This window comes from Amia ocellicauda, chromosome 10, assembly GCF_036373705.1.
Source record: "Amia ocellicauda isolate fAmiCal2 chromosome 10, fAmiCal2.hap1, whole genome shotgun sequence".
NCBI classification, from domain to species: domain Eukaryota; kingdom Metazoa; phylum Chordata; class Actinopteri; order Amiiformes; family Amiidae; genus Amia; species Amia ocellicauda.
Window position 1 is genome coordinate 44094331 of NC_089859.1, and position 67266 is coordinate 44161596.

The 67266-nt window shown below is 44.0% G+C and overlaps 16 non-coding genes and 44 pseudogenes across 16 annotated transcripts; all 60 read right to left on the reverse strand.

Moving 5' to 3' along the window:
• Positions 1 to 17837: 17837 nt before the first annotated feature.
• Positions 17838 to 17952, reverse strand: LOC136762326 (U5 spliceosomal RNA). Its single transcript, XR_010820529.1, has one exon. It is a non-coding gene; the product is annotated as a U5 spliceosomal RNA (small nuclear RNA).
• Positions 17953 to 24456: 6504 nt separating this feature from the next.
• Positions 24457 to 24575, reverse strand: LOC136761266 (uncharacterized; annotated as a pseudogene).
• A 223-nt stretch (positions 24576 to 24798) lies between these two features.
• On the reverse strand, positions 24799 to 24917 carry LOC136762686 (5S ribosomal RNA). The gene has a single exon (XR_010820878.1). It is a non-coding gene; the product is annotated as a 5S ribosomal RNA (ribosomal RNA).
• A 209-nt stretch (positions 24918 to 25126) lies between these two features.
• LOC136761126 (uncharacterized) lies at positions 25127 to 25245 on the reverse strand (annotated as a pseudogene).
• Positions 25246 to 25464: 219 nt separating this feature from the next.
• LOC136760776 (uncharacterized) lies at positions 25465 to 25583 on the reverse strand (annotated as a pseudogene).
• A 217-nt stretch (positions 25584 to 25800) lies between these two features.
• LOC136761876 (uncharacterized) lies at positions 25801 to 25919 on the reverse strand (annotated as a pseudogene).
• A 209-nt stretch (positions 25920 to 26128) lies between these two features.
• Positions 26129 to 26247, reverse strand: LOC136761436 (uncharacterized; annotated as a pseudogene).
• A 210-nt stretch (positions 26248 to 26457) lies between these two features.
• On the reverse strand, positions 26458 to 26576 carry LOC136761854 (uncharacterized; annotated as a pseudogene).
• A 217-nt stretch (positions 26577 to 26793) lies between these two features.
• On the reverse strand, positions 26794 to 26912 carry LOC136761048 (uncharacterized; annotated as a pseudogene).
• Positions 26913 to 27122: 210 nt separating this feature from the next.
• LOC136761254 (uncharacterized) lies at positions 27123 to 27240 on the reverse strand (annotated as a pseudogene).
• A 212-nt stretch (positions 27241 to 27452) lies between these two features.
• LOC136760835 (uncharacterized) lies at positions 27453 to 27571 on the reverse strand (annotated as a pseudogene).
• Positions 27572 to 27792: 221 nt separating this feature from the next.
• On the reverse strand, positions 27793 to 27911 carry LOC136761309 (uncharacterized; annotated as a pseudogene).
• A 224-nt stretch (positions 27912 to 28135) lies between these two features.
• LOC136761255 (uncharacterized) lies at positions 28136 to 28254 on the reverse strand (annotated as a pseudogene).
• Positions 28255 to 28469: 215 nt separating this feature from the next.
• LOC136761649 (uncharacterized) lies at positions 28470 to 28588 on the reverse strand (annotated as a pseudogene).
• A 208-nt stretch (positions 28589 to 28796) lies between these two features.
• Positions 28797 to 28915, reverse strand: LOC136761821 (uncharacterized; annotated as a pseudogene).
• Positions 28916 to 29124: 209 nt separating this feature from the next.
• LOC136762652 (5S ribosomal RNA) lies at positions 29125 to 29243 on the reverse strand. The gene has a single exon (XR_010820846.1). It is a non-coding gene; the product is annotated as a 5S ribosomal RNA (ribosomal RNA).
• A 209-nt stretch (positions 29244 to 29452) lies between these two features.
• On the reverse strand, positions 29453 to 29571 carry LOC136762248 (5S ribosomal RNA). The gene has a single exon (XR_010820455.1). It is a non-coding gene; the product is annotated as a 5S ribosomal RNA (ribosomal RNA).
• Positions 29572 to 29796: 225 nt separating this feature from the next.
• LOC136761380 (5S ribosomal RNA) lies at positions 29797 to 29915 on the reverse strand. The gene has a single exon (XR_010820350.1). It is a non-coding gene; the product is annotated as a 5S ribosomal RNA (ribosomal RNA).
• Positions 29916 to 30124: 209 nt separating this feature from the next.
• LOC136762563 (5S ribosomal RNA) lies at positions 30125 to 30243 on the reverse strand. Its single transcript, XR_010820759.1, has one exon. It is a non-coding gene; the product is annotated as a 5S ribosomal RNA (ribosomal RNA).
• Positions 30244 to 30467: 224 nt separating this feature from the next.
• On the reverse strand, positions 30468 to 30586 carry LOC136760815 (uncharacterized; annotated as a pseudogene).
• A 555-nt stretch (positions 30587 to 31141) lies between these two features.
• On the reverse strand, positions 31142 to 31260 carry LOC136761416 (uncharacterized; annotated as a pseudogene).
• A 201-nt stretch (positions 31261 to 31461) lies between these two features.
• On the reverse strand, positions 31462 to 31580 carry LOC136761710 (uncharacterized; annotated as a pseudogene).
• A 216-nt stretch (positions 31581 to 31796) lies between these two features.
• Positions 31797 to 31915, reverse strand: LOC136761012 (uncharacterized; annotated as a pseudogene).
• A 209-nt stretch (positions 31916 to 32124) lies between these two features.
• On the reverse strand, positions 32125 to 32243 carry LOC136761060 (uncharacterized; annotated as a pseudogene).
• A 220-nt stretch (positions 32244 to 32463) lies between these two features.
• On the reverse strand, positions 32464 to 32582 carry LOC136761757 (uncharacterized; annotated as a pseudogene).
• A 211-nt stretch (positions 32583 to 32793) lies between these two features.
• LOC136761249 (uncharacterized) lies at positions 32794 to 32912 on the reverse strand (annotated as a pseudogene).
• A 209-nt stretch (positions 32913 to 33121) lies between these two features.
• LOC136760894 (uncharacterized) lies at positions 33122 to 33240 on the reverse strand (annotated as a pseudogene).
• Positions 33241 to 33460: 220 nt separating this feature from the next.
• LOC136762635 (5S ribosomal RNA) lies at positions 33461 to 33579 on the reverse strand. Its single transcript, XR_010820829.1, has one exon. It is a non-coding gene; the product is annotated as a 5S ribosomal RNA (ribosomal RNA).
• Positions 33580 to 33787: 208 nt separating this feature from the next.
• LOC136760883 (uncharacterized) lies at positions 33788 to 33906 on the reverse strand (annotated as a pseudogene).
• A 219-nt stretch (positions 33907 to 34125) lies between these two features.
• LOC136762054 (uncharacterized) lies at positions 34126 to 34244 on the reverse strand (annotated as a pseudogene).
• A 216-nt stretch (positions 34245 to 34460) lies between these two features.
• Positions 34461 to 34579, reverse strand: LOC136761330 (uncharacterized; annotated as a pseudogene).
• A 216-nt stretch (positions 34580 to 34795) lies between these two features.
• Positions 34796 to 34914, reverse strand: LOC136761728 (uncharacterized; annotated as a pseudogene).
• Positions 34915 to 35124: 210 nt separating this feature from the next.
• LOC136761574 (uncharacterized) lies at positions 35125 to 35243 on the reverse strand (annotated as a pseudogene).
• A 216-nt stretch (positions 35244 to 35459) lies between these two features.
• LOC136760716 (5S ribosomal RNA) lies at positions 35460 to 35578 on the reverse strand. Its single transcript, XR_010820281.1, has one exon. It is a non-coding gene; the product is annotated as a 5S ribosomal RNA (ribosomal RNA).
• Positions 35579 to 35786: 208 nt separating this feature from the next.
• On the reverse strand, positions 35787 to 35905 carry LOC136761697 (uncharacterized; annotated as a pseudogene).
• A 210-nt stretch (positions 35906 to 36115) lies between these two features.
• LOC136761440 (uncharacterized) lies at positions 36116 to 36234 on the reverse strand (annotated as a pseudogene).
• Positions 36235 to 36450: 216 nt separating this feature from the next.
• On the reverse strand, positions 36451 to 36569 carry LOC136761264 (uncharacterized; annotated as a pseudogene).
• A 216-nt stretch (positions 36570 to 36785) lies between these two features.
• Positions 36786 to 36904, reverse strand: LOC136761506 (uncharacterized; annotated as a pseudogene).
• A 209-nt stretch (positions 36905 to 37113) lies between these two features.
• On the reverse strand, positions 37114 to 37232 carry LOC136760620 (5S ribosomal RNA). Its single transcript, XR_010820240.1, has one exon. It is a non-coding gene; the product is annotated as a 5S ribosomal RNA (ribosomal RNA).
• A 219-nt stretch (positions 37233 to 37451) lies between these two features.
• On the reverse strand, positions 37452 to 37570 carry LOC136762236 (uncharacterized; annotated as a pseudogene).
• Positions 37571 to 37786: 216 nt separating this feature from the next.
• LOC136760931 (uncharacterized) lies at positions 37787 to 37904 on the reverse strand (annotated as a pseudogene).
• A 211-nt stretch (positions 37905 to 38115) lies between these two features.
• Positions 38116 to 38234, reverse strand: LOC136762647 (5S ribosomal RNA). The gene has a single exon (XR_010820841.1). It is a non-coding gene; the product is annotated as a 5S ribosomal RNA (ribosomal RNA).
• A 220-nt stretch (positions 38235 to 38454) lies between these two features.
• LOC136760870 (uncharacterized) lies at positions 38455 to 38573 on the reverse strand (annotated as a pseudogene).
• Positions 38574 to 38792: 219 nt separating this feature from the next.
• Positions 38793 to 38911, reverse strand: LOC136761482 (uncharacterized; annotated as a pseudogene).
• A 558-nt stretch (positions 38912 to 39469) lies between these two features.
• On the reverse strand, positions 39470 to 39587 carry LOC136762385 (5S ribosomal RNA). Its single transcript, XR_010820585.1, has one exon. It is a non-coding gene; the product is annotated as a 5S ribosomal RNA (ribosomal RNA).
• Positions 39588 to 40131: 544 nt separating this feature from the next.
• On the reverse strand, positions 40132 to 40249 carry LOC136761224 (uncharacterized; annotated as a pseudogene).
• A 211-nt stretch (positions 40250 to 40460) lies between these two features.
• On the reverse strand, positions 40461 to 40579 carry LOC136762648 (5S ribosomal RNA). The gene has a single exon (XR_010820842.1). It is a non-coding gene; the product is annotated as a 5S ribosomal RNA (ribosomal RNA).
• Positions 40580 to 40799: 220 nt separating this feature from the next.
• LOC136760871 (uncharacterized) lies at positions 40800 to 40918 on the reverse strand (annotated as a pseudogene).
• Positions 40919 to 41138: 220 nt separating this feature from the next.
• Positions 41139 to 41257, reverse strand: LOC136762569 (5S ribosomal RNA). The gene has a single exon (XR_010820765.1). It is a non-coding gene; the product is annotated as a 5S ribosomal RNA (ribosomal RNA).
• Positions 41258 to 41477: 220 nt separating this feature from the next.
• LOC136762666 (5S ribosomal RNA) lies at positions 41478 to 41596 on the reverse strand. Its single transcript, XR_010820860.1, has one exon. It is a non-coding gene; the product is annotated as a 5S ribosomal RNA (ribosomal RNA).
• A 212-nt stretch (positions 41597 to 41808) lies between these two features.
• Positions 41809 to 41927, reverse strand: LOC136761881 (uncharacterized; annotated as a pseudogene).
• Positions 41928 to 42136: 209 nt separating this feature from the next.
• Positions 42137 to 42255, reverse strand: LOC136761653 (uncharacterized; annotated as a pseudogene).
• Positions 42256 to 42811: 556 nt separating this feature from the next.
• On the reverse strand, positions 42812 to 42930 carry LOC136761476 (uncharacterized; annotated as a pseudogene).
• Positions 42931 to 43140: 210 nt separating this feature from the next.
• LOC136761094 (uncharacterized) lies at positions 43141 to 43259 on the reverse strand (annotated as a pseudogene).
• Positions 43260 to 43474: 215 nt separating this feature from the next.
• On the reverse strand, positions 43475 to 43593 carry LOC136761909 (uncharacterized; annotated as a pseudogene).
• A 226-nt stretch (positions 43594 to 43819) lies between these two features.
• Positions 43820 to 43938, reverse strand: LOC136762675 (5S ribosomal RNA). The gene has a single exon (XR_010820868.1). It is a non-coding gene; the product is annotated as a 5S ribosomal RNA (ribosomal RNA).
• Positions 43939 to 44147: 209 nt separating this feature from the next.
• LOC136762249 (5S ribosomal RNA) lies at positions 44148 to 44266 on the reverse strand. The gene has a single exon (XR_010820456.1). It is a non-coding gene; the product is annotated as a 5S ribosomal RNA (ribosomal RNA).
• Positions 44267 to 44490: 224 nt separating this feature from the next.
• On the reverse strand, positions 44491 to 44609 carry LOC136761828 (uncharacterized; annotated as a pseudogene).
• Positions 44610 to 44824: 215 nt separating this feature from the next.
• LOC136761406 (uncharacterized) lies at positions 44825 to 44943 on the reverse strand (annotated as a pseudogene).
• A 216-nt stretch (positions 44944 to 45159) lies between these two features.
• On the reverse strand, positions 45160 to 45278 carry LOC136761520 (uncharacterized; annotated as a pseudogene).
• Positions 45279 to 67266: the final 21988 nt, after the last annotated feature.

Consider the following 67266-nt stretch of genomic DNA (forward strand, 5'->3'; position numbering starts at 1 on the left):
AAAGCAAGTACAATAGCACTTCTGATCGTAAAGATTCAAGCACCCAAGTACTGGCAAGGCGCTCTGAGAGCCCTATTTCTCCACTGGAGTTAGAGGGGACAGAGATTCAAAGAAGGAAAGAACCTCCCAAGGATGGAATCCAAGACACCCAGGCTTACAATAAAAAAAAGAAATCTGCTCCTAGCCTAGGTGGGTTAACTCAGTCTCTGAGCAATGTTGCAGTTTCTGAGCTACTGCTACGCTTAGCTCTGCTCCCTTTGCCCCCTCTTCCCAAACTGGAAGTTAGTAGCCAGGGTAAAGGGCCGGACTCGCCACCTAAGGAATGACTAGCTCTGGAACCACCCCCTGTCCCCGCCTCTGTGTTTTTGATTGGATGTGAGGAACAGCAGGGGGGTTTCTCTGACACATCAGCCCACTGGGACCTCCCAGTGGGGGAAGTTGCCTGCAGGCAAGCTGAACCTTTGGTGATGTTACTGGGTGATCTGACACAGAGAGGCAGAGCCAAGCAAGTTTACATAGAAGTGACCATTGAGAATGTGTGGGAGTGAGGAGCCTTGTTGGACACTGGGGCTGAAATTTGTTTAATGTCTGCCACCACAATGGGCAACCTGAAACAAATTATGGAAACCTCAGACCAACGACTGAAAGTGGAAGCTTGTAGTGTGAACATTACAAGTTACACAGAGACTAAGGCACAGCTCACTCAAAAGGCATTGTTAGAGTTCACCTTTGGGAAGATTAAGTTGGTTCATCCAGTTTATATTTCCAAATTTGAAACAGAGAAGTTGATCATTGGTCAGAATCTATTGAACAGGTTGTGGGCTCAGGTTGAATCACCAAAGCCGGTGGAATTGAATGACAGATATGATACAGCCACCAAGGTACAACTTCCCAATGAGACCATTTTTTGTGCATGTCCCTAAAGGGGGCACCGGCTTACCATGTAAGCCAACCATTCGAACCCAGGTCCCTACCAACTATTATAGACATAGTGAAGGTCAGGTGCCTGAATAACACCTGAATTCCCAGTCACCTCCCTCTGTTAATCAACTTCCACCTATTGGTTACCGTCAGTAACCATACTCAATACTGAGTAATACCAATTGTTTTTTTGTTTTAATGTACTAGTGTTATAATATGTAACCTGTATATGTGCTAGTATAGGATTGTCAATTTGATTGGAATACATTCTGCTTAAATAATGAACTATTAGTTTGTTTTCTTTGATTTCTCGGGGTCATGAATGGTGAAGTCCACTGTTGAATTCTGTTACATAACTTTGAGATAAATGCTTAACGTCTTATTTTGTCTTGAAGGGGATAACGTCCTAGTCGACCTCAGTCCCATTCAAGAAAGGGGGTATGTAGCGTTATGTTGGGTGTATTTGGATAAGAGTATTTGGGCTCTGAGCTGAAGCACGGATCTAAAGAAGACCTCTCCCCCCCAAAGTTATCAGATTTCCTTAGCTCATCAGCTTGGAACTGGTTTGCATCAAAGTGACAGTTTTGGGGAGGATGGCACCGAGAAGAGGCCAAATAGTTTGTTATTCTGCTATGAGATGTCTGGAGAAAGGGGCCTGTAGGTGATAAAAACTCTTTGAAGTGGATGAGAGCCGAAATCCCGACATAGAGCTACGAACCCAGGCCAACCGGCATTTCCAAAAGATGGCATGGATTGACATCAGTCATAAATCAAGCCCCCCTCCAATAGGACACTGGGGGCTGAAACCGAAATCCAATCTCAAGAACTCAGGAACCAATCACCTATTGATCTGACAGACTATAAAGGACAAACACGGCCTTTCTTTCTCTCTCTCTCTCACCTGAACCAGTAACTCGCTGCCACAGCTCAACCTGTAGCTCTGTTGCCCGAACCGGAACCAGAAACCAACCAAGTCTTTGCCGGCAACAGAAGAGTTAAACTGGGAGAAGGAGATTGAGCCGTACAAAGAATTCTTTTAAAGGACTTTATTAAATAAAGAACTTTACAGACTGCGCTGCCCGCCTGTGCCCACCTGATCAGTGGAGTTTTACAGCTGGACAAATGACTAAGTCGACTGAATACGAAAGTGTCAGTCATTTAAATAGCTATTTGAGTTTTAAGAAACTTGACCCTTGGAACAAACAGGGCCCTGCTTTCCTCAAAGACTTTGTCTTCAAGTAACTACGGTGGAAACCTGCTTACAAAGAAGATTTTGTGCACAACCTTGGAGCCTTCAAACCAGTGGAAAATCTGTTTGGAAACGACTCTACATTCGCGAAACCCCAACTTCCAGGTGCATCGACTGAGTGGAAGTTCTTGGACAAAGCCGAACCGGACTGCCTTTGTTCCAAACCACACGGACCTCGTGCCGTGTGCTGTTATCTGAGCCCGAAGGCAGAGAGGCATCTCTGCGACGAAGTTCAGATAAGTTTAACAGTTTGGAGTTCATGATTCATGACATTTGAGAAATCAATTAGAAATGTTAATCTGTGATTCATAACTCTAGAATGTGTAATATCATTTAGTTTTCTTAAATATAAATGTGTGTTGCATTAAACTGTTTTGTTGATAATTTTAGAAATAAAATCTGTCAACGCCGAGAAATATCTTCTCATTCCTGTTTAACTGTTTAGTCTGAAATTGACACAAGTTAATAGACATTAGATTATTGGTGGCCCTGCCTATCCTTAATCATTGAATAATAATCAGTTAAGGGAAATTGTGGTAACAAGTAATGATAGGATCTTTCTCTGTACCTAAACGTTAATGAGACTGATATATATATAACGAGAAGTTACCTGACATAAATACTAACCTGCGTAGTTATTTAATGTCTGACTAATAATACTAACAAGAGACTCACCTTCATCTTACTAACTGGTATTGTAGTCAATGTGTTTATAACCTCTTTTGTTTAACGATTTGTGTTATCATATGCGATCCCATGGTCTTTGATTTGGTCACGGAAGTGATTTGTCTTTGATTTGTTGATCTAGAGTTGAATTTTAATTAGTTTTTCCCTTTTGTATAATTAGTGTAGTGCTACATTTAGTCTTTGTTTTGAATAAATTTGACAATTTATATCTTTGGAATTGGTGTCTGCGTCCAATTATTACAGAAATTGAGTTCTACAAGATTCCAGGATTCGTGATAAGGTGATACTATAAATTCACTTCTTTAATTGAAATTTATAAGTGTACCTTACGCTACAGGTGGAACGGGAGCTTCGTGCCCTGGATGTGCATCCCACAAATCTCCATCAACTGCAAGATGCTATCCTATCAATATGGGCCAACATTTCTAAAGAATGCTTTCAGCACCTTGTTGAATCAATGCCACGTAGAATTAAGGCAGTTCTGAAGGCGAAAGGGGGTCAAACACAGTATTAGTATGGTGTTCCTAATAATCCTTTAGGTGAGTGTATATGGAAAAGGAACAATATGTGTACATCTCTGCATATGGTGCCCTAACAGATGTGCAAGTTACATGACAGACAGACACTCACACACACTTTCAAAGACAGACAGACAGACAGACACTCACACACACTTTCACACACTCACTTTCACAGACAGACAGACACAGACACAGACACACTCACTTTCACACAGAGACAGGCACATTTTCACACAGAGACAGACACACAAACACACACAAACAGACACAGACACACATACTTTGACAGACAGACAGACAGACACATGCATATTATGGGTCTTTGTTGGGTAGTGAAATGGGTAGCATCAGTCGCAGTGTGGGTAATGTCAGGGAGCCAATCATAGTCCCCGTTATTTGCATATCGTGGCGCAAAGCATTCTGGGAAAAGCAACTAAACACGTTTAGTCATGTATTTGTCCATAGTTTACACATGAGATGAAAGAGACAGTATGACGTATTGAGCACCTGGGATTCCTCATGTGTATGTGAGGGGCAGAGGAACCGGATCCCAAGTGTGCGTCCCAGGTGCTATAGGTTTCAAAGCATGCAGGGGAATAGGCACCCCACCCTGACACCTATAGAAGACTGGATAGGGAGATATAAATAGCAATGGGGAGACTCTTGTACTTGGTGTGGCTCTATCCATATAGTGGGGCCAGCAGCCACTTAGCAGGTGTAGCAATAGAAGCTCAGCCTGGGGAGACTGGATTTAGCATTTCCTCTCCATTTTGATAACTATCCATAATCATTTCTGCAAAATACTTCTATGATACCTATGTATGTTTTTTACTTGTACTATATTATACTATCAAGTATCAGTGTACACATACAATGTGACCTGTTACATTAATACAGAGGCCACGGAAGGCCAGATCACTAATAGCCACTGTCCCCTGATATTACACTTTTTTACAATCACTTTGGCACTCATTTCAGAACCTTGATGTCATTTTTCAAAACTCTAGACACTAAACTCACACCCGATGATCAAAATGCACATTTTTCAAAACTCTAACACTTTTTTACAATTGCTTGGATACAATACACATCAACCTCAGATCATTTGTTCATTGAACTAAAATGACACAACTTAACATCAAATTATTACCATTTCAAAATGCAATTCACACATTACATCTGAGATCACTGTCTATTCATTTCATTACAAAGATCTAACTATCAATTGATACAGCTGCTCAAAATGATAAGTGACTGTTGCATTACTCTTAATGCATAGTTTTATGGAAACTGACAAACAGTATTCCATGTTTCGATCATGAAAGTTTCAGGATAATGAGATCCATTGACACCAATAACCGAGGAGCATGGTTTCTTAGGGTTACCATAGACTTGACTGTGTCTTCTTGTTTGTGAAGGAACAGGACTGTGTTTTCCTGTCTGGGTTCCCGCAGGCTTAAGTGTGTTTGTAAACTGCAGCGTAGGTTTGACCTACTATTAGAAAAAAAAAAAAAAAGGAGCGCTAATTAATTGTTCAATATCTGATACGCCGGTGATAATATAAAATAACGTGTTTATAGTTTATAGAAGTTTATAGTGTTTATGGTAAATGAAGAAAAGTCATTAAGTTATATACAAGTTCTATAAATGCAAACATTGAAAAGCATGTTTGTTGTTATTCCTATATAGGATTTAGTATTATTTGTGTTTTCTTGTTTTTTGCTATGTTTTCTCCCCTGTCGTTTATTGTTATTTTGCGGGCTTGCACGCCTTGGTTGTTGTGTACAAAACGATACATAGAAAATGGGAAAACGTGTTACTGTGTGGGAACAGCTCTAGTAAGACGGGCGACCCGCCACTTAAAGGTACACATGTAAGGTACATGTATGATAACTATGGAGTGAAGCGGTGCGTTTGACTGGACAATAGGTGACAGAAAATTAAGGTTTCCAGAAGATGGGACTTTTGATTCAGATAGACTTGAGCACCTAAAAACGGTTTTGCAAAATAGGAATACAAAGCATTAAGAAATGAGAAACCAAAGCTAGCTATCTTAAAACATTTGTTAGAGAAAAGAAAGAAAAGACAACAGGCATAATTCAATCTGAATGCCCCGAAGACAAATTAAAAATATATATATATGTTTTTCAGTATAAATGACAGTCCTCAAGATACTGAAGGAAAATTACTAGATAAGTAATAAATAAGGGTAGTTTGAGACACTGCAGGTCAATATAACATGCCAACCAAAACCATGGTATCTGAATTTACTATGGATATAAATTAATATGTGTCTCTTTGTATGTTTGTACGTTTTCAGTTTGCGCAAGGTAAATGTCCATATTTTGACTTTTTCATGTACTGTATAGTCCAGAATATGACTAAGAGAGTCATAAGTCACAAATAGTTACAGAATGATAGCTAAAAAACGCCAGTTAAATATGTTGTAATAACAGACCTACAAGAAAGTCAGCATTTAACTGTACACAGAATGCTATTGCAAACAGAAATAATAATACAAAATTAAGTTATTTAAATAGGTCTTACGAATACAGAAGTTAAAAGTAACATGTTAGAAATGGAATTAGAGTCAAATTTAGAAATAGGAATCCGAGGCAACCACAAACATTCGGTGAAGGTTTCTTACATATTGATAAATAGATAACCAGATACTCCAGGAAATTAACGATGTGCTCATTTGGAAGCTATGAGTTCCACAATGAAGAGTTTTTAAATCCCTAGAAATAGATCCCTAAATACAATGTGTAGGTAAGAAATTAACTATTGATCAGTTCAATCTGGATTCGGGAACAGTTCTTCTGAACCTGTACTGGTGTAGATTGGACTTCAATAGGAGGAAGTGACACAATAAAGACATGAGCCGCGCAGGAGGACAGTCTTAGTGCCCACGCAGGTTCTTAGTTGGGGAAATCATTGACTGGACACATTTTTTGAAAATGTGCTTTCCTGAAGTACCTGGACATCATTATTGAGATCAATGAAAAGGCTTATTTTCCAAAGATTAAATACATTCATTAACTACAATAATGTAGTGAAATGTATATAAATAGTAATAATACAAATCGATCAAATATAACTTGCATTTTCTTGTAAGAAATTAGGAATAGGAGAAAGAACAGCTGTTGGGATGCAGTGCGATGTTATCCAAAATTGAAAGCGGTTGAGAAAGGAGAGTTTGTTCTGTGTGAGACAAATGTACTGCCACGAGAGACTCTGATGGTGATTGACTGGAATATGAGGGAAAATAATGAAGTTACTACAGGTATAACTAAAGGTGTAACATAACTAATTTAATGAAACATAGTCATGGCAAGTTATAAAACTGTTTGGAAATAGTCCTTTCACAAACAGAAATACCCTATCAATTAGGAAGAGGGGGGCAGGGGGCAAGGGCCGTATGTGCTCCTCTGCTCCCCCTGTTCGCCTGAGCAGACAAGCAGCCTGAGATGAGAGAGAGAGAGAGAGAGAGAGAGAGAGAGAGAGAGAGAGAGAGAGAGAGAAGTCAGAGACAAGGCAGAGACTGTAAGTACGTGTAAGGGTTCATAACTTATTACAAACAGAGCAAGAGTGTAATGAATGGTAATTTACACTGCTTGTATTAATAATGATAATAATATTGATGTTGATACAGACGAATACATCACATACTAGATGACAACCGCATAAAACTAATAATAATGAAAATAGGAATAATAGGAGTATGGAAATAATTTCAAATTATGGTTTATTGGTAAAAAATGAATTGAGAAACAAAGATTAATAACTGCCATCATTTACCCAACTACTATTAACTATGGTGTTGAAGGAGCTGCTGTAATAGTTATTGTAATGTTCTCAGGTACTTAAGTTAGATAAAAGGACAAAGATAAGCACATTGTTTTGAAACTTTGACAACTCCACACAAAAAGAGTATCTACACTAGGAAGTAAAGCTGATTCAATAAACACAGGAGATATGATGCTGCTGACGACAGCTGAGTGCTGTACTGAAATAATTTGATAAATGAGATAAATTGGAATCAAGATTATTATTATTTTGAATTGTCCCTTTACTAGAAACCTTATAGATTGTGCGAATGTCAACTAATGTGATAGAGATGCCTTTTATAAGGACGATCTCTGATGTTGTGTGAACCACACATTGTGTCTTCAGACTGATTTATTCCACATGGCAGATATGCATAATATGAATCGTGTCCTGAAGGAACCGACGTCTGACCCATATGAAGAAGATGCTGGTGTTCTTGTTGAGACACAGTAGGCCGAGGGCGCGGCTTTAAAGACAGCCTCACAGCAACTTGAACAGACCAATGCTGAGGTCCACTACGCTGAAGTGATGCTTGACTCAGTGGAGAAATAAGTTAAAATACTATAATTAAAGGTTTTCCAGATTATAGGAATCTACAATATATTGTGAAACTGCTCAGATGACGTCCGCAGTAGCACATATTCTTCTATTGATAGTTTAATTTATAATGTACTATTAGTGGAGATGTCACATTATTCAAATGAATAGAATGACAGCCATGAAGTCAGAATCAGTCCATTGCCCTTCACTTAAGATTTGTACAATGTATAATGTTTATAAATCAAAACGCAACAAATATATGTACAATACAGTTTACAAACTGAATTTGTAAAAAAGAATGTTTTGCTGACTTTTGTATTCTCTTTGAAGCAACAAAATGTATGTGTTATGTATGTCGTAACTAGGGTTTGACTTTTATGACCTGGGGCTGGATGAAATTTAATTTGAGATGCACTGTAAAAGCTCCAGGAAATTGCAACTGGCCACTGCACCTTCCATAAGAGAGCTCAAACATTTGCTAATGCATTGGTTGCCTCACAGGCACTCTTTCCCTGGTTTGCCCATGTGGCGCATGGTGTTGGCCACACGGGCAAAGGGGGGATGTGTGCATCAGTCTTTTAAATTGGTTTGCCCCAGGTTTTATAGTAACAGCTTAGCAATATTGTAGAACTTGCCACATTTGTCAAGCTCATAATCCTGCAATATGCAAATAGATTGTGTTCAAAAGCTTAAATGTTGTGGATATGAATATATACTTGTAATAATATATAGGTGTTCTAAATGGGTTGAAGCCTATCCCGTAGGAAGGCTGAAGTAGTAAAAGTAGCAAAAATACAGTTAAGGGATGTTATATGTAGATTTCGCATTCCAGGGAAATTTCCAGTGATAGGAACACTCACTTCACTGGGACAATAGTGCAGGAACTATGCAAAGCCCTGCGAGGTAAACAACATTTTCACTGCCCCATCAGGCTCAGTCAGCTGGAGCAGTGGAGAAACAAAATGGGATATTAAAGAATAAGCTGTCTAATATATGCAAACAAACAGGACTCAAACGTCCAGATCCCCTTCCTATAGTCCTAATGACAATGAAATCGTCAGCAAATTGAGAAAAACAGGTCTTTCTCCGTGTGAGATTATTATGGGATGACTTATGAGACTCTCCATCACTCCTCCATTGTCTGTAAGGGAAATGGACATCCACTTGATGGATGATGCTCTGTTGTCTTTTTGTATGGGACTAACACGTGCTTTCGAAGCTGTCCATTCACAGATGAAAGCCGCCCAGACTGAACCATCCCAGCAGGTTTACCACCCCTTCCAGCAAGGTGACTGTGTATATCAAAGCACACAAGAGAAAGTCCTCCCAACAGCCCAGGTGGACAGGGCCCTACCAGGTGCTCCTGACCACCCACACAGCTGTGAAGTGCCTAGGAACGACGACATGGATCCACTCCTCACACTGCAAACTTGCCAATCGAGGCGAACAGCACAACCCTGGTGGAGAACAGAGGGATAAAGGAATTGTTCTTCCACATCAGATTTGACATTACTGTATGTATGCAGGCCCTTGTAATTGCTTTTCCAATACTGCCAACTGGTTATTGATGATTGATTTCACATTGTGGTACGAGTATCGAGTGAAATGAGTGCTATCCACCTCAACAACACAGCGATAACATGGAGCCGGCAGGTGATCCAGGTCACAATAGAGGTCAAGCAGTGGGAGGAGGAAGACGTGGTGGTCAAAGGTGTAGCGTAAGGTACACTTATAAAATTCAATTAAAGAAGTGAATTTATAGTATCACCTTATCACGAATCCTGGAATCTTGTAGAACTCAATTTCTGTAATAATTGGACGCAGACACCAATTCCAAAGATATAAATTGTCAAATTTATTCAAAAACAAAGACTAAATGTAGCACTACACTAATTATACAAAAGGGAAAAACTAATTAAAATTCAACTCTAGATCAACAAATCAAAGACAAATCACTTCCGTGACCAAATCAAAGACCATGGGATCGCATATGATAACACACAAATCATTAAACAAAAAAGGTTATAAACACATTGACTACAATACCGGTTAGTAAGACGAAGGTGAGTCTCTCATTAGTATTGTTAGTCAGACATTCAATAACTATGCAGGTTAGTATTTATGTCAGGTAACTTCTCGTTATATATATATCAGTCTCATTAACGTTTAGGTGGAGAGAAAGATCCTATCATTACTTGTTACCACAATTTCCCTTAACTGATTATTATTCAATGATTAAGGATAGGCAGGGCCACCTATAATCTGGTGTCTATTAACTTGTGTCAATTTCAGACTAAACAGTTAAACAGGAATGAGAAGATATTTCTCGGCGTTGACAGATTTTATTTCTAAAATTATCAACAAAACAGTTGAATGCAACACACATTTATATTTAAGAAAACTAAATGATATTACACATTCTAGAGTTATGAATCACAGATTAACATTTCTAATTGATTTCTCAAATGTCATGAATCACAAACTCCAAACTGTTAAACTTATGTGAACTTCGTCGCAGAGAGGCCTCTCTGGCTTCGGGCTCAGATAACAGCACACGGCACGAGGTCCGTGTGGTTTGGAACAAAGGCAGTCCGGTTCGGCTTTGTCCAAGAACTTCCACTCAGTCGATGCACCTGGAAGTTGGGGTTTCGCGAATGTAGAGTCTTTTCCAAACAGATTTTCCACTGGTTTGAAGGCTCCAAGGTTGTGCACAAAATCTTCTTTGTAAGCAGGGTTCCACCGTAGTTACTTGAAGACAAAGTCTTTGAGGAAAGCAGGGCCCTGTTCGTTCCAAGGGTCAAGTTTCTTAAGACTCAAATAGCTATTTAAATGACTTTCATATTCAGTCGACTTAGTCAATTGTCCAGCTGGATGGCTGGGCACAGGCGGGCAGCGCAGTCTGTAAAGTTCTTTATTTAATAAAGTCCTTTAAAATAATTCTTCGTACGGCTCAATCTCCTTCTCCCAGTTTAACCCTTCTGTTGCTGGTAAAGACTTAGTTGGTTTCTGGTTCCGGTTCTGGCAACAGAGATACAAGTTGAGCTGTGGCAGCGAGTTACTGGTTTAGGTGAGAGAGAGAGAGAGATGCCGTGCGTTACCCTTTATACGCCTGTCAGATCAATAGGTGATTGGTTCTTTAGTTTGTGAGATTGGATTTCGGCTTCAGCCCCCAGTGTCCTATTGGAGGGGGGCTTGATGTATGACTGATGTCAATCCATGCCATCTTTTGGAAATGCCGGTTGGCACGGGTTCGTAGCTCTGTGTCGGGATTTCGGCTCTCGTCCATTTCAAAGAGTTTTTATTTCCTACAGGCCCCCTTCCCCAGACATCTCACAGCAGGGATTCCAAGCTATTTGGCCCATTCTTGGTGCCATCCTCCCAAGACTGTCACTTTGATGTAAACCAGTTCACATGCTGATGAGTTAAGGAAATCTGATAAATTTGGGGGGGAGAGGTCTTCTTTAGATCAGTGCTTCAGCTCAGAGCTAAAATGCTCTTATCAGAATACACCCAACATAACGCTACACTGGTTAATTCTGTTCTGGGAAAACCACAATCCTGCAGGTTTAATAAGTCTCTCTACACATCAGTCCCTGAGTACCTTCAACCAATGGTCATTTTGACCAATTAAGCCCAAGAATTGAGTCAATTAAGTTGTCAAGGACTACCCAGTGAAGACGTGAACTCACGACTAGGTCACACTGTGAGCTCACCAGAGCAGACATTACACTGAGCTCACTGTGAGCTCACTTAGCGCTTTTCCAGCGACATGGTGCCGGTGCTGGAGCCGGAGCTGCTGCTCGGCCTGGGATCCAGCTGATCTTTTTTGAACCGGCCCGCTTTTCCACCGGTTTTGACGTCACTGGATGTGGGCGTTCCCAAGCATGGAGTAGAAGTGGAGAAACACAGCAATAGTAATCAGCACCGAGGCGACTGCGTCTTTAAACCCCATTTAACATCACAATCAAACTCATTCCGCGTCTATGGCAAATCGTAACCCTAATGTTACAAATGTTCCCTAAACACCTATTTTGCAGGATCAATAAAAAATTATTAGGATTTTTTAAACTTTTACTGACACACATAGTTAATAGCAATGTGTTATAACTTTACCGAAAATAATAATCTGTATATCTTTAATTGTTTAGACGTTATTAAGATATAATGCATCTTTCACATAGGGAACATTTGTAACATGTTAGGAAAAACAAACAAATGATTTGAAAATATTCATAATTACAGCATACAATTTGTCAGGCTTCATAACAATGGTATTTATAACATACTCTGTAAAAATCAAGCAAATAGCATTTGTGGTTCACGAGAAAATATGTATATATAATCAAAGCTATCAGACTATAGCAGCCGGTGTATGAAGACACATACGATTATACAGCATTATTTGGCAGCTTCGCAAGACCTAATTTGAAACGTTGTTGGTAAGTTAGATAATTAGTGGGGACCCTCTATTTGCAGTTCTTCCCCTCCATAATTGCTAAAATAAAGTTTTACTGACATTTTATTGACCCTACCACTGCATAGGGCACATCTGTAACATGAACGCTACTGAATGGCACATACATTGAAAACTACGGAGAACTGAGACAAATCCACTTTACACTTCATAAATAATCTTAAAACGTTTCCAACCAAGGCAACACCCACTTGAAATACGTTCATTCTCATTTTTGGTAAACAAAAAGAGAGATTGTTACATATGTTCCCTATGATGCATCTACAGAGAGAGAGAGACAGACAGACACTAACTCTCTCTCTCTCTCAGCTGGGAGTGTGTGGGAGGGGTCTGCAGTGAGCGGGAGTGCTGCTGAGAGCTCTGTCCTTTGGCTGCGTTTTTTTGTTGCTTTACTTTTTTCAGTTTGTTTATTTTGTCTTCTGTTTTCAGTGCTTTTCTTATTGTGGGGGAACAGGGGAGGGGAGGGGGGAGTACCGGTAGTTCTTCCCGGGTCGGGGGGTCGGACCCCCTGAATGCGTCTTTTGAAAAACTGACCCGACGCCATGGAGTCAAGATCGCTCCGGTGCAGTTCTGCCCCCTAGAGCAGTGTGTGTTAGCGGTTGGGGAGGTAGCAGGGTGTGAAAATATCAAGTCTGCTGCCATTGTTATCTTCTTAAAAACCACTGATCTGCTCAATCAGCTAGTGGCTAATGGCACAGTGTTAGACGACACTTTCACCCCGGTGTTGCCGCTCGCTGCTCCTGCCCGGAAGGTAACGCTGTCTAACGTCCCTCCGTTCATCCGCACCGGCTCGGGCAGCTGATGTCCGGCATTAAGAGGGTCCCGCTGGGCTGCAAAGCCCCGCAACTGAAACACGTCGTGTCCTTCCGAAGGCAGCTGTATATGATCCTCAATAACATCAATGAGGATCTTAATGTCTCCGAAGTTGGATCTCTCTTGCTGCCACCACCACGAAGATTGCTCTTTAGTAATGTTGGAAAGTCAAAGACAGCAACCGTCAGGGTTCTTGCATATGACGTATTCGTGCTGCACCTCTCTGCAAGGATCCAGGACAGTTTGTCAATGTAAACTCCAGTGCCTGGGAATATTTCCACCTAAAAGACAATGGTAAATAAAAAACAAGTTTATCCCCAAACTATTCTTATATTATGTTAAGTGGAATACATTATCAGTAAGGCTGTGATTTTGTTACAGAAATGTGTTATTAAAGACCACAGTATGTCTCAATTCTAAGTTTATTAATTTACAGACATAATAAAGTCAGTGAATCTGTGACACCCATAATTCAATTACATTCTTATTATCAACTATAACTATGAATATAACTGATAATGTAGCATCATTAGATTGTTTACAACCAATATTTGTTTTCAATATATATATTTTTACCTTGTCTTTGTAATATTGTAGACCAAGAGTGTTATACCTGTTTTGGTGATTCTTTGTCAGATTCAGAACAATTTGCTGTGGGGCTGTCAGAACCACTTGATGGTGACACACTTTTGTCTTCATTGCTGATAAATGTGGCTTTTGTTACAATTTTTTTCAGATTGTCCAAAAGGTCTGGAATCTCTGGAGAAAAAAACCTTAGTATTAAATGATAATCATTTCTAGTAATATATTTAATGCAAAGTGAAAACAAAACCATCAATGCCTGCAATTATACTTGAGAGACTTGCTCTATGTTATTGGCAAACTGACCTTTTTGTGGGTCATTAACATTAGCTACGAAAAAAATAAAAAAGATAAAATACAAGAATTTCCAGGTCTAATGTAATGCATATAGTCATTAATGTAGGATTATGAAGTTATGTTGAAAAACTTTATTTAATAATCAGTATTATTAAACTATTAGACAGTGCACATTAAGAGTCTGTATTGTGGTTCTAGATTACTTCAGTATGATCAACTATAATACATTACTCTGGAATCTAAATTACTGAAGAATAACATTTATCAAGGTAAGGAATTATTTGCTATAAATAAAAAAACTTACCATCAACCATACGGTTTCGAAGACATTGGTTTTCATTTTTAAGTCTTGTGTTTTCCTTTTCGAGCTGCTTAACGTTTTGCTGTAGCTCAACTTCACTGGACTCTTTAAATGTCTGTAGAATATGACGGGATCTAATTCTTGAAGCTCCATCGGTTTTCTTTCTTATTTTGTGCTGTATTCAGAGAGGAAAAGAGTTTAAAATTAAAATATATATATATATATGAATATGATTAAAAAAAAACAATCCTGCAATACATTTATTTAATATTTGCAGTAATTATCTCACCGGTAACTGTGGTTCATCAAGGTCACTATCATCTGAAATTTGAAGTTTTTTGTTTGGTTTAGGTACTCTCTTCATTTTAGGACAGGGCATTTTTGTTAGGTCATTAAGTTTTCTTCTTAGTTCGCCTTCTTTTCCTAAAATAAAAATAAAATAAATAAAACCCTGCATTATGTCCACAGATATTTGGGGATTATATTTATTTGTCATAAAAATACTGTGCTTTGACCATACAAATTAAGATGAACAGCCAACACTGAATCAAAACTGAAGTTAAATTATATCTGGTTTAATTTATTTTGTGATTTGGGGGATTTTATTGTAAAGCACAACACACAATAAATCGTTCTTACAAATGCCAGTCAAGTATGACGAGTTTTTAGCGCCCTCACCACCACCTACCATGTTATAAGAGTATGTTAGACGTACAACACATTAATAACTTAAACATTCATTTCAAATATACTGTGATTGTATATATCATATAGCATGTAAAGACTTTAATGTTTTTTTTTTTTTAAATAAACATTGTTACCAGTCATAATGATCTGCGCTTCATGGACAGGCCATCCACCTTTTGGAGGTTTGTTCATGTCTCTCCACTCTGCTCTGAAGTTTCGAGTCGTCTCTTCGTCATCATCAGCAATGCTGAATAAATCAAAATTGCGAAAGCAAGCAGTGGGAATCACGCTGTAAGAGTCTTTGTCGACCCCGCTTTCCCACTTCACCAACGCGTGCATCACCGCCATACTACCTTCACCTTCTCGTCCGTTTTTTCTGCGCGTTTTTCCCCCGACAAGTCACGGCACAAAAAACAGTCCCGCTCTGCATTCTGGTACTTGGCGTTCTTAATAACACCAACAGGGTGTAATCGCATAGACCACTCGAGTATAAAGTACTACATATCCCATCTGTTACAGTTTTTTTTCTTCTTCTGAAACTGCAAGCGCACTACATAAAGTTTGGCAAATGAAGAAATTTGGATGATGAGTTTACAATCTTATAAACAGTATTTAAGTAAACCTAGATATGCAATTCCAAAAAGAACAGCATCGAGATGGAGAAACAGGATACAAAAATAATAATACAATGTTTATACTTTTTGTATTTTAATTACAGTATGTAATTATTGCCTTTTGATTTACATTTACAGAAAAAGAACGGCGGCAAACGTGGACTACCCAACAAGAAGCAACAAAGTTACTAAAATATCAGATTCTCAGGTAAGCTTCATGCAGCCATACATGTATAATTATAAAATCAATCCAAAAAATAGACCTTGTTTACCCTACAACTGATTTGAGTGTTAATTCTATTTAAGATATAAAAAAATATTTTATTTTCTGAACTAATAATCTGTGAACATTCTATTATCTCTATAATTTTAATTAATACATTTATTTTATTATTGGTGGAACATTATATTTTTCAGCTCAGATGATTTCACGTACCATCAATTTTTCTGTTAATAAATGTGCAAAAACAAATCAGATGGATAGGCCCCTACATATGAACATTAAGTTAAAGGCCTAGAGTGAGTGTTCTTCACTTCCAGTCATGGCGGGCCACAATCCAGCTCTTTGTAACTCATCAACAACCAAAGACCTGGGAAAAGGGTTAAATGGCTTCAGTTAAGCCAATTAGGTAATTAAGAGCTCAACTGGAAAAAAAACAGCAGGCATAGGGGTACTTTAGGACCACAGTCACTGATATAACCTACAATGTTGTTGTAATGAAAATCAGCAGACAGTGGGCCTCCTCCAGGACTAAGGTTGAGAAGCACTGGTCTTGAAGACCACAATAACAATCGACCTCAAGGGCTAGGGATATTCGAGGTGATGCTAAACCAGTCCTGAATGTTTAAATATAATGTTATTTTCTTGTAGTGTGCCGTTGCTGTTAATGCAACCAGTTATATTGAGCCATCAAATACAGAAGCTGACGAAAGACATCAACATGTAAATTTAGTTGTAAATTTAAAGTGTGTGTGAAAAGTATTTTGTATATGGAGATTAACCCATAGTTTCACAGATAAATTGTGGACCAGTGATATTCAGGATCTTCAAAACAAGTCCTGAATGCTCAAACTTAACACTTCTTTTTTTAGAGTGTCGTTGCTGTCAATCCAGCCAGTGATGTGGAGCCATCAGATACAGAAGCTGATGAAAAACAACATGTAAATTTCCTAAATTAATATGGTGCATCAAAATACTTATTTAGCACTTTCAACTGTTTCTTTGTGATTCCTAAAATTACTTTACAGGCTGGGGCTGGGGGAAGACACTGCGCCCGCCTGGAGAAGCCTGTACAAGCCCCCCTCAATAAGAGAGCTGGCAATCTGCAGTGGAGGGTGTTACACACCATTATTGCTGTCAATTCTTTTATTACTGTTCTTAACCCTGCTGTGTCCGACGCCTGCCCATTCTGTGCTCAGAGAGAGACCGTGTTTCACTGTTTCAGCACTTGCTCTCGGTTGTCACCCATTTTTAGTCTTTTAACTCGTCTTTTTACTGATCTTAACCTGATTTTTAACACAAAGGTTTTTATTTTAGGGGCGCGATACACCAGAAAGACCAAACATGTGGACCAGCTGGTAAACTTCTTGCTGGGCCAGGCTAAAATGGCCGTCTATAAGACTAGGAAGAACAGAGTGTGTGGGGAGGGCAGTGAGGATGCAGTGAGAGTGTTTGCCATGCTGGTCAAGTGCAGAGTCAGACTAGAGTTTAACTATTACAGGCTGATGAATGATTTGGAGAGTTTTGAACAGGTCTGGTGTATTAATGATGCCCTTTGTGAATTGTATGATGGGGAGTTGGTTTTTATTATGTAATTCATTTATAGGGTTTAGTATTTGATGGTTGTTTTGTTGTGTGTATTGGGTTGCTTTCTTTAAAAGTGTACAGATCAGTGGCGGAGTTAATGCGTGTTGGGGGGAGACAAACAAAGGGGAACACTATTTTTTATTTATTTATTTATTTTCTTTTGTATGAATTATTGCGTGTTGCAAACAGGCAATGAAGTCTGATAAAAGTCAAAAAGTCTCTCTCTCTCTCACACACACACACACAGCCAGCAAGACACACAGAGCCAGCCAGCTCAGCGATGACATCACAAACATCTCTCTCAGGTGACTCCTATGACATCACAGAGCACGTACATTCCGTTGCTTGCCGTCTGTCAACCACTCAGTCACTGCCAGCCAGACTGGCTGGCTGACTGGATGGTGGGGCTGCTTGCTGCTGCTGCGTACCTTAGCAAGCTTATTTGCTTGACCGGCCTTCCTCCTCCGCCCACATGCCCACCTATGTCCGATCTGCTGTTCACCTGGATCACAGCTCCGCCCCAACAAGGCAGAGCCTCCCAAGAATGGTACAAACTCACCCACGATCCCCTCCACGGAAAGCTATAGCAAAAGGCAAAAGCATTATACGTAATGAAGAGGAACCCGAGTCCAAGACGCATCCGACCAGCCATACATATTTGTGTGTATTAAAGATCACATTTTATTACATTTAGATTTTCTGTACTTTATTACATCTTTTTGTGATTTTTAAATGTATTGTTTCTTTTCCTTATATATGTATGTATGTATGTATGTATGTATGTGTGTGTGTGTCTGTGTGAAAGTGTATGTGTTTGTGTGTCTCTGTGTGAAAGTGAGTGTGTGTGTGTCTGTCTCTGTGTTTGTGTGTCTGTCTCTGTGTGAAAGTGAGTGTGTGTGCGTGTGTCTGTCTGTGAAAGTGTGTGTGTGTGTGTGGGTGTGACAGTGTGTATGAGTGTCTGTCTGTCATGTAACTCGCACATCTGTGAGGGCACCATTTTTGCAGAAAGAGATGTACACATTTTGGAGCAACATATGCTGCCATCCAGACATCGTCTTTTCCAGGGACATCCCTGCATTTTTCAGCAGGATAACGCCAAACCACATTCTGCCCAGATTACAAGCGCATGGTTGCGTAGGCAGAGAGTGCGGGTGCTAGCATGGCCTGCCTGCAGTCCTGACCTGTCTCCGAATTGAGAATGTGTGGCGCACTATGAAGTGCAAATTAAGACAACGAAGGCCCTGTGCAGTTGCGCAGCTGAGGAAATGCATAATGGATGAATGGGGGGAAATCCCACTTGCTAAACTTAACCAAGTGGTGTCTTCAGTGCCCAAGTGCTTAATAAGTGTTATTAAAAGAAAAGGTGATGTTACATAGTGGTAAACAGTCGACTGTCCCAACTTTCTTGGTTTCTTTTCACTGCTAATGAGATGCTGTAGAGTGAGTTAGTTATATTGATTTCAGGAGCTCTAATCGTATTGATGAGTTCATGCAGCATTTGTAATTGAATTTCAAAAAGAAATCCTTGCTGTCTGGCCTGTGTGTATGAGATGTACTCTGTCAATCTTTGGCTAACAACTGAAACATTGGTAGAACAGAAATGGCAACATAAAAAAGAAAAGTACATTTTAAAAGAGCACATTAAATAGGATGAATATACAGTTTTTTACAATCACTTTGTCACTAATTTCAGAACCTTGATGTCATTTTTCAAAACTCTAGACACAAAACTCAAAACGGTCATCACTTGTAACACAGGCTGTCCAATGTTCAAAACATTGCATTGTGCATTCATATCTTTAAAGAAACCTTGCACTTGCAGACTTGTTGGTTCAAATAATTCATTTATCATGAAATACCATAGTAACATTTATTTAGATCACCCACACAGAAGATACCGATAGTTTCACTGTGTAGTTGTTCGTACAATCATTAAATATTGTAGTACAAAATATGTGATACATGTTTCATTATGGTACTACACATAAATACATCACTGTAAAAGGACTAGTAGAGAGAATACTACAGACACAGTGGAATCATTGAACAAAATCTGAAATGTATTGATGCAATACAATCAAATCACACCATAGGTTTCTTTGAAGCCATGCAACAATAATTAGCTACAAAAAAGAACAAAACTACAGTAAAATGTCAACTGCAGTGTTCCTCACCTGGCTTAGTGTAAAACAAAGGATTGATTACTGTACTTCTGAATTTCCATCAGCCCTGTGTTCAGGTTCAGGTTCTCACAACCATTTTTCACAAGAGGCATCTTGAAACTGAACATACCTGAACATACTCAGTCATCAGCTGCTTCACTCTGTCTGCATTTCTTTCAAAAGGCACACTATACTCTGTGCTACACATTGGTATGCAGTATACAGTCATTTGACAATTGAGAGTAGCCTAATGTTTAGTGCATGCTGAAGACTTGCCGCTTCTCAGTACGGAAATTTCTGATGATTGAGGCCACAGTTGATCCTGAGTTGATTCTGAGGTTTGATTGAATCATTGTAGCTGCCTCAGTCATGGTCATGCCATGATTTACAACATGCTCTACAACTATTTCTCGGATTTCACTGGACACTATTTGCTGTTGCTGCCGCTGTCTGGTCCGTGGCCTTGTCCTCTACCACGTTCCCCCAACACCTCTCAAATGAGGCCCATGGCTGCCTCTCTGGTGAGGCCTAAGCCCTCCTCTATGACGAGGCCCACGACCACCTCTCAGAAGGGGTGCATGTCCCCTTCCATTCCTTTGACCACCACGTCTTCCTCCTCCCACTGCTTGACCTCTATTGTGACCTGGATGACTTGCCGGCTCCATGTTATCACTGTGTTGCTGGGGTGGATAGCACTCATTTCACTCGATACTCGTACCACAATGTGAAATCAATCATCAATAACCAGTTGGCAGTATTGGAAAAGCAATTACAAGGGCCTGCATACATACAGTAATGTCAAATCTGATGTGGAAGAACAATCATCTTCAACCAGGTTGGAGCGTTAGTTGCAATGCCTTTAATACACGCAGCGTGGAGAGAAACAGTGACTCAAGTAGATCCCAAAGTCGCTCTGCCTTCATTTTAACAGTCAGAGCTTTTATACACAAAAATCAAAGAGCTGGTTATAATCAGAAAGTCATTACTATGTTATCTTAAAAGTTAGCTAAGCAGAATTTATATCATTATAGGACAGAGTTCATAGATCAACACATGGATTAGGGAGCAGGCACTTCAATCATACTGTTTGACATTGTCTCCAAGATTCTCATCGTAAATAACAAACAGAAATCAAACTACCTTCTGGCCTGACCTTCTAGCTTGACCTTATCTTTCTTAAGTATACAAGAGAGAAAAACAGGTATTAGAGAAAGAATTTCTAACTTTCCTTCCACACTGCAAACATGGTATGGAAAAGTGCTACATGATGATGAATGATGATGAAATATTACATCCATAGATAATGTAGTCCAACTGGTTCATGCTCCTCGTTTATTGATGTCAATGGATCTCATTATCCTGAAACTTTCATGATCGAAACATGGAATATTGTTTGTCAGTTTCCATAAAATTATGCATTAAGAGTAATGCAACAGTCACTTATCATTTTGAGCAGCTGTATCGATAGTTAGATCTTTGTAATGAAATGAATAGACAGTGAATAGACAGTGATCTCAGATGTAATGTGTGAATTGCATTTTGAAATGGTAATACTTTGATGTAAGTTGTGTCATTTTAGTTCAATGAACAAATGATCTGAGGTTGATGTGTATTGTATCCAAGCAATTGTAAAAAAGTGTTAGAGTTTTGAAAAATGTGCATTTTGATCATCGGGTGTGAGTTTAGTGTCTAGAGTTTTGAAAAATGACATCAAGGTTCTGAAATGAGTGCCAAAGTGATTGTAAAAAAGTGTAATATCAGGGGACAGTGGCTATTAGTGATCTGGCCTTCCGTGGCCTCTGTATTAATGTAACAGGTCACATTGTATGTGTACACTGATACTTGATAGTATAATATAGTACAAGTAAAAAACATACATAGGTATCATAGAAGTATTTTGCAGAAATGATTATGGATAGTTATCAAAATGGAGAGGAAATGCTAAATCCAGTCTCCCCAGGCTGAGCTTCTATTGCTGCACCTGCTGGCCCCACTATATGGATAGAGCCACACCAAGTACAAGAGTCTCCCCATTGCTATTTATATCTCCCTATCCAGTCTTCTTTACGTGTCAGGGTGGGGTGCCTATTCCCCTGCATGCTTTGAAACCTATAGCACCTGGGACGCACACTTGGGATCCGGTTCCTCTGCCCCTCACATACACATGAGGAATCCCAGGTGCTCAATACGTCATACTGTCTCTTTCATCTCATGTGTAAACTATGGACAAATACATGACTAAACGTGTTTAGTTGCTTTTCCCAGAATGCTTTGCGCCACGATATGCAAATAACGGGGACTATGATTGGCTCCCTGACATTACCCACACTGCGACTGATGCTACCCATTTCACTACCCAACAAAGACCCATAATATGCGTGTGTCTGTCTGTCTGTCTGTCAAAGTATGTGTGTGTGTTTCTGTGTGTGTCTGTGTCTGTCTGTCTGTGTGTGAAAGTGTGTGTGTGTCTGTCTGTCTGTCTGTCATGTAACTTGCACATCTGTGAGGGCACCACTAATGCAGAAAGAGATGTACACATATTGTTTATTTTCCATATATATGTATGTATGTATGTATGCATGTCCAATTGCTTTGACAATACAAATGAATTGAATTGAGAGGGAGAGAGAGAGAGTAAGAGAGAGAGAGAGAGACAGACAGACAGACAGACAGAGAGACACACACACACACACACACACACACACAGAGAGCCAGCCAGCCAGCTCAGCGATGACATGACGAGCCTCTCTCAGCTTACTGCTATGACATCACAGAGCACGTACATTCCGTTTAACAAATCGTTAAACAAAAAAGGTTATAAACACATTGACTACAATACCGGTTAGTAAGACGAAGGTGAGTCTCTCGTTAGTATTATTAGTCAGACATTAAATAACTACGCAGGTTAGTATTTATGTCAGGTAACTTCTCGTTATATATATATCAGTCTCATTTACGTTTAGGTGCCGAGAAAGATCCTATTTGTTACCACAATTTCCCTTAACTGATTATTATTCAATGATTAAGGATAGGCAGGGCCACCAATAATCTAATGTCTATTAACTTGTGTCAATTTCAGACTAAACAGTTAAACAGGAATGAGAAGATATTTCTCGGCGTTGACAGATTTTATTTCTAAAATTATCAACAAAACAGTTTAATGCAACTCACATTTATATTTAAGAAAACTAAATGATATTACACATTCTAGAGTTATGAATCACAGATTAACATTTCTAATTGATTTCTCAAATGTCATGAATCACAAACTCCAAACTGTTAAAGTTATGTGAACTTCATCGCAGAGAGGCCTCTCTGGCTTCGGGCTCAGATAACAGCACACGGCACGAGGTCCGTGTGGTTTGGAACAAAGGCAGTCCGGTTCGGCTTTGTCCAAGAACTTCCACTCAGTCGATGCACCTGGAAGTTGGGGTTTCGCGAATGTAGAGTCTTTTCCAGACAGATTTTCCATTGGTTTGAAGGCTCCAAGGTTGTGCACAAAATCTTCTTTGTAAGCATGGTTCCACCGTAGTTACTTGAAGACGAAGTCTTTGAGGAAAGCAGGGCCCTGTTTGTTCCAAGGGTCAAGTTTCTTAAGACTCAAATAGCTATTTAAGTGACTGACACTTTCGTATTCAGTCGACTTAGTCAATTGTCCAGCTGTAAAACTCCACTGATCAGGTGGGTCTGTGAAGTTATTTATTTAATAAAGTCCTTTAAAATAATTCTTCGCTCAATCTCCTTCTCATAGTTTAACTCTTCTGTTGCCGGCAAAGACTTGGTTGGTTTCTGATTCCGGTTCTGGCAACAGAGCTACAGGTTGAGCTGTGGCAGCGAGTTTCTGGTTCAGGTGAGAGAGAGAGAGAGAGAAAGACTGTCCGCTGTTCCTTATAGTCTGTCAGATCAGTAGGTGATTGGTCCCTGAGTTCTTGAGATTGGATTTCGGTTTCAGCCCCCAGTGTCCTATTGGAGGGAGGCTTTATTTATGACTGATGTCAATCCATGCCATCTTTTGGAAATGCCGGTTGGCCTGGGTTCGTAGCTCTATGTCGGGATTTCGGCTCTCATCCACTTCAAAGAGTTTTTATCACCTACAGGCCCCTTTCTCCAGACATCTCATAGCAGAATTCCAAACTATTTGGCCTCTTCTCGGTGCCATCCTCCCCAAAACTGTCACTTTGATGCAAACCAGTTCCAAGCTGATGAGCTAAGGAAATCTGATAACTTTGGGGGGGGAGAGGTCTTCTTTAGATCAGTGCTTCAGCTCAGAGCCCAAATGCTCTTATCCAAATACACCCAACATAACGCTACATATGTATGTATGTATGTATATATGTGTAGAAGGAAAATTAGAAATTATTTTCTTACACCTGTTTTTCTCTCTTGTATACTTAAGAAAGATACGGTCAAGCTAGAAGGTCAGCCCAGAAGATAGTTTGATTTCTGTTTGTTATTTACGATGAGAACCTTGGAGACATTGTCAAACGGTATGACCTACGTGCCTGTTCCCTAAAACCATGTGTTGACCTATGAACTCTGTTCTATAATGATATATGTTCTGCTTAGTTAGCCTTTAAGATAACATAGTAATGACTTTCTAGCATGTATGGATGTATGTATGTATGTATATATATATATATATATATATATATATGTATGTATGTCCAATTGCTTTGACAATACAAATGAATTGAATTGAGAGGAAGAGAGAGAGAGAGAGAGAGAGAGAGAGAGAGAGAGAGAGAGAGACAGACAGACAGACAGACAGCTCAGCGATGACATCACGAGCCTCTCTCAGCTGACTGCTATGACATCACAGAGCACGTACATTCCGTTGCTTGTCGTCTGTCAACCACTCAGTCACTGCTAGCCAGACTGTCCCTAAGACAAAGTGTACAATACTTCAATTATATCTCCTCCAGACAGATAAAGAGTATTAAGAGCTACGATGAAGTTACCCAGGAGACGTAAAAAGCTTGCAGCACCTGGTATTTCTAGGAGGTCAGCCATCCAAGTACTGACCAGGCCCTGCCCCGTTTAGCTTGCGAGATCTTACGAGATCGGGCGCATTCAGGACGGTGTGGCCACAAGCCGAGAGGCCTGGCTGCATGATGTCTCTTAAAGGTTGGCGGGTATTGACGGAACTTCCAGCAAAAAAAAAAAAAAAAAAAAAAAAAGAAAAATGGATGGAAAAATATCAGTGCAGCAAAGGGTGTTGACAGTAGCTGGGTACGTGTACAATACTTCAATTATGTCTCCTCCAGACAGAAAGAGAGTATTAAGAGCTACGATGAAGTTACCCAGGAGACGTAAAAAGCTTGCAGCACCTGGTATTTCTAGGAGGTCAGCCATCCAAGTACTGACCAGGCCCTACCCCGTTTAGCTTCCGAGATCTTACGAGATCGGGCGCATTCAGGACGGTGTGGCCACAAGCCGAGAGGCCTGGCTGCATGATGTCTCTTAAAGGTTGGCGGATATTGACGAACTTCCAGCAAAAAAAAAAAAGAAAAATGGAGGGAAAAATATCAGTGCAGCAAAGGCTGTTGAAAGTAGCCGGGTACGTGTACAATTCTTCAATAATATCTCCTCCAGACTGAAAGAGAGTATTAAGAGCTACGATGAAGTTACCCAGGAGACGTAAAAAGCTTGCAGCACCTGGTATTTCCAGGAGGTCACCCAACCAAGTACTGACCAGACCCTGCCCCGTTTAGCTTCCGAGATATGATGAGATCAGGCGCGTTCAGGACGGTGTGGCCGCAAGCCAAGAGGACTGGCTGCATGATGTCTCTTAAAGGCTGGCAAGTATTGACGGAACTTCCAGCAAAAAAAAAAAAAAAAAAAATAGAAAAAGGGAGGGAAAAATATCAGTGCAGCAAAGGGTGTTGAAAGTAGCCGGGTACGTGTACAATTCTTCAATTATATCTCCTCCAGACAGAAAGAGAGAATTAAGAGCTACGATAAAGTTACCCAGGAGACGTAAAAGCTTGCTGCACCAGGTATTTCCAGGAGGTCTCCCATCCTAGTACTGACCAGGTCCTGCCCCGTTTAGCTTCCGAGATCTTACGAGATCGGGCGCGTTCAGGACGGTGTGGCCACAAGCCGAGAGGCCTGGCTGCATGATGTCTCTTAAAGGTTGGCGGGTATTGACGGAACTTCCAGCACAAAAAAAAAAAAAAAAAAGAAAAATGGATGGAAAAATATCAGTGCAAGAAAGGATGTTGACAGTAGCTGGGTACGTGTACAATACTTCAATTATGTCTCCTCCAGACAGATAGAGAGTATTAAGAGCTACGATAAAGTTACCCAGGAGACGTAAAAGCTTGCAGCACGAGGTATTTCCAGGAGGTCTCACATTCATGTACTGACCAGGTCCTGCCCCGTTTAGCTTCCGAGATCTGACGAGATCGGGCGCGTTCAGGATGGTGTGGCCGCATGCCGAGATGCCTGGCTGCATGATGTCTCTTAAAGGCTGGCGGGTATTGACGGAACTGCCAGCAAAAAAAAAAAAGAATAATGGAGGGAAATATACCAGTGCAGCAAAGGGTGTTGAAAGTAGCCGGGTACGTGTACAATTCTTCAATTATATCTCCTCCAGACAGAAAGAGAGTACTAAGAGCTACGATGAAGTTACCCAGGAGACAAAAAAGCTTGCAGCACCAGGTATTTCCAGGAGGTCACCCATCCAAGTACTGACCAGGCCGTGCCCCTTTTACCTTCCGAGATCTGACGAGATCAGGCGCGTTCAGGACGGTGTGACCGCAAGCCAAGAGGCCTGGCTGCATGATGTCTCTTAAAGGCTGGCGGGTATTGACGGAACTGCCAGCGAAAAAAAAAAAGAAAAATAGAGGGAAAAATACCAGTGCAGCAAAGGGTGTTGAAAGTAGCCGGGTACGTGTACAATTCTTCAATTATATCTTCTCCAGACAGAAAGAGAGTATTAAGAGCTACGATGAAGTTCCCCAGGAGACGTAAAAAGCTGGCAGCACCTGGTATTTCCAGGAGGTCTCACATTTAAGTACTGACCAGGTCCTGCCCCGTTTAGCTTCCAAGATCTGACAAGATCGGGCGCGTTCAGGACGGTGTGGCCGCAAGCCGAGATGTCTGGCTGCATGATGTCTCTTAAAGGCTGGCGGGTATTGACGGAATTTCCAGCAAAAAAAAAAAAAAAAAAAAAAAAATGGATGGAAAAATATCAGTGCAGGAAAGGGTGTTGAAAGTAGCCGGGTACGTGTACAATTCTTCAATTATATCTCCTGGAAACAGAAAGAGAGTATTAAGAGCTACGATGAAGTTACCCAGGAGACGTAAAAAGCTTGCAGCACCTGGTATTTCTAGGAGTTCTCCCATTCAAGTACAGACCAGGCCCTGCCCCGTTTAGCTTCCGAGATCTGACGAGATCGGGCGCGTTCAGGATGGTGTGGCCGCAAGCCGAGATGCCTGGCTGCATGATGACTCTTAAAGGCTGGCGGGTATTGACGGAACTGCCAGCAAAAAAAAAAAAGAAAAGTAGAGGGAAAATAACCAGTGCAGCAAAGGGTGTTGAAAGTAGCCGGGTACGTGTACAATTCTTCAATAATATCTCCTACAGACTGAAAGAGAGTATTAAGAGCTATGATGAAGTTACACAGGAGACGTAAAAAGCTTGCAGCACCTGGTATTTCCAGGAGGTCACCCATCCAAGTACTGACCAGGCCCTGCACCGTTAGCTTCGGAGATCTGATGAGATCGGGCGCGTTCAGGACGGTGTGGCCGCAAGCCGAGAGGCCTGGCTGCATGATGTCTCTTAAAGGCTGGCGGGTATTGACGGAACTTCCAGCAAAAAAAAAAAAATGGAAAATGGAGGGAAAAATATCAGTGCAGCAATGGCTGTTGAAAGTAGCCGGGTACGTGTACAATACTTCAATTATATCTCCTCCAGACAGATAGAGAGTATTAAGAGCTACGATGAAGTTTCCCAGGAGACGTAAAAAGCTTGCAGCACCAGGTATTTCCAGGAGGTCTCCCATCCAAGTACTGACGAGGCCCTGCCCCGTTTAGCTTCCGAGATCTGACGAGATCGGGCGTGTTCAGGACGGTGTGGCCGCAAGACAAGAGGCCGGGCTGCATGATGTCTCTTAAAGGCTGGCGGGTATTGACGGAACTTCCAGCAAAAAATAAAAAATAAATAAATAGAAAAATGGAGGGAAAAATATCAGTGCAGCAAAGGGTGTTGACAGTAGCCGGGTACATGTACAATTCTTCAATTATATCTCCTCCAGACTGAATGAGAGTATTAAGAGCTATGCTGAAGTTACCCAGGAGATGTAAAAAGCTTTCAGCACCTGATACTTCTAGGAGGTCTCCCATCCAAGTACTGACCAGGCCCTGCCCCGTTTAGCTTCCAAGATCTGACGAGATCGGGCGCATTCAGGACGGTGTGGCCGCAAGCCAAGAGGCCTGGCTGCATGATGTCTCTTAAAGGTTGGCGGGTATTGACGGAACTTCCAGCAAAAAAAAAAAAAAAAAAAGAAAAAAGAAAAATGGATGGAAAAATATCAGTGCAGCAAAGGGTGTTGACAGTAGCTGGATACGTGTACAATACTTCAATTATATCTCCTGGAGACAGAAAGAGAGTATTAAGAGCTACGATGAAGTTACCCAGGAGACGTAAAAAGCTTGCAGCACCTGGTATTTCTAGGAGGTCTCCCATCCAAGTACTGACCAGGCCCTGCCCCGTTGAGCTTCCGAGATCTGACGAGATTGGGCGCATTCAGGACGGTGTGGCCACAAGCCTAAAGGCCTGGCTGCATGATGTCTCTTAAAGGTTGGCGGGTATTGACGGAACTTCCAGCAAAAAAAAAAAAAAAAAAGAAAAATGGATGGAAAAATATCAGTGCAGCAAAGGGTGTTGACAGTAGCTGGGTACGTGTACAATACTTCAATTATATCTCCTCCAGACAGATAGAGAGTATTAAGAGCTACGATAAAGTTACCCAGGAGACGTAAAAGCTTGCAGCACCAGGTATTTCCAGGAGGTCTCGCATTCATGTACTGACCAGGTCCTGCCCTGTTTAGCTTCCAAGATCTGACGAGATCGGGCGAGTTCAGGATGGTGTGGCCGCAAGCCGAGATTCCTGGCTGCATGATGTCTCTTAAAGGTTGGCGGGTATTGACGGAACTTCCAGCAAAAAAAAAAAAAAAAATGGATGGAAAAATATCAGTGCAGCAAAGGGTGTTGACAGTAGCTGGGTACGTGTACAATACTTCAATTATATCTCCTCCAGACAGAGAGAGAGTATTAAGAGCTACGATAAAGTTACCCAGGAGACGTAAAAGCTTGCAGCACTAGGTATTTCCAGGAGGTCTCACTTTCATGTACTGACCAGGTCCTGCCCCGTTTAGCTTCCGAGATCTGACGAGATCGGGCGCGTTCAGGATGGTGTGGCCGCAAGCCGAGATGCCTGGCTGCATGATGTCTCTTAAAGGCTGGCGGGTATTGACGGAACTGCCAGCAAAAAAAAAAAGAAAAATAGAGGGAAATATACCAGTGCAGCAAAGGGTGTTGAAAGTAGCCGGGTACGTGTACAATTCTTCAATTATATCTCCTGGAGACAGAAAGAGAGTATTAAGAGCTTCGATGAAGTTACCCAGGAGACGTAAAAAGCTTGCAGCACCTGGTATTTCTAGGAGGTCTCCCATCCAAGTACTGACCAGGCCCTGCCCCGTTTAGCTTCGGAGATCTGACGAGATCGGGCGCGTTCAGGATGGTGTGGCCGCAAGCCAAGATGCCTGGCTGCATCATGTCTCTTAAAGGCTGGCGGGTATTGACGGAACTGCCAGCAAAAAAAAAAAGAAAAATAGAGGGAAATATACCAGTGCAGCAAAGGGTGTTGAAAGTAGCCGGGTACGTGTACAATTCTTCAATTATATCTCCTGGAGACAGAAAGAGAGTATTAAGAGCTACGATGAAGTTACCCAGGAGACGTAAAAAGCTTGCAGCACCTGGTATTTCTAGGAGGTCTCCCATCCAAGTACTGACCAGGCCCTGCCCCGTTTAGCTTCCGAGATCTGACGAGATCGGGCGCATTCAGGACGGTGTGGCCACAAGCCGAAAGGCCTGGCTGCATGATGTCTCTTAAAGGTTGGCGGGTATTGACGGAACTTCCAGCAAAAAAAAAAAAGAAAAAAAGAAAAAAGAAAAATGGATGGAAAAATATCAGTGCAGCAAAGGGTGTTGACAGTAGCTGGATACGTGTACAATACTTCAATTATATCTCCTCCAGACAGAGAGAGAGTATTAAGAGCTACGATGAAGTTACCCAGGAGACGTAAAAAGCTTGCAGCACCTGGTATTTCTAGGAGGTCTCCCATCCAAGTACTGACCAGGCCCTGCCCCGTTTAGCTTCCGAGATCTGACGAGATCGGGCGCGTTCAGGACGGTGTGGCCGCAAGCCGAGATGCCTGGCTGCATGATGTCTCTTAAAGGCTGGCGGGTATTGACGGAACTGCCAGCAAAAAAAAAAAGAAAAATAGAGGGAAATATACCAGTGCAGCAAAGGGTGTTGAAAGTAGCCGGGTACGTGTACAATTCTTCAATTATATCTCCTGGAGACAGAAAGAGAGTATTAAGAGCTACGATGAAGTTACCCAGGAGACGTAAAAAGCTTGCAGCACCTGGTATTTCTAGGAGGTCTCCCATCCAAGTACTGACCAGGCCCTGCCCCGTTTAGCTTCCGAGATCTGACGAGATCAGGCGCATTCAGGACGGTGTGGCCACAAGCCGAAAGGCCTGGCTGCATGATGTCTCTTAAAGGTTGGCGGGTATTGACGGAACTTCCAGCAAAAAAAAAAAAAAAAAAAAGAAAAAAGAAAAATGGATGGAAAAATATCAGTGCAGCAAAGGGTGTTGACAGTAGCTGGATACGTGTACAATACTTCAATTATATCTCCTCCAGACAGAGAGAGAGTATTAAGAGCTACGATAAAGTTACCCAGGAGACGTAAAAGCTTGCAGCACCAGGTATTTCCAGGAGGTCTCACATTCAAGTACTGACCAGGTCCTGCCCCGTTTAGCTTCCGAGATCTGACGAGATCGGGCGCGTTCAGGATGGTGTGGCCGCAAGCCGAGACGCCTGGCTGCATGATGTCTCTTAAAGGCTGGCGGGTATTGACGGAACTGCCAACAAATAAATAAAAGAAAAATAGAGGGAAAAATACCAGTGCAGCAAAGGCTGTTGAATGTAGCCGGGTACGTGTACAATTCCTCAATTATATATTCTCCAGACAGAAAGAGAGTATTAAGAGCTACGATGAAGTTCCCCAGGAGACGTAAAAAGCTGGCAGCACCTGGTATTTCCAGAAGATCTCCCATCCAAGTACTGACCAGGTCCTGCCCCGTTTAGTTTCCGAGATCTTCCGAGATCGGGCGCGTTCAGGACTGTGTGCTCGCAAGCCAAGAGGCCTGTCTGCATGATGTCTCTTAATGGCTGGCGGGTATTGACGGAACTTCCAGCAAAAAAAAATAAAAAAATAAAATGAAAAAGAAAAATGGAGGGAAAAATATCAGTGCAGCAAAGGGTGTTGAAAGTAGACGGGTACGTGTACAATACTTCAATTATATCTCCTCCAGACAGATAGAGAGTATAAAGAGCAACGATAAAGTTACCCAGGAGACGTAAAAGCTTGCAGCACTAGGTATTTCCAGGAGGTCTCACAATCAAGTACTGACCAGGTCCTGCCCCGTTTAGCTTCCGAGATCTGACGAGATCGGGCGCGTTCAGGATGGTGTGGCCGCAAGCCGAGATGCCTGGCTGCATGATGTCTCTTAAAGGCTGGCGGGTATTGACGGAACTGCCAGCAAAGAAAAATAGAGGGAAAAATACCAGTGCAGCAAAGGGTGTTGAAAGTAGCCGGGTACGTGTACAATTCTTCAATTATATATTCTCCAGACAGAAAGAGAGTATTAAGAGCAACGATGAAGTTCCCCAGGAGATGTAAAAAGCTGGCAGCACCTGGTATTTCCAGACGATCTCCCATCCAAGTACTGATCAGGTCCTGCCCCGTTTAGCTTCCGAGATCTGACGAGATCAGGCGCGTTCAGGACAATGTGGCCGCAAGCCAAGAGGCCTGGCTGCATGATGTCTGTTAAAGGCTGGCGGGTATTGACGGAACTTCCAGAAATAATAATAAAGAAAAAGAAAAATGGAGGGAAAAATATCAGTGCAGCAATGGGTGTTGAAAGTAACCGGGTACGTGTACAATACTTCAATTATATCTCCTCCAGACAGAAAGAGAGTATTAAGAGCTACGATAAACTTACCCAGCAGACGTAAAAAGCTTGCAGCACCTGGTATTTCCAGGAGGTCTCCCATCCAAGTACTGACCAGGCCCTGCCCCATTCAGTTTCCGAGATCTGACGAGATCGGGCGCGTTCAGGATGGTGTGGCCGCAAGCCGAGATCCTGGCTGCATGATGTCTCTTAAAGGCTGGCGGGTATTGACGGAACTGCCAGCAAAAAAAAAAAAGAAAAATAGAGGGAAAAATACCAGTGCAGCAAAGGCTGATGAAAGTAGCCGGGTACGTGTACAATTCCTCAATTATAACACCTCCAGAGAGATAGAGAGTATTAAGAGCTACGATTAAGTTTCCCAGGAGACGTAAAAAGCTTGCAGCACCAGGTATTTCCTGGAGGTCTCCCATCCAAGTACTGATCAGGCCCTGCCCCGTTTAGCTTCCGAGATCTAACGAGATCAGGCGCGTTCAGGACAATGTGGCCGCAAGCCAAGAGGCCTGGCTGCATGATGTCTCTTAAAGGCTGGCGGGTATTGACGGAACTTCCAACAAAAAAAAAAAAAAAAAAAAAAGAAAAATGGAGGGAAAAATATCAGTGCAGCAAAGGCTGTTGAAAGAAGCCGGGTACGTGTACAATTCTTCAATTATATCTCCTCCAGATTGAAAGAGAGAATTAAGAGCTACGATGAAGTTACCCAGGAGACGTAAAAAGTTTGCAGCACCTCGTATTTCCAGAAGGTCACCCATAAAAGTACTGACCAGGCCCTGCCCCGTTTAAATTCCGATATCTGACGAGATCGGGCGCGTTCAGGACGGTGTGGCCGCAAGCCGAGAGGCCTGGCTGCATGATGTCTCTTAATGGCTGGCGGGTATTGACGGAACTTCCAGCAAAAAAAAAAAAAAGAAAAATGGATGGAAAAATATCAGTGCAGCAAAGGCTGTTGAAAGTAGCCGTGTACGTGTACAATACTTCAATTATATCTCCTCCAGACAGAAAGAGAGTACTAAGAGCTACGATGAAGTTACCCAGGAGACAAAAAAGCTTGCAGCACCAGGTATTTCCAGGAGGTCACCCATCCAAGTACTGACCAGGCCGTGCCCCTTTTACCTTCCGAGATCTGACGAGATCGGGGGCGTTCAGGACGGTGTGGCTGCAAGCCAAGAGGCCGGGCTGCATGATGTCTCTTAATGGTTGGCGGGTTTTGACGGAACATCCAGCAAAAAAAAAAAGAGAAATGGAGGGAGAAATACCAGTGCAGCAAAGGGTGTTGAAAGTAGCCAGGTACGTGTACAATTCTTCAATTATATCTCCTGCAGACAGAAAGAGAGTATTAAGAGCTACGATGAAGTTACCCAGGAGACGTAAAAAGCTTGCAGCACCTGATATTTCTAGGAGGTCAGCCATCCAAGTACTGACCAGGCCCTGCCCCGTTTAGCTTCCGAGATCTTACGAGATCGGGCGCATTCAGGACGGTGTGGCCACAAGCCGAGAGGCCTGGCTGCATGATGTCTCTTAAAGGTTGGCGGGTATTGATGGAACTTCCAGCAAAAAAAAAAAAAAAAAAAAAAAGAAAAATGGATGGAAAAATATCAGTGCAGCAAAGGCTGTTGAAAGTAGCCGTGTACGTGTACAATACTTCAATTATATCTCCTCCAGACAGAAAGAGAGTACTAAGAGCTACGATGAAGTTACCCAGGAGACAAAAAAGCTTGCAGCACCAGGTATTTCCAGGAGGTCACCCATCCAAGTACTGACCAGGCCCTGCCCCTTTTACCTTCCGAGATCTGACGAGATCGGGGGCGTTCAGGACGGTGTGGCCGCAAGCCAAGAGGCCTGGCTGCATGATGTCTCTTAAAGGTTGGCGGATATTGACGAACTTCCAGCAAAAAAAAAAAAGAAAAATGGAGGGAAAAATATCAGTGCAGCAAAGGCTGTTGAAAGTAGCCGTGTACGTGTACAATACTTCAATTATATCTCCTCCAGACAGAAAGAGAGTACTAAGAGCTACGATGAAGTTACCCAGGAGACAAAAAAGCTTGCAGCACCAGGTATTTCCAGGAGGTCACCCATCCAAGCACTGACCAGGCCCTGCCCCTTTTACCTTCCGAGATCTGACGAGATCGGGCGCGTTCAGGATGGTGTGGCCGCAAGCCGAGACGCCTGGCTGCATGATGTCTCTTAAAGGCTGGCGGGTATTGACGGAACTTCCAGCAAAAAAAAAACAAAAATAAAAGGAAAATGGAGGGAAAAATATCAGTGCAGGAAAGGGTGTTGAAAGTAGCCGGGTACGTGTACAATACTTCAATTATATCTCCTCCAGACAGATAGAGAGTATTAAGAGCTACGATGAAGTTTCACAGGAGACGTAAAAAGCTTGCAGCACCAGGTATTTCCAGGAGGTCTCCCATCTAAGTACTGACCAGGCCCTGCCCCGTTTAGCTTCAGAGATCTGACGATATCGTGCGCGTTCAGGACAGTGTGGCCGAAAGCCGAGAGGCCCGGCTGCATGATGTCTGTTTAGGCTGGTGGGTATTGACGGAACTTCCAGCAAAAAAAAAAAAAAAAAAAGAAAAATGGAGGGAAAAATATCAGTGCAGCAAAGGCTGTTGAAAGTAGCCGGGTACGTGTACAATTCTTCAATAATATCTCCTCCAGACTGAAAGAGAGTATTAAGAGCTACGATGAAGTTACCCAGGAGACGTAAAAAGCTTGCAGCACCTGGTATTTCCAGGAGGTCACCCAACCAAGTACTGACCAGACCCTGCCCCGTTTTGCTTCCGAGATATGATGAGATCAGGCGCGTTCAGGACGGTGTGGCCGCAAGCCAAGAGACCTGGCTGCAGGACGTCTCTTAAAGGCTGGCAAGTATTGACGGAATTTCCAGCAAAAAAAAAAAAAAAAAAAGAAAAATGGATGGAAAAATATCAGTGCAGCAAAGGATGTTGACAGTAGCTGGGTATGTGTACAATACTTCAATTATATCTCCTCCAGACAGATAGAGAGTATTAAGAGCTACGATAAAGTTACCCAGGAGACGTAAAAGCTTGCAGCACCAGGTATTTCCAGGAGGTCTCACATTCATGTACTGACCAGGTCCTGCCCCGTTTAGCTTCCAAGATCTGACGAGATCGGGCGAGTTCAGGATGGTGTGGCCGCAAGCCGAGATGCCTGGCTGCATGATGTCTCTTAAAGGCTGGCGGGTATTGACGGAACTGCCATCAAAAAAAAAAAAGAAAAATAGAGGGAAATATACCAGTGCAGCACAGGGTGTTGAAAGTAGCCGGGTACGTGTACAATTCTTCAATTATATCTCCTGGAGAAAGAAAGAGAGTATTAAGAGCTACGATGAAGTTACCCAGGAGACGTAAAAAGCTTGCAGCACCTGGTATTTCCAGGAGGTCACACATCCAAGTACTGACCAGGCCCTGCCCCGTTTAGCTTCCGAAATCTGATATGATCGGGCGCGTTCAGGACAGTGTGACTACAAGCCAAGAGGCCTGGCTGCATGATGTCTCTTAAAGGCTGGCGGATATTGACGGAACTTCCAGCAAAAAAATAAAATAAAAAGAAAAATGGAGGGAAAAATATCAGTGCAGCAAAGGGTGTTGAAAGTAGCCTAGTACGTGTACAATTCTTCAATTATATCTCCTGGAGACAGAAAGAGAGTATTAAGAGCTACGATGAAGTTACCCAGGAGACGTAAAAGGCTTGCAGCACCTGGTATTTCAAGGAGGTCTCCCATCCAAGTACTGACCAGGCCCTGCCCCGTTTAGCTTCCGAGATCTGACGAGATCGGGCGCATTCAGGACGGTGTGGCCGCAAGCCAAGAGGCCTGGCTGCATGATGTCTCTTAAAGGTTGGCGGGTATTGACGGAACTTCCAGCAAAAAAAAAAAAAAAAATGGATGGAAAAATATCAGTGCAGCAAAGGGTGTTGACAGTAGCTGGGTACGTGTACAATACTTCAATTATAACTCCTCCAGACAGATAGAGAGTATTAAGAGCTACGATAAAGTTACCCAGGAGACGTAAAAGCTTGCAGCACGAGGTATTTCCAGGAGGTCTCACATTCATGTACTGACCAGGTCCTGCCCCGTTTAGCTTCCGAGATCTGACGAGATCGGGCGCGTTCAGGATGGTGTGGCCGCAAGCCGAGATGCCTGGCTGCATGATGTCTCTTAAAGGCTGGCGGGTGTTGACGGAACTGCCAGCAAAAAAAAAAAAGAAAAATAGAGGGAAATATACCAGTGCAGCAAAGGGTGTTGAAAGTAGCCGGGTACGTGTACAATTCTTCAATTATATCTCCTGGAGACAGAAAGAGAGAATTAAGAGCTACGATGAAGTTACCCAGGAGACGTAAAAAGCTTGCAGCACCTGGTATTTCCAGGAGGTCTCCCATTCAAGTACTGAGCAGGCCCTGCCCCGTTTAGCTTCCGAAATCTGATATGATCGGGCGCGTTCAGGACGGTGTGACTACAAGCCAAGAGGCCTGGCTGCATGATGTCTCTTAAAGGCTGGCGGATATTGACGGAACTTCCAGCAAAAAAATAAAATTAAAAGAAAAATGGAGGGAAAAATATCAGTGCAGCAAAGGGTGTTGAAAGTAGCCTAGTACGTGTACAATTCTTCAATTTTATCTCCTCCAGACAGAAAGAGAGTATTAAGAGCTACGATGAAGTTACCCAGGAGACGTAAAAGGCTTGCAGCACCTGGTATTTCTCGGAGGTCTCCCATCCAAGTACTGACCAGGCCCTGCCCCGTTTAGCTTCCGAGATCTGACGAGATCTGGCGCATTCAGGACGCTGTGGCCGCAAGCCGAGAGGCCTGGCTGCATGATGTCTCTTAAAGGTTGGCGGGTATTGACGGAACTTCCAGCAAAAAAAAAAAAAAAAAAAGAAAAATGGATGGAAAAATATCAGTGCAGCAAAGGGTGTTGACAGTAGCTGGATACGTGTACAATACTTCAATTATATCTCCTCCAGACAGAGAGAGAGTATTAAGAGCTACGATAAAGTTACCCAGGAGACGTAAAAGCTTGCAGCACTAGGTATTTCCAGGAGGTCTCTCATTCATGTACTGACCAGGTCCTGCCCCGTTTAGCTTCCGAGATCTGACGAGATCGGGCGCATTCAGGATGGTGTGGCCGCAAGCCGAGATGCCTGGCTGCATGATGTCTCTTAAAGGCTGGCGGGTATTGACGGAACTGCCAGCAAAAAAAAAAAGAAAAATAGAGGGAAATATACCAGTGCAGCAAAGGGTGTTGAAAGTAGCCGGGTACGTGTACAATTCTTCAATTATATCTCCTGGAGACAGAAAGAGAGTCTTAAGAGCTACGATGAAGTTACCCAGGAGACGTAAAAAGCTTGCAGCACCTGGTATTTCTAGGAGGTTTCCCATCCAAGTACTGAACAGGCCCTGCCCCGTTTAGCTTCCGAGATCTGACGAGATCGGGCGCATTCAGGACGGTGTGGCCACAAGCCGAAAGGCCTGGCTGCATGATGTCTCTTAAAGGTTGGCGGGTATTGACGGAACTTCCAGCAAAAAAAAATAAAAAAAAAATAGAAAAATGGAGGGAAATATATCAGTGCAGGAAAGGGTGTTGAAAGTAGCCGGGTACATGTACAATTCTTCAATTATATCTCCTGCAGACTGAAAGAGAGTATTAAGAGCTACGATAAAGTTACCCAGGAGACGTAAAAGCTTGCAGCACCTGTTATTTCCAGGAGGTCTCACATTCAAGTACTGACCAGGTCCTGCCCCGTTTAGCTTCCGAGATCTGACGATATCATGCGCATTCAGGACGGTGTGGCCGAAAGCCGAGAGGCCCGGCTGCATGATGTCTCTTTAAGGCAGGCGGGTATTGACGGAACTTCCAGCAAAAAAAAAAAGAAAAAAGAAAAATGGAGGGAAAAATATCAGTGCAGCAAAGGGTTTTGAAAGTAGCCGGGTACGTGTACAATTCTTCAATAATATCTCCTACAGACTGAAAGAGAGTATTAAGCGCTATGATGAAGTTACCCAGGAGATGTAAAAAGCTTCCAGCACCTGGTATTTCCAGGAGGTCACCCATCCAAGTACTGACCAGGCCCTGCCCCGTTAGCTTCCGAGATCTGATGAGATCGGGCGCGTTCAGGACGGTGTGGCCGCAAGCCAAGAGGCCTGGCTGCATGATGTCTCTTAAAGGCTGGCGGGTATTGACGGAACTTCCAGCAAAAAAAAAAAATGGAAAATGGAGGGAAAAATATCAGTGCAGCAAAGGCTGTTGAAAGTAGCCGGGTACGTGTACAATACTTCAATTATATCTCCTCCAGACAGATAGAGAGTATTAAGAGCTACGATGAAGTTTCCCAGGAGACGTAAAAAGCTTGCAGCACCAGGTATTTCCAGGAGGTCTCCCATCCAAGTACTGACGAGGCCCTGCCCCGTTTAGCTTCCGAGATCTGACGAGATCGGGCGTGTTCAGGACGGTGTGGCCGCAAGCCAAGAGGCCTGGCTGCATGATGTCTCTTAAAGGCTGGCGGGTATTGACGGAACTTCCAGCAAAAAATAAAAAAGAAATAAATAGAAAAATGGAGGGAAAAATATCAGTGCAGGACAGGGTGTTGAAAGTAGCCGGGTACATGTACAATTCTTCAATTATATCTCCTCCAGACAGATAGAGAGTATTATGAGCTACGATAAAGTTACCCAGGAGACGTAAAAGCTTGCAGCACCAGGTATTTCCAGGAGGTCTCACATTCAAGTACTGACCAGGTCCTGCCCCGTTTAGCTTCCGAGATCTGACGAGATCGGGCGCGTTCAGGACGGTGTGGCCGCAAGCCGAGATGTCTGGCTGCATGATGTCTCTTAAAGGCTGGCGGGTATTGACGGAATTTCCAGCAAAAAAAAAAAAAAAAAAAATAGAAAAATGGAGGGAAAAATATCAGTGCAGGAAAGGGTGTTGAAAGTAGCCGGGTACGTGTACAATTCTTCAATTATATCTCCTGGAGACAGAAAGAGAGTATTAAGAGCTACGATAAAGTTACCCAGGAGACGTGAAAGCTTGCAGCACCAGGTATTTCCAGGAGGTCTCACATTCATGTACCGACCAGGTCCTGCCCCGTTTAGCTTCCGAGATCTGACGAGATCGGGCGCGTTCAGGATGGTGTGGCCGCAAGCCGAGATGCCTGGCTGCATGATGTCTCTTAAAGGCTGGCGGGTATTGACGGAACTGCCAGCCAAAAAAAAAAAGAAAAATAGAGGGAAATATACCAGTGCAGCAAAGGGTGTTGAAAGTAGCCGGGTACGTGTACAATTCTTCAATTATATATTCTCCAGACAGAAAGAGATTATTAAGAGCTACGATGAAGTTCCCCAGGAGACGTAAAAAGCTGGCAGCACCTGGTATTTCCAGAAGATCTCCCATCCAAGTACTGACCAGGTCCTGCCCCATTTAGTTTTTGAGATCTTCCGAGATCGGGCGCGTTCAGGACTGTGTGTCCGCAAACCGAGAGGCCTGGTAGCATGATGTCTCTTAAAGGCTGGCGGGTATTGACGGAACGTCCAGCAAAAAAATAAAAAAAAATAAAAAAAAAAATAGAAAAATGGAGGGAAATATATCAGTGCAGGAAAGGGATTTGAAAGTAGCCGGGTACGTGTACAATTCTTCAATTATATCTCCTGCAGACTGAAAGAGAGTATTAAGAGCTATGATGAAGTTACCCAGGAGACGTAAAAAGCTTGCAGCACCTGGTATTTCCAGGAGGTCACCCATCCAAGTACTGACCAGGCCCTGCCCCGTTAGCTTCCGAGATCTGATGAGATCGGGCGCGTTCAGGACGGTGTGGCCGCAAGCCAAGAGGCCTGGCTGCATGATGTCTCTTAAAGGCTGGCGGGTATTGACGGAACTTCCAGCAAAAAAAAAAAATGGAAAATGGAGGAAAAATATCAGTGCAGCAAAGGCTGTTGAAAGTAGCCGGGTACGTGTACAATTCTTCAATTATATCTCCTGCAGACTGAAAGAGAGTATTAAGAGCTACGATAAAGTTACCCAGGAGACGTAAAAGCTTGCAGCACCTGTTATTTCCAGGAGGTCTCACATTCAAGTACAGACCAGGTCCTGCCCCGTTTAGCTTCCGAGATCTGACGATATCATGCGCATTCAGGACGGTTTGGCCGAAAGCCGAGAGGCCCGGCTGCATGATGTCTCTTTAAGGCTGGCGGGTATTGACGGAACTTCCAGCAAAAAAAAAAAGAAAAAAGAAAAATGGAGGGAAAAATATCAGTGCAGCAACGGGTTTTGAAAGTAGCCGGGTACGTGTACAATTCTTCAATAATATCTCCTACAGACTGAAAGAGAGTATTAAGAGCTATGATGAAGTTACCCAGGAGACGTAAAAAGCTTGCAGCACCTGGTATTTCCAGGTGGTCACCCATCCAAGTACTGACCAAGCCCTGCCCCGTTAGCTTCCGAAATCTGATGAGATCGGGCGCGTTTAGGACGGTGTGGCCGCAAGCCAAGAGGCCTGGCTGCATGATGTCTCTTAAAGGCTGGCGGGTATTGACGGAACTTCCAGCAAAAAAAAAAAAAGGAAAATGGAGGGAAAAATATCAGTGCAGCAAAGGCTGTTGAAAGTAGCCGGGTACGTGTACAATACTTCAATTATATCTCCTCCAGACAGATAGAGAGTATTAAGAGCTACGATGAAGTTTCCCAGGAGACGTAAAAAGCTTGCAGCACCAGGTATTTCCAGGAGGTCTCCCATCCAAGTACTGACGAGGCCCTGCCCCGTTTAGCTTCCGAGATCTGACGAGATCGGGCGTGTTCAGGACGGTGTGGCCGCAAGCCAAGAGGCCGGGCTGCATGATGTCTCTTAAAGGCTGGCGGGTATTGACGGAACTTCCAGCAAAAAATAAAAAATAAATAAATAGAAAAATGGAGGGAAAAATATCAGTGCAGGACAGGGTGTTGAAAGTAGCCGGGTACATGTACAATTCTTCAATTATATCTCCTCCAGACAGATAGAGAGTATTAAGAGCTACGATAAAGTTACCCAGGAGACGTAAAAGCTTGCAGCACCAGGTATTTCCAGGAGGTCTCACATTCAAGTACTGACCAGGTCCTGCCCCGTTTAGCTTCCGAGATCTGACGAGATCGGGCGCGTTCAGGACGGTGTGGCCGCAAGCCGAGATGTCTGGCTGCATGATGTCTCTTAAAGGCTGGCGGGTATTGACGGAATTTCCAGCAAAAAAAAAAAAAAAAAAAATAGAAAAATGGAGGGAAAAATATCAGTGCAGGAAAGGGTGTTGAAAGTAGCCGGGTACGTGTACAATTCTTCAATTATATCTCCTGGAGACAGAAAGAGAGTATTAAGAGCTACGATGAAGTTACCCAGGAGACGTAAAAGGCTTGCAGCACCTGGTATTTCTAGGAGGTCTCCCATCCAAGTACTGACCAGGCCCTGCGCCGTTTAGCTTCCGAGATCTGACGAGATCGGGCGCATTCAGGACGGTGTGGCCGCAAGCCGAGAGGCCTGGCTGCATGATGTCTCTTAAAGGTTGGCGGGTATTGACGGAACTTCCAGCAAAAAAAAAAAAAAAAAAAATAGAAAAATGGAGGGAAAAATATCAGTGCAGGAAAGGGTGTTGAAAGTAGCCGGGTACGTGTACAATTCTTCAATTATATCTCCTGGAGACAGATAGAGAGTATTAAGAGCTACGATGAAGTTACCCAGGAGACGTAAAAGGCTTGCAGCACCTGGTATTTCTAGGAGGTCTCCCATCCAAGTACTGACCAGGCCCTGCGCCGTTTAGCTTCCGAGATCTGACGAGATCGGGCGCAATCAGGACGGTGTGGCCGCAAGCCGAGAGGCCTGGCTGCATGATGTCTCTTAAAGGTTGGCGGGTATTGACGGAACTTCCAGCAAAAAAAAAAAAAAAGAAAAATGGATGGAAAAATATCAGTGCAGCAAAGGGTGTTGACAGTAGCTGGGTACGTGTACAATACTTCAATTATATCTCCTCCAGACAGATAGAGAGTATTAAGAGCTACGATAAAGTTACCCAGGAGACGTGAAAGCTTGCAGCACCAGGTATTTCCAGGAGGTCTCACATTCATGTACTGACCAGGTCCTGCCCCGTTTAGCTTCCAAGACCTGACGAGATCGGGCGAGTTCAGGATGGTGTGGCCGCAAGCCGAAAGTCCTGGCTGCATGATGTCTCTTAAAGGTTGGCGGGTATTGACGGAACTTCCAGCAAAAAAAAAAAAAAAAAATGGATGGAAAAATATCAGTGCAGCAAAGGGTGTTGACAGTAGCTGGGTACGTGTACAATACTTCAATTAAATCTCCTCCAGACAGATAGAGAGTATTAAGAGCTACGATAAAGTTACCCAGGAGACGTAAAAGCTTGCAGCACGAGGTATTTTCAGGAGGTCTCACATTCATGTACTGACCAGGTCCTGCCCCGTTTAGCTTCCGAGATCTGACGAGATCGGGCGCGTTCAGGATGGTGTGGCCGCAAGCCGAGATGCCTGGCTGCATGATGTCTCTTAAAGGCTGGCGGGTATTGACGGAACTGCCAGCCAAAAAAAAAAAGAAAAATAGAGGGAAATATACCAGTGCAGCAAAGGGTGTTGAAAGTAGCCGGGTACGTGTACAATTCTTCAATTATATATTCTCCAGACAGAAAGAGAGTATTAAGAGCTACGATGAAGTTCCCCAGGAGACGTAAAAAGCTGGCAGCACCTGGTATTTCCAGAAGATCTCCCATCAAAGTACTGACCAGGTCCTGCCCCATTTAGTTTTTGAGATCTTCCGAGATCGGGCGCGTTCAGGACTGTGTGTCCGCAAACCGAGAGGCCTGGTTGCATGATGTCTCTTAAAGGCTGGCGGGTATTGACGGAACGTCCAGCAAAAAAAAAAAAAAAAAAAAAAAAAAAAAGAAAAATGGATGGAAAAATATCAGTGCAGCAAAGGGTGTTGACAGTAGCTGGGTACGTGTACAATACTTCAATTATATCTCCTCCGGACAGATAGAGAGTATTAAGAGCTACGATGAAGTTCCCCAGGAGACGTAAAAAGCTGGCAGCACCTGGTATTTCCAGGAGGTCTCACATTTAAGTACTGACCAGGTCCTGCCCCGTTTAGCTTCCGAGATCTGACAGGATCGGGCGCGTTCAGGACGGTGTGGCCGCAAGCCGAGATGTCTGGCTGCATGATGTCTCTTAAAGACTGGCGGGTATTGATGGAACTGCCAGCAAAAAAAAAAAAGAAAAATAGAGGGAAATATACCAGTGCAGCAAAGGGTGTTGAAAGTAGCCGGGTACGTGTACAATTCTTCAATTATATCTCCTGGAGACAGAAAGAGAGTATTAAGAGCTACGATGAAGTTACCCAGGAGACGTAAAAAGCTTGCAGCACCTGGTATTTCTAGGAGGTCTCCCATCCAAGTACTGACCAGGCCCTGCACCGTTTAGCTTCCGAGATCTGACGAGATCGGGCGCATTCAGGACGGTGTGTCCACAAGCAGAAAGCCCTGGCTGCATGATGTCTCTTAAAGGTTGGCGGGTATTGACGGAACTTCCAGCAAAAAAAAAAAAAAAAAAAAAAAATGGATGGAAAAATATCAGTGCAGCAAAGGGTGTTGACAGTAGCTGGGTACGTGTACAATACTTCAATTATATCTCCTCCAGACAGATAGAGAGTATTAAGAGCTACGATAAAGTTACCCAGGAGACGTAAAAGCTTGCAGCACCAGGTATTTCCAGGAGGTCTCACATTCATGTACCGACCAGGTCCTGCCCCGTTTAGCTTCCAAGATCTGACGAGATCGGGCGAGTTCAGGATGGTGTGGCCGCAAGCCGAGACGCCTGGCTGCATGATGTCTCTTAAAGGTTGGCGGGTATTGACGGAACTTCCAGCAAAAAAAAAAAAACAAAAAAAGAAAAAAGAAAAATGGATGGAAAAATATCAGTGCAGCAAAAGGTGTTGACAGTAGCTGGATACGTGTACAATTCTTCAATTATATCTCCTGGAGACAGAAAGAGAGTATTAAGAGCTACGATGAAGTTACCCAGGAGACGTAAAAAGCTTGCAGCACCTGGCATTTCTAGGAGGTCTCCCATCCAAGTACTGACCAGGCCCTGCCCCGTTTAGCTTCCGAGATCTGACAAGATCGGGCGCGTTCAGGATGGTGTGGCCGCAAGCCGAGATGCCTGGCTGCATGATGTCTCTTAAAGGCTGGCGGGTATTGACGGAACTGCCAGCAAAAAAAAAAAGAAAAATAGAGGGAAATATACCAGTGCAGCAAAGGGTGTTGAAAGTAGCCGGGTACGTGTACAATTCTTCAATTATATCTCCTGGAGACAGAAAGAGAGTATTAAGAGCTACGATGAAGTTACCCAGGAGACGTAAAAAGCTTGCAGCACCTGGTATTTCTAGGAGGTCTCCCATCCAAGTACTGACCAGGCCCTGCCCCGTTTAGCTTCCGAGATCTGACGAGATCGGGCGCATTCAGGACGGTGTGGCCACAAGCCGAAAGGCCTGGCTGCATGATGTCTCTTAAAGGTTGGCGGGTATTGACGGAACTTCCAGCAAAAAAAAAAAAGAAAAAAAGAAAAAAGAAAAATGGATGGAAAAATATCAGTGCAGCAAAGGGTGTTGACAGTAGCTGGATACGTGTACAATACTTCAATTATATCTCCTCCAGACAAAGAGAGAGTATTAAGAGCTACGATAAAGTTACCCAGGAGACGTAAAAGCTTGCAGCACTAGGTATTTCCAGGAGGTCTCACTTTCATGTACTGACCAGGCCCTGCCCCGTTTAGCTTCCGAGATCTGACGAGATCAGGCGCATTCAGGACGGTGTGGCCGCAAGCCGAGAGGCCTGGCTGCATGTTGTCTCTTAAAGGTTGGCGGGTATTGACGGAACTTCCAGCAAAAAAAAAAAAAAAAAAGAAAAATGGATGGAAAAATATCAGTGCAGCAAATGGTGTTGACAGTAGCTGGGTACGTGTACAATACTTCAATTATATCTCCTCCAGACAGATAGAGAGTATTAAGAGCTACGATAAAGTTACCCAGGAGACGTAAAAGCTTGCAGCACCAGGTATTTCCAGGAGGTCTCACATTCATGTACTGACCAGGTCCTGCCCCGTTTAGCTTCCGAGATCTGACGAGATCGGGCACGTTCAGGATGGTGTGGCCGCAAGCCGAGATGCCTGGCTGCATGATGTCTCTTAAAGGCTGGCGGGTATTGACGAATTTCCAGAAAAAAAAAAATAAAAAAATAGAAAAATGGAGGGAAAAATATCAGTGCTGGAAAGGGTGTTGAAAGTAGCCGGGTACGTGTACAATTCTTCAATTATATCTCCTGCAGACTGAAAGAGAGTATTAAGAGCTACGATGAAGTTACCCAGGAGACGAAAAAGCTAGCAGCACCTGGTATTTCTAGGAGGTCTCCCATCCAAGTACTGACCAGGACCTGCCCCGTTTTGCTTCCGAGATCTGACGAGATCGGGCGCGTTCAGGACGGTGTGGCCTCAAGCCAAGAGGCCTGGCTGCATGATGTCTCTTAAAGGCTGGAGGGTATTGACGGAACTTCCAGCAAAAAAAAATGGATAAAGAAAAATGGAGGGAAAAATATCAGTGCAGCAATGGGTGTTGAAAGTAGCCGGGTACGTGTACAATACTTCAATTATATCTCCTCCAGACAGAAAGAGAGTATTAAGAGCTACGATGAACTCACCTAAAGGATTATTAGGAACACCATACTAATACTGTGTTTGACCCCCTTTCGCCTTCAGAACTGCTTTAATTCTACGTGGCATTGCTTCAACAAGGTGCTGAAAGCATTCTTTAGAAATGTTGGCCCATATTGATAGGATAGCATCTTGCAGTTGATGGAGATTTGTGGGATGCACATCCAGGGCACGAAGCTCCCGTTCCACCACATCCCAAAGATGCTCCATTGGGTTGAGATCTGGTGACTGTGGGGGCCAGTTTAGTACAGTGAACTCATTGTCATGTTCAAGAAACCAATTTGAAATGATTCGACCTTTGTGACATGGTGCATTATCCTGCTGGAAGTAGCCATCAGAGGATGGGTACATGGTGGTCAAAAAGGGATGGACATGGTCAGAAACAATGCTCAGGTAGGCCGTAGCATTTAAACGATGCCCAATTGGTACTAAGGGGCCTAAAGTGTGCCAAGAAGACATCCCCCACACCATTACACCACCACCACCAGCCTGCACAGTGGTAACAAGACATGATGGATCCATGTTCTCATTCTGTTTACGCCAAATTCTGACTCTACCATCTGAATGTCTCACCTCTTTTTCCTATTTGTAGTGGAGATGAGTGGTACCCGGTGGGGTCTTCTGCTGTTGTAGCCCATCCGCCTCAAGGTTGTACGTGTTGTGGCTTCACAAATGCTTTGCTGCATACCTCGTTTGTAACGAGTGGTTATTTCAGTCAAAGTTGCTCTTCTATCAGCTTGAATCAGTCGGCCCATTCTCCTCTGACCTCTAGCATCAACAAGGCATTTTCGCCCACAGAACTGCCGCATACTGGATGTTTTTCCCTTTTCACACCATTCTTTGTAAACCCTAGAAATGGTTGTGCGTGAAAATCCCAGTAACTGAGCAGATTGTGAAATACTCAGACCGGCCCGTCTGGCACCAACAACCATGCCACGCTCAAAATTGCTTAAATCACCTTTCATTCCCATTCAGACATTCAGTTTGGAGTTCAGGAGATTGTCTTGACCAGGGCCACACCCCTAAATGCATTGAAGCAACTGCCATGTGATTGGTTGATTAGATAATTGCATTAATGAGAAATCGAACAGGTGTTCCTAATAATCCTTTAGGTGAGTGTATATGTATGTATGTGTATGTATGTCCAGTTGCTTTGACAATACAAATGAAATGAATTGAGAGAGAGAGAGAGAGAGAGAGAGAGAGAGAGAAAGAGAGGAATATGAGCTCCTAAAAAACATTTGTTTTTATACATAAGCGGATTTAATTTGTGATTTACAAATGAATATATAGCACTATAAACATACACAGAAGACATGGAATAGAAATTCAGAAGAAAAAGTATTCAAAAAATAATAATTTTAAGAGAAACACAAAAAGAAGAAAGCAGAGAGACAGTTCAGGAAGAAAAGTCAGAAAAGAAAAGCTGAAGACAAGAATTGGAGGTAAGAGACAAATAATTAAACAAAAAAATATGTATTAATAAAATAAATAAGCATTCTCAGTAGTTGACTCAGCCAATGAAAATGCAGAGCTCCGATTTGAATAGAGTGACAGTAGGAGAGAGCCCAACTGCCACTGAGACTGATAGAAATCTATCGAACAGCAGTCTGACTGCAGAGCTGCCTTTTGAAATCCGATACCCTGAAGACATTCGCTCTGCACAGGCTAAGAAGGACTACAAACAAGCTGTGATGAGAGCATCTCCTGAGACCCTCATCCTAGACTACACCGGTAAAGGAGAAAACAGGGTCAAGAACAATCTACTGTTCTACACCGCCTTTCACAAAACCCTGTGCCAGACATACCCCAATAACAACAAGAGGGGCATTAGCAGAGGCAGGCAGATCTCAGTGCTGGTAGAGAAAGACACAGACAGTGTGATGCTCACTTTTAATGTATACCACAACGGGACCATCATGGTGCAGGGCAGCGAGAGCAGCCTGGACCAATTAGCTCTCGGCTTCCACACCTCAAAGCAGCAGACTGAGGTAGAGAAACAAGAGCCAGAGCCGGCCACCCTGCAGTCTGCCCCCAGCCACACGGAGCCAGACAGTGCCCCATCTCCCACAGACTGCCCCCCTGTCTCCCCAAAACTCTCCAGCAACATTAAAACACTAAAGGAATGCCTATCAGTGCTGGAGCTGGAGTTTGCGGAGTTCAGGGAGCAGACCTTGAGCACCCTGGCCCAGACCTCCTTGTGTGATCAGCTCCGGGATGAGATGCACAGACTAAAGATGCAGCACAAGGCTGAGATCCATGAGCTGAGAGCAGCAGTGAGAGACCTGGAGGAGCAGAGCCAAACCCTGAGGACGGAGCTGCGCAGAGCGAGGGAGGAGCTGACCTGGACACCCCAGCACAGCTAGCTGAGGAGCCTGCAGAGCCAGCTGGAGGAGCTAAGAGAGGAGCTACACATCACTGGAGCACAGAGACTGCACTGCACTGACCCCACAACACCTCCAACCCCTGACGCACCCACTGATCCACCCACACTCCCCACCACTCCTGACACACCCACTATCACCAGACCTGCCACTAATACACAACCCCCTGAAACGCCACTCCCCCAAAACACACCCGCTGCCCCCACCACTCCCGACACAAACCCGGAGTGGCAGGTCAATGCAGAGGTGGTCATTCTGAGCGAATCCAATGGGAAGTTCCTGGTTGAGAGGCGCCTCTTCCCTGGGCGAAAAGTGAAAAAGCTTTGGTGCTCCACAGCACAGAGAGCCCTGGAGCTGCTCTCCAAGAGGAGGCTTTGCCAAGTCAAACACATCCTCATCCACACCGGCACTAACGACCTGAGTGCCCGCAGGGGCGATGTGGCCTCAGCCCTGAGACAGGTAGCAACGAAAGCCACAGAGGAATTCCCAACTGCCAAAATTTCCATCTCCACACTGCTGCCCCGCACAGACGTGCCCCTGCACATCATCCAGGCCATCAACGCAGAAGTGTCCCGAAGATGTGCCCTCCTCCCCAACGTCCACCTGGCACACCACTGAGACATCCAGCCACATCACCTGTATGACCACGTCCACCTCAACAAGACGGGTGTGAGGATCATCTCAAAGGTCCTCAAGGACACAACCCTGGGCCGAAACCCCACACACCCCCACCTCGAGACCAGGAGCAAACCCCCCAGCCCCCGGCCACATCCCCAGCCACCGGCTCCACCCCAGCCCCAGCCCCTGAGACCCCGCGGCCCCATTCCCCACCCCCCCATCCCCAGAGGGCCCGTCCAGCACAGCAGAGCGGACAGCCGGGGACCAGCACAGCCACACAGCCACGCAGCAGCGGCTTCCAGAGCCTGGAGGCCCGATGCTGCCCAGCTGGCCCAGATAAGGCAACTCCTCAGTGTCATCTGTTCCACACTGCTGAGTTAACTGAGCCTCAACACACATATATATGGTTGTGGAGATGGAGAGTAAGAAAAAATGTGATTTAATTATTCTGATATTTTGATGCAAAGATAAAATCTTTGAGTGATTATTATGTATATCCATATATAATTATTAATAGTAATATAATATCAGTTGTAGACCACAAATTAAACTTTCTTATGTAGAAGAGACAAGTATAATAAAATATATTAACATGTCCTTTAAAATAAGCAGTTGGAATATGCAGGGTTTACGCTCCTCAACTTTTGGAATGAAGAGCACAGGCCCTGAACTGATCAACACTGTAAATAGTTCAGATGTTTTCATTCTTGTAGAGACTTGGTGCTGTGCAGATATGTCTATACACTGGATGGATACAATGGATACAGGGAGCTGATTGTGCCCTCCTATAAAAAACCCAAAGTCAGGTGTGGCAGGGCCTCGTGGGGGATTATCGTGTGGTACAGGGAGGAGCTCCGAGCAGCCCTATGCCCAGTACAGAGAGGAGACACACACCTGTGGATGAAAATCAGAAAAGACACCCTACAAAATAACACAGATATATACCTATGTGCAATTTATATGCCACCCGCAGACTCCCCCTACTATAATGAGGAAGGCTTTCATGAGCTTCAAAACGAAATCTGCCACTTCCAGACCCTGGGCTCTGTACTGCTGTGTGGCGATCTCAATGCCAGGACTGGCAGAGAGATGGACTACATCAATACAGAGGGGAACACACACCTGTTCGGAGACTCCCCGCTGTGCCACACACACACCTCCACACTGACACAGCCACGACAGCGTGGTAAACAAGAGCAGGAAGCAGGTAGTGCGCCTATGTAAAAGCCTGGGTCTATATATCATCAATGGCAGGACCAGGGGGTACTCTCTGGGGAGATTCACATACTGCTCGGCTCTGGGCAGCAGTGTGGTGGACTACGCCATAACTGACCTGGACCCACAAGCCAACAATGCGTTTATAGTCAGACAACAATCTCCACTATCAGACCACAGCCAAATAACACTTTACCTAAAAAGATCAGCGCAGCCACAAGTCAGAGCCAAACTTCCCACAAAACTGGTCTCCCTGCCACCCAGTTAGAGATGGTCAGAGCCCAGCACAGAGAACTACACAAGAGCCCTGAATAGTGATGAGATTGAAAACATGTTAGACAGATATCAATCCTCACACTATCAAATAAACCAAAACGGAATAAACTCAGCCACCAAAACACTGAATGAAATATTTGAGAGACTGGCTTTAAAATCAAACATTAAAACAATTAAAAACCAAAATATGAAATCGTCTAAAAGAAAAAAAGAACAGTGGTGTGACCAGGAGTGTGAAACTTCTAGGAAACACCTGAGACATCTCTCCAACACTAAACACAGAGAGCCCGACAACCAGGAGGCTCGCCTACTGCCAGGCCCTGCGGCACTACAAGCAACTCCTCAGTAAGAAAAAAGACCACTATATGGGCAGAATAAATACCCCAAAAACAAAAAATGAAATACCAATTCAAAATGGAGAAATCTGGAAAACACACTTTGAAAAACTTTACCAAAATGTTGAAAACAATCCAAAGCCAGAACAGGTTAAAATATTAAAAAACCTAAATAAATTGGAAGAAATCATTAAGAATAACCAAAATCCCTTAGATAACCCATTTACAATACAGGAACTAAAACATCAACTCAAAATCCTCAAACCCAGGAAAGCCAGCGGCCCCGACAGCATCAGCCCTGAGATGCTGAAGCACAGCAGCCCGCAGCTGCAGGAGGCTCTGCTCAAACTCTTTAACCTGGTGCTGAGAGCCGGGTGTTTCCCTGAGGTCGGGAATCAAGGATTGATCACCCCGATTTTTAAAAGTGGAGACAAATTAGACCCCAATAACTACTGGGGCAGCTGTGTGAGCAGTAACCTGGGGAAGGTGTTCTGCAGTATCATCAACGCCCAGATACTGGCCTTCCTTACCAAGCACAGTGTCCTGAATAAGAGTCAGATTGGCTTCCTACCAAAACACAGCACAACCGATCATATTTACACTCTACACACCCTCATAAATAAATATACCCAAAACAATAAAGGACAAATATTTGCCTGTTTTGTAGACTTTAGAAAGGCATTTGACTCAATCTGGCACAAGGGATTATTTTATAAACTTCTACAGAGTGGTGTAGGGGGTAAAGTTTATGACATCATTAAATCAATGTATTCTGAAAACAAATGCGGAGTTCAAATTGGCAACTCAAGAACAGAGTTCTTCACTCAGGGGCGGGGAGTGAGACAGGGCTGCAGTCTGAGTCCAACACTGTTCAACATCTACATCATCGAGTTGGCCACAGTGTTGGAGCAGTCTGACGCCCGCAGCCTAACTCTCCATGACACAGAGATCAAGTTCCTGCTCTATGCAGACGACCTGGTGCTGCTGTCGCCCACAGAGCAGGGGCTTCAGCAGAACCTGGCGCTGCTAGAGCAGTACTGTCAGAAATGGGCCCTGGCAGTCAATCTGGACAAGACCAGAGTTATGGTTTTCCAGAAAAAAGCCCCATCTCAGGGAAACAGGTACCGCTTCACTCTGGGCAGCACTGGATTAGAGCACTGCACCAGATACAACTACCTTGGCCTGACCATCAGTGCGTCAGGGAGCTTCAGCCTGGCTATAAACGCATTAAAAGACAAGGCACGCTGGGCATTTTATGCCATAAAGACACAATTTGGGAAAACAACAATACCAATAACTATTTGGATTAAAATATTAAACTCCATCATCCAACCAATCCTGCTATATGGGAGCGAAGTGTGGGGTCCCCTCATGAACCTCAATAACAACAATTGGGACAAAAGCCCCATGGAAATATTCCACCTAGAATTTAATAAAAACATCTTACACGTACACAGAAACGCCCCCACGGCTCTGAGGCTCACAGAGCCCGAACACACAATGACCAAAACAACAACAATTGGGAAAATTGACATGTACCTGAAAAGCAAATACACAAAAGATTAGAGACACGAATTAGAATTACAAAACAAATTGGAATGCTACCGGGCCCTGAATAGAAACATTACATTGGCTGAATACTTAAAAATCCAAAATATAAAAGAGAGACAAAATCTAACTAAATACAGGCTCAGTGACCACAGCCTCGCCATTGAAAAAGGCCGCTACAGAAAATTCTGGGTTGCCAGAGAAGAGCGGCTGTGCAGCCAGTGTGACCTAGGGGAGGTCGAAACACAGGCGCATTTCCTGCTGTCCTGCCCTAAATACACAAAAATCAGGGAGACATACTTTAAAATATTAAAAATGCATATCCCTGAGTTCAGCATGAACCCCGATTGCTGCAAACTCCCCGTCCTGCTGGGAGAGGAGGAGCGCACTGCCTTCTTAGCAGCGCAATATGTATCCACCTGCCACAGCCTGCGAGACAGTGTGTAGACACCAGCCTGTGGCACTCCATTTGCAAAACAAAATAAAAACAGTGATTTTTCTGATGTCATGACACAAATTTTGATACAAACAACAAATATGGTTTATATCCTACTTAATTTTATTTCAATGTGTACTATATTTGTTCCACTGAATCTTGTATTGCAATGTTTTGTCTTGATTGATAGAACATTTGTATCTGCTTTGGCAATATTGTGATAGATCATGCCAATAAAGCACCTTTGAATTGAATTGAAATGAATTGACAGACAGACAGACACACGCACACACACACACACACACACACACACACACACAGAGCCTGCCAGCCAGACAGCCAGCCAGCTCAGCCATGACATCACGAGCCTCTCTCAGCTGACAGCTATGACATCACAGAGCACGTACATTCCGTTGCTTGCCGTCTGTCAACCACTCAGTCACTGCCAGCCAGACTGGCTGGCTGGCTGGATGGGGGGGCTGCTTGCTGCTGCTGCGTATCTTAGCAAGCTAATTTGCCTGACCGGCCTTCCTACTCCTATGCCCAAATGCCCACCTAAGCCCGATCTGCTGTTCACCTGGATCACAGCTCCGCCCCAACAAGGCAGATCCTCCCAAAAATGGTACAAACTGATCCACGTTCCCCTCCACGGAAAGCTTTAGCCCAAAATAAGGGACACATTCTGTAACAACATAACGAATGCCCACCCAACCTGTGACAAAACTGAGAAAAAAGAAAAACGCTCAGTCCTCCTGGTGGAGGGACACACAGCCACCCTGGCTGCCCAATATGTCAGCGCCTACCACAGCCTGAGGGACACAGTGACACACGAGCACCGGCTGTAAATATAATGTAAATACTCGTTTGTAATGCATGTCATTGTATTTCAAAAAGGAATCTGGAAATAGTAAACCTATTTTCTTTATTTGAATGTATTAAAGATCACATTTTATTACATTTTCTTTTTCTGTACTTCATTACATTATATTGAGATTCATAATTCTATTATTTATTTTCCGTATGTATGTATGTATGTATTATTGTATGGAAGGAAAGTTAGAAATTATTTTCTCAAACCTGTTTTTCTCTCTTGTATACTTAAGAAAGATAAGGTCAAGCTAGAAGGTCAGGAGGCCATAAGGTAGTTTGATTTCTGTTTGTTATTTACAATGAGAACCTTGGAGACAATGTCAAACGGTATGACCTACGTGCCTGTTCCTTAAAACCATGTGTAGATCTATGAACTCTGTTCTATAATGAAATATGTTCTGCTTAGTTAGCCTTTAAGATAACATAGTAATGATTTTCTAGCATGTATGTATGTATGTATGTATGTCCAATTGCTTTGACAATACAAATGAATTGAATTGAGAGGGAGAGAGAGAGAGAGAGAGAGAGAGAGAGAGAGAGAGACAGACAGACAGACAGACTGACAAACACAAACAGACACACACACACACACACAGACACACACACAGCCAGCCAGCCAGCCAGCCAGCCAGCTCAGCGATGACATCACAAGCCTCTCTCAGCTGACTGCTATGACATCACAGAGCATGAACATTCCGTTGCTTGCCGTCTGTCAACCACTCAGTCACTGCCAGCCAGACTGGCTGGCTGGCTGGATGGGGGGGCTGCTTGCTGCTGCTGTGTACCTTAGCAAGCTTATTTGCTTGACCGGCCTTCCTACTCCTCTGCCCACATGCCCACCTATGCCCGATCTGCTGTTCACCTGGATCACAGCTCCGCCCCAACAAGGCAGATCCTCCCAAAAATGGTACAAACTGATCCACGTTCCCCTCCACAGAAAGCTTTAGCCCAAAATAAGGGACACATTCTGCCCAATATGTCAGCGCCAACCACAGCCTGAGGGACACAGTGACACACGAGCACCGGCTGTAAATATAATGTAAATACTCGTTTGTAATGCATGTCATTGTATTTCAAAAAAGGAATCTGGAAATGGTATACCTATTTTCTTTATTTGTATGTATTAAAGATCACATTTTATTACATTTTCTTTTTCTGTACTTCATTACATCTTATTGTGATTCATAATTCTATTATTTATTTTCCGTGTATATGTATGTATGTATGTATTGTGACAAACCAAGGGGCAGGGTCATACATGGCAGATATGTCAGGCCAGGTCTGCTGCAAGGTGTGTACTCTAGGGTAGAATACCGACCCTAGGCAACTACACTCCCCAGAAACCCTCAGGCAGCCATTCTAGCACCTAATGTGGTCACTTGGTGTTACTTCCTCAATTATTCACCAGGTATATAAGGCGGGCCTGAGAGAGAGAGAAGTGAGAGACAATAGGGTGAGTTATCTGGAAAACAGAGGTAGCTCATAAGGAGAAAGCCAAGACTTATTTATTCCAGACTTTGTTTAAAATAGAATGATTATGTAAGATTAGTTACAACTCCAGTGTGAGTTAGGTTTTGTTTTCAGATTTGTTTTGTTTGAAGTAAACATACAGGCACAGCCCTGTATTTGCAACCTCCTCCCTGGGTCATGACTGGTTTTTACTCCTAAGAAGATCACAGAGAAGACCCGCACATGTGTACAGCCAAGGCGTTTTGTCACATTTGGTGTAGAATGCGGGCAGCACCTCATGAAACCCAGACTGGCTGAGTGAATTTTTTTATCCAAAAAAAAAAAAACTACAGGCTGTAATAGCCCAACAGGAAGCGACCAGGGTGCAGCAGGTGGCTCACCAGGATGCTATGCGGATGCATCAGGAAGCACTGCAGGTCCAGCATGATACAAATAAAATGTTTAGAGAAGAGCAGGAAAAGGTGACTAAAGAGCTGAAAGAGAGTGTTGAAGCACTTGCAACCAGGATTGGGCCACAGGGGGCTGCAACCCATTCCACTCCCCGCACCAATCACTTTCTGCAGAAAATGACAAAACAGGACGATGTTGAGGCCTTCCTTATGACCTTTGAGAGGACAGCGGAGAGAGGGATGGCCAAAAGATTCCTGGGCAGGGCTTGTGGCACCTTATCTGGCAGGGGATGCACAGAAAGCGTACTTTGATCTGGAGCTGAAGGACGCCCAGGACTATGATAAATTGAAAGCGGAGATAATGACCCGATTGGGCGTGACCACCGCAGTGAGGGCACATCGGTTTCAGCAGTGGGCCTACCAACCAGGACAACCAATCCGAACGCAGATGTTTGATCTGATCCATCTGGCCAGGAAATGGCTACAGCCAGAGGTCCATTCATCAGCCGAGGTGGTGGAGGCCATAGTCCTTGACAACTACCAACGCTGTTTGCCCAAGGACGTTCGACGCTGGGTTGGCCAGAATGAGGTGCTGTCCGCTGACACCTTGGTGGCCATTGTAGAGCGGTTCTATACAGCCGGAGCAGCAGAGCATGTACCGGAGGTTAAAAACTCGTTCCCCAGGCCATGACGAACCAGCGGACCGGGTAAGATGGTTCCAAAGTACTCTGGGAAACATGACGCGCTGGGTTGGAAGAAAAGAGCAAGACTGGGGGGGGCAAAGGTGGGGCCTAAAGCCGAGACTAAGGGTTATAGGGGGTCACCATCACAACCAATTGTCTGCTACAATTGTGACAAAGTAGGACATATTGCGGCCCACTGCCCAGGTAGAGAGGAACCAATGCAATGTAATGTGTGTGATATGGGGAAAGAGAAACCGGTATTTTATGCCTGCCCTGTTGGGACGGATGTTTTCATAGGCGGAGTACCTAATCCAAAACACATGTGTACAGTGATAGTCGATGAGAAAGAAGTGGCTGCTCTACTCGACTCTGGCAGTATGGTTACACTGGTCACAGAAAAATTAGTAGCGACCAACAAGCTGGATAGACATCAGGAGCTCAGTATCACATGCACACATGGTTACACACGACCCTATCCCACAGCCCTTGTAAACATACAGACAGAGGCCGGGAAACTAGATTACGAAGTCGGTGTGGTTCCCAACATGCCATATGATGTGATACTGGGACGATATTTTCCTAATTTTGGAAAACTAGATAGAAAACATAGTAAATTGGAAATGCACACTGAAAACTGTAAGCCAGAAGTTGCCTCGATCCCACAACTAGAGCTAAAAGTAGACCTGGTTCCAGTTGAGTCGACAGTGAAGGTTTTGGTTGGGGAAAATTAAACTGAAAACATAGGGGTGGAATGTAGTGACGTAGATGACCCTATGGAGGGTGAGGAACCCAGCACTAGCAGGGTGGGTGAGAATCCATTCATAGAGACCCCTGAAGCTGACAATGTAGAAGTGTCAGTGTTAGAGGGACTCCCCACTGATTTTGGCAGCGCACAGGTGCGAGATCTCACTCTACACTATGCTAAAGAAAATGTGAAGGTAGTAAATGGGACCCCTATGACTACTGCAGACCCGCCAACAGCTTATCCTTATTTTATGGTAAAAAATGACCTATTGTACCGTGTAAATAAGATAGGGGTGGACATTGTGGAGCAATTGCTAGTTCCCACCCCATTCAGACGAACAGTTCTCAATCTGGCACATGGGCATATCCTGGGGGGACATCTGGGGATGGACAAAACCAAGGATAGACTCCTGAGGAGGTTTTACTGGCCAGGCGTACATGCAGACGTGACAGAACATTGTAGCTCATGTCCTGAATGTCAACTACATGCTCCTAAACCAGCCTTCAGAAGCCCACTGGTCCCTTTGCCCATCATAGAGACCCCCTTTGCTAGGATAGCTATGGATGTGGTGGGACCTCTCCCGAAATCAGCCAGAGGGCATCAGTATATACTGGTTATTTTGGATTATGCCACCAGGTACCCAGAAGCCATTCCACTGCGGACCATGGCTTCAAAAGGTATTGCAAAAGAGCTAATGTTGATGTGTAGTAGGGTGGGGATACCGAGGGAGATATTAACAGATCAGGGCACACCCTTTATGTCTAAGGTTATGACCGATCTGTGTAAATTGTTGCAGGTTAAGCAGTTGAGAACATCAGTCTACCACCCACAAACAGATGGGTTGGTTGAGAGATTTAATAGGACCCTGAAGTCCATGCTAAGAAAGGTAATCGATAAGGATGGGAAAAATTGGGAATTCATGCTGCCCTACTTGATGTCTGCCATTAGGGAAGTCCCACAGGCTTCCCTGGGCTTTTCGCCTTTTGAACTGTTATATGGGAGGCACCCCAGGGGGATATTAGACATAGCCCGTGAAACGTGGGAACACGAGTCCACTCCTTTCCGGAGTGTAGTCGAGCACATCAATGCTATGCAAGAGAGAATAGCCACAGTCACTCCCATTGTGAGAGAGCACCTAAGGCAGGCACAGGAACACCAACAATTCGCCTATAATCGTCAGGCTACACTGAGGGTGTTCCAGCCTGGTGATAGGGTGTTGGTGTTGGTTCCCACTGTAGAATGTAAATTTCTGGCTACGTGGATGGGACCTTATGAGATTATAGAGCGAATACGGGAAGTGAACTATAAGGTTCAGCAACCCGGCCGCCGACCCCCAGAACAAATATATCATGTCAACTTAATAAAAGCCTGGAAGGACAGGGAAGTGTTGATGTTGACTTACCCCCCTCAGCCACTAGGGACACCGAAGGTGAATATTGCAGCTGCCTTGTCACCTGACCAGTTGAAGGAGGTGAACGACTTGATAATACGTAATAGGGAAGTTTTCTCAGGCATACCGGGGCGTACCCATTTAGTCTCTCACAACATTGTGTCTCTCCCAGGAAAGAAGGTAAATATGAGGCCTTACAGGGTACCAGAAGCTCGCAGGAACACTATTAGAAATGAGGTTAAGGAAATGCTGGAGGCAGGGGTTATTGAAGAATCCCACAGTGAGTGGTCCAGCCCTATAGTCATGGTTTCCAAACCTGATGGCTCCTGGAGATTCTGTAATGATTTTAGAAAGGTTAATGAAATTTCAAAGTTTGATGCATACCCAATGCCCTGAGTAGATGAATTGTTAGAGAATATTGGGAATGCTCACTATATTTCAACTATTGACTTAGCCAAGGGCTACTGGCAGATTCCCTTGACCCCGGGTGCCAAAGAAAAAACAGCCTTTGCAACCCCAGATGGTCTGTTTCACTACACAGTGATGCCCTTTGGCCTGCATGGTGCTCCTGCCACCTTTCAAAGGTTGATGGACCACATACTTAGACCACACAGGACGTATGCGGCAGCATATTTAGATGATGTGGTCATTCACAGTCCAGATTGGGAATCACATTTGTCTCAGCTCCAAGCGGTATTGGATTCAATACATGCAGCAGGCCTGATGGCTAATCCAACCAAATGCAATTTGGGGTTGGAAGAGGCCAAATACTTGGGCTATACAGTAGGGAGGGGTATGGTGAAACCCCAAATATCCAAGGTTGAAGCCATAAACTCTTGGCCTAGGCCTGTCAATAAAAAGCAGGTTAGGGCATTTTTAGGGTTAACTGGGTATTACCGGAGGTTTATTCCCAACTATGCTACCTTAGCGGCCCCTCTGACTGATATGACTAAGGCTACAGAACCCAATATGGTTAGATGGGGTGATACAGCAAACCGGGCTTTCCGGAGCCTACAGGAGGCGCTCTGCCGCAACCCCGTTTTAATGGTACCAGACTTTCAGAAAGAATTTATAGTCCAGACGGACGCCTCTGAGGTGGGGATCGGAGTGGTTTTGTCCCAAAGAATGGGTGATCACGAACACCCGGTGTTGTTCCTTAGCAGAAAGTTGGAATCCAATGAAATAAATTATTTGGTAGTTGAAGAAGAATGTTTGGCAGTGAAGTGGGCTTTGGACAGTCTTCGATACTATTTGTTGGGCAGGCACTTCACCCTGATCACTGACCATGCCCCCCTCACTTGGATGCATCGTTCGAAAGACAGGAATGCCCGTGTGATGAGGTGGTTTTTGAGTCTCCAACATTTTCATTTCACCCTGCAGCACAGGCCAGGGAAGGCCATGGGGAATGTTGATGGGCTGTCCCGGGTGCATGCTTTTTTGCGGCTGTCGCTCGACCTATGGGGTCGCAGCTGGGGGGGAGGATGTGGGACAAACCAAGGGGCAGGGTCATACATGGCAGACATGTCAGGCCAGGTCTGCTGCAAGGTCTGCACTCTAGGGAAGAAAACCGACCCTAGACAACTACACTCCCCAGAAACCCTCAGGCAGCCTAATGTGGTCACTTGGTGCTACTTCCTCAATTATTCACCAAGTATATAAGGCGGAAAGATAGAGTCAAGCTAGAAGGTCAGGCCAGAAGCTAGTTTGATTTCTGTTTGTTATTTACGATGAGAACCTTGGAAACAATGTCAAACGGAATGACCTACGTGCCTGTTCCAAAAAAACCATGTGTAGACCTATGGACTCTGTTCTATAATGATATATGTTCTGCTTAGTTAGCCTTTAAGATAACATAGTAATGACTTTCTAGCATGTATGCATGTATGTATGTATATATATATATATGTATGTATGAATGTATGTATGTCCAATTGCTTTGACAATACAAATGAATTGAATTGAGAGGGAGAGAGAGAGAGAGAGAGAGAGAGAGAGAGACAGACAGACTGAAAAACAGACAAACAGACACACACACACACACACACAGACATACACACACACACACAGAGCCAGCCAGCCAGCCAGCTCAGCGATGACATCACGAGCCTCTCTCAGCTGACTGCTATGACATCACAGAGCACGTACATTCCGTTGCTTGCCGTCTGACAACCACTCAGTCACTGCCAGCCAGACTGGCTGGCTGGCTGGATGTGGGGGATGCTTGCTGCTGCTGCGTACCTTAGCAAGCTTATTTGCTTGACCGGCCTTCCAACTCCTCTGCCCACATGCCCACCTATGCCCGATCTGCTGTTCACCTGGTCACAGCTCCGCCCCAACAAGGCAGATTCTCCCAAAAATGGTACAAACTGATCCACGTTCCCCTCCACGGAAAGCTTTAGCCCAAAATAAGGGACAAATTCTGTAACAACATAATGGATGCCCACCCAACCTGTGACAAAACTGAGAAAAAAGAAAAACGCCAGTCCTCCTGGGGGAGGGACACACAGCCACCCTGGCTGCCCAATATGTCAGCGCCTACCACAGCCTGAGGGACACAGTGACACACGAGCACCGGCTGTAAATATAATGTAAATACTTGTTTGTTATGCATGTCATTGTATTTCAAAAAAGGAATCTGGAAATAGTAAACCTATTTTCTTTATTTGTATGTATTACAGATCACATTTTTTTACATTTTCATTTTCTGTACTTCATTACATCTTATTGTGATTCATAATTCTATTATTTATTTTCCGTGTAGATGTATGTATATATTTATGTATGTATGTATGTATATGTATGTATGTCCAATTGCTTTGACAATACAAATGAATTGAATTGAGAGAGAGAGAGAGAGAGAGAGAGAGAGAGAGGAATATGAGCTCCTAAAAAACATTTGTTTTTATACATAAGCGGATTTAATTTGTCATTTACAAATGAATATATAGCACTATAAACATACACAGAAGACATGGAATAGAAATTCAGAAGAAAAAGTATTCAAAAAATAATAATTTTAAGAGAAACACAAAAAGAAGAAAGCAGAGAGACAGTTCAGGAAGAAAAGTCAGAAAAGAAAAGCTGAAGACAAGAATTGGAGGTAAGAGACAAATAATTAAACAAAAAAATATGTATTAATAAAATAAATAAGCATTCTCAGTAGTTGACTCAGCCAATGAAAATGCAGAGCTCCGATTTGAATAGAGTGACAGTAGGAGAGAGCCCAACTGCCACTGAGACTGATAGAAATCTATCGAACAGCAGTCTGACTGCAGAGCTGCCTTTTGAAATCCGATACCCTGAAGACATTCGCTCTGCACAGGCTAAGAAGGACTACAAACAAGCTGTGATGAGAGCATCTCCTGACACCCTCATCCTAGACTACACTGGTAAAGGAGAAAACAGGGTCAAGAACAATCTACTGTTCTACACCGCCTTTCACAAAACCCTGTGCCAGACATACAGCATATCTCAGTGCTGGTAGAGAAAGACACAGACAGTGTGATGCTCACTTTTAATGTATACCACAACGGGACCATCATGGTGCAGGGCAGCGAGAGCAGCCTGGACCAATTAGCTCTCGGCTTCCACACCTCAAAGCAGCAGACTGAGGTAGAGAAACAAGAGCCAGAGCCGGCTACCCTGCAGTCTGCCCCCAGCCACACGGAGCCAGACAGTGCCCCATCTCCCACAGACTGCCCCCCTGTCTCCCCAAAACTCTCCAGCAACATTAAAACACTAAAGGAATGCCTATCAGTGCTGGAGCTGGAGTTTGCGGAGTTCAGGGAGCAGACCTTGAGCACCCTGGCCCAGACCTCCTTGTGTGATCAGCTCCGGGATGAGATGCACAGACTAAAGATGCAGCACAAGGCTGAGATCCATGAGCTGAGAGCAGCAGTGAGAGACCTGGAGGAGCAGAGCCAAACCCTGAGGACGGAGCTGCGCAGAGCGAGGGAGGAGCTGACCTGGACACCCCAGCACAGCTAGCTGAGGAGCCTGCAGAGCCAGCTGGAGGAGCTAAGAGAGGAGCTACACATCACTGGAGCACAGAGACTGCACTGCACTGACCCCACAACACCTCCAACCCCTGACGCACCCACTGATCCACCCACACTCCCCACCACTCCTGACACACCCACTATCACCAGACCTGCCACTAATACACAACCCCCTGAAACGCCACTCCCCCAAAACACACCCGCTGCCCCCACCACTCCCGACGCAAACCCGGAGTGGCAGGTCAACGCAGAGGTGGTCATTCTGAGCGAATCCAATGGGAAGTTCCTGGTTGAGAGGCGCCTCTTCCCTGGGCGAAAAGTGAAAAAGCTTTGGTGCTCCACAGCACAGAGAGCCCTGGAGCTGCTCTCCAAGAGGAGGCTTTGCCAAGTCAAACACATCCTCATCCACACCGGCACTAACGACCTGAGTGCCCGCAGGGGCGATGTGGCCTCAGCCCTGAGACAGGTAGCAACGAAAGCCACAGAGGAATTCCCAACTGCCAAAATTTCCATCTCCACACTGCTGCCCCGCACAGACGTGCCCCTGCACATCATCCAGGCCATCAACGCAGAAGTGTCCCGAAGATGTGCCCTCCTCCCCAACGTCCACCTGGCACACCACTGAGACATCCAGCCACATCACCTGTATGACCACGTCCACCTCAACAAGACGGGTGTGAGGATCATCTCAAAGGTCCTCAAGGACACAACCCTGGGCCGAAACCCCACACACCCCCACCTCGAGACCAGGAGCAAACCCCCCAGCCCCCGGCCACATCCCCAGCCACCGGCTCCACCCCAGCCCCAGCCCCTGAGACCCCGCGGCCCCATTCCCCACCCCCCATCCCCAGAGGGCCCGTCCAGCACAGCAGAGCGGACAGCCGGGGACCAGCACAGCCACACAGCCACGCAGCAGCGGCTTCCAGAGCCTGGAGGCCCGATGCTGCCCAGCTGGCCCAGATAAGGCAACTCCTCAGTGTCATCTGTTCCACACTGCTGAGTTAACTGAGCCTCAACACACATATATATGGTTGTGGAGATGGAGAGTAAGAAAAAATGTGATTTAATTATTCTGATATTTTGATGCAAACATAAAATCTTTGAGTGATTATTATGTATATCCATATATAATTATTAATAGTAATATAATATCAGTTGTAGACCACAAATTAAACTTTCTTATGTAGAAGAGACAAGTATAATAAAATATATTAACATGTCCTTTAAAATAAGCAGTTGGAATATGCAGGGTTTACGCTCCTCAACTTTTGGAATGAAGAGCACAGGCCCTGAACTGATCAACACTGTAAATAGTTCAGATGTTTTCATTCTTGTAGAGACTTGGTGCTGTGCAGATATGTCTATACACTGGATGGATACAATGGATACAGGGAGCTGATTGTGCCCTCCTATAAAAAACCCAAAGTCAGGTGTGGCAGGGCCTCGTGGGGGATTATCGTGTGGTACAGGGAGGAGCTCCGAGCAGCCCTATGCCCAGTACAGAGAGGAGACACACACCTGTGGATGAAAATCAGAAAAGGCACCCTACAAAATAACACAGATATATACCTATGTGCAATTTATATGCCACCCGCAGACTCCCCCTACTATAATGAGGAAGGCTTTCATGAGCTTCAAAACGAAATCTGCCACTTCCAGACCATGGGCTCTGTACTGTTGTGTGGCGATCTCAATGCCAGGACTGGCAGAGAGATGGACTACATCAATACAGAGGGGAACACACACCTGTTCGGAGACTCCCCGCTGTGCCACACACACACCTCCACACTGACACAGCCACGACAGCGTGGTAAACAAGAGCAGGAAGCAGGTAGTGCGCCTATGTAAAAGCCTGGGTCTATATATCATCAATGGCAGGACCAGGGGGTACTCTCTGGGGAGATTCACATACTGCTCGGCTCTGGGCAGCAGTGTGGTGGACTACGCCATAACTGACCTGGACCCACAAGTCAACAATGCGTTTATAGTCAGACAACAATCTCCACTATCAGACCACAGCCAAATAACACTTTACCTAAAAAGATCAGCGCAGCCACAAGTCAGAGCCAAACTTCCCACAAAACTGGTCTCCCTGCCACCCAGTTAGAGATGGTCAGAGCCCAGCACAGAGAACTACACAAGAGCCCTGAATAGTGATGAGATTGAAAACATGTTAGACAGATATCAATCCTCACACTATCAAATAAACCAAAACGGAATAAACTCAGCCACCAAAACACTGAATGAAATATTTGAGAGACTGGCTTTAAAATCAAACATTAAAACAATTAAAAACCAAAATATGAAATCGTCTAAAAGAAAAAAAGAACAGTGGTGTGACCAGGAGTGTGAAACTTCTAGGAAACACCTGAGACATCTCTCCAACACTAAACACAGAGAGCCCGACAACCAGGAGGCTCGCCTCAGCTACTGCCAGGCCCTGCGGCACTACAAGCAACTCCTCAGTAAGAAAAAAGACCACTATATGGGCAGAATAAATACCCCAAAAACAAAAAATGAAATACCAATTCAAAATGGAGAAATCTGGAAAACACACTTTGAAAAACTTTACCAAAATGTTGAAAACAATCCAAAGCCAGAACAGGTTAAAATATTAAAAAACCTAAATAAATTGGAAGAAATCATTAAGAATAACCAAAATCCCTTAGATAACCCATTTACAATACAGGAACTAAAACATCAACTCAAAATCCTCAAACCCAGGAAAGCCAGCGGCCCCGACAGCATCAGCCCTGAGATGCTGAAGCACAGCAGCCCGCAGCTGCAGGAGGCTCTGCTCAAACTCTTTAACCTGGTGCTGAGAGCCGGGTGTTTCCCTGAGGTCGGGAATCAAGGATTGATCACCCCGATTTTTAAAAGTGGAGACAAATTAGACCCCAATAACTACTGGGGCAGCTGTGTGAGCAGTAACCTGGGGAAGGTGTTCTGCAGTATCATCAACGCCCAGATACTGGCCTTCCTTACCAAGCACAGTGTCCTGAATAAGAGTCAGATTGGCTTCCTACCAAAACACCGCACAACCGATCATATTTACACTCTACACACCCTCATAAATAAATATACCCAAAACAATAAAGGAAAAATATTTGCCTGTTTTGTAGACTTTAGAAAGGCATTTGACTCAATCTGGCACAAGGGATTATTTTATAAACTTCTACAGAGTGGTGTAGGGGGTAAAGTTTATGACATCATTAAATCAATGTATTCTGAAAACAAATGCGGAGTTCAAATTGGCAACTCAAGAACAGAGTTCTTCACTCAGGGGCGGGGAGTGAGACAGGGCTGCAGTCTGAGTCCAACACTGTTCAACATCTACATCATCGAGTTGGCCACAGTGTTGGAGCAGTCTGACGCCCGCAGCCTAACTCTCCATGACACAGAGATCAAGTTCCTGCTCTATGCAGACGACCTGGTGCTGCTGTCGCCCACAGAGCAGGGGCTTCAGCAGAACCTGGCGCTGCTAGAGCAGTACTGTCAGAAATGGGCCCTGGCAGTCAATCTGGACAAGACCAGAGTTATGGTTTTCCAGAAAAAAGCCCCATCTCAGGGAAACAGGTACCGCTTCACTCTGGGCAGCACTGGATTAGAGCACTGCACCAGATACAACTACCTTGGCCTGACCATCAGTGCGTCAGGGAGCTTCAGCCTGGCTATAAACGCATTAAAAGACAAGGCACGCTGGGCATTTTATGCCATAAAGACACAATTTGGGAAAACAACAATACCAATAACTATTTGGATTAAAATATTAAACTCCATCATCCAACCAATCCTGCTATATGGGAGCGAAGTGTGGGGTCCCCTCATGAACCTCAATAACAACAATTGGGACAAAAGCCCCATGGAAATATTCCACCTAGAATTTAATAAAAACATCTTACACGTACACAGAAACGCCCCCACGGCTCTGAGGCTCACAGAGCCCGAACACACAATGACCAAAACAACAACAATTGGGAAAATTGACATGTACCTGAAAAGCAAATACACAAAAGATTAGAGACACGAATTAGAATTACAAAACAAATTGGAATGCTACCGGGCCCTGAATAGAAACATTACATTGGCTGAATACTTAAAAATCCAAAATATAAAAGAGAGACAAAATCTAACTAAATACAGGCTCAGTGACCACAGCCTCGCCATTGAAAAAGGCCGCTACAGAAAATTCTGGGTTGCCAGAGAAGAGCGGCTGTGCAGCCAGTGTGACCTAGGGGAGGTCGAAACACAGGCGCATTTCCTGCTGTCCTGCCCTAAATACACAAAAATCAGGGAGACATACTTTAAAATATTAAAAATGCATATCCCTGAGTTCAGCATGATCCCCGATTGCTGCAAACTCCCCGTCCTGCTGGGAGAGGAGGAGCGCACTGCCTTCTTAGCAGCGCAATATGTATCCACCTGCCACAGCCTGCGAGACAGTGTGTAGACACCAGCCTGTGGCACTCCATTTGCAAAACAAAATAAAAACAGTGATTTTTCTGATGTCATGACACAAATTTTGATACAAACAACAAATATGGTTTATATCCTACTTAATTTTATTTCAATGTGTACTATATTTGTTCCACTGAATCTTGTATTGCAATGTTTTGTCTTGATTGATAGAACATTTGTATCTGCTTTGGCAATATTGTGATAGATCATGCCAATAAAGCACCTTTGAATTGAATTGAAATGAATTGACAGACAGACAGACACACGCAAACACACACACACACACACACAGACACACACACAGCCAGCCAGCCAGCCAGCCAGCCAGCTCAGCGATGACATCACAAGCCTCTCTCAGCTGACTGCTATGACATCACAGAGCATGAACATTCCGTTGCTTGCCGTCTGTCAACCACTCAGTCACTGCTAGCCAGACTGGCTGGCTGGCTGGATGTGGGGGCTGCTTGCTGCTGCTGTGTACCTTAGCAAGCTTATTTGCTTGACCGGCCTTCCTACTCCTCTGCCCACATGCCCACCTATGCCCGATCTGCTGTTCACCTGGATCACAGCTCCGCCCCAACAAGGCATATCCTCCCAAAAATGGTACAAACTGATCCACGTTCCCCTCCACAGAAAGCTTTAGCCCAAAATAAGGGACACATTCTGCCCAATATGTCAGCGCCAACCACAGCCTGAGGGACACAGTGACACACGAGCACCGGCTGTAAATATAATGTAAATACTCGTTTGTAATGCATGTCATTGTATTTCAAAAAAGGAATCTGGAAATGGTATACCTATTTTCTTTATTTGTATGTATTAAAGATCACATTTTATTACATTTTCTTTTTCTGTACTTCATTACATCTTATTGTGATTCATAATTCTATTATTTATTTTCCGTGTATATGTATGTATGTATGTATTGTGACAAACCAAGGGGCAGGGTCATACATGGCA